Raw genomic sequence first — 68730 nt, 5'->3', positions numbered from 1 at the left:
ACAAAATATTTAAATACATTTAAATCACTTAATCTTACTGTAGCTTAAAGCATCGGTGTGAAGCACCAGTGCGTGCTCAGACGCTGCAGTGTACCACATAAACGCCAGATCAGTCACAGGAATTCAAGAATTCAAATCGGAGACTTGACCAAATCATACTGTTTCATATTTTCGTTTAAAATCAAAACCACGAAGCAGTGGAATGAGAAATAAGTAATGCTGATTTCCTCCGAAGGCGTTTTCAGATTTAAATGTTTCTTCTCTTAACTGTGTCTGTTTGTAGACATTATCTTATTATCTCCAATTATATCTCTTAATAATCAGGCAGATTTCCTCTAAAGCACAAGAAGTGGACACTGTGTCACAAGCAGATGCTGAAAAAGTACTGAAAAGGAAATATTTGAGTTAAATGTGACAAACCTAATCCTAAAGACAGTTAACCAACTGAATCCCATCCCTCGAGCATGTCTGTTTCCTTCTCTAAATTCAGACTCTCTGAAACAGCAGTCTTCAGTTATTTGCCATTTCACTGAGTGAAACAGTGTTTTTTTTTTCAGTGAGACTACTGACTGTCAGAGCCTGGTGGTGGTAAAACCTCCCTGAAGAGTTTTGCTGAAATTGAATTTCCTGTCTGCTAACTTCTTGCCAAGGGCCACCGTTTAAGATAAAGCTTATCAGTACTTTATTTGCATGAAAAGTAGAAAGTTCTGGCGTAACTGGACAAAGACTGATCCCACAAGGCAAGGTCGAGTTATAATTGTCCAACGCTGTTACCCAGGAGGCTTTGCTGTTCCTGCATCCCGTTTTTTCCGTGGGTAGCTACAGTATCCATGCCTGTTCAGAGGGAACCGTCTCCAGTGTCCATTTGGCTTTCCAGTTTTTTTGGTTTGTTTGTTTTTTTCTCAGCAGATGTGTCTAGTCATTGAATAAACTCTAAGAAGCAATCATGGTCACACTCACTGCTTATTTAGAAAATGTAATAGTTTGCATATTTCAAGAAGGTCAATTAAACCTCTGTGGCTCATTTCATCTTTTTTTTTTATTGCGGCTGCTGTTGCAGAGTAATCCTTTTTTTCCAGATGAACAAAACCAACTTTCTGAAATCTAAAACATCTGGCAGTCACAACTCATCACTATGTTTTTGCACTGAACAGAGTGATCTGTGGGTACCTAAAGATGAATCCACCCCCACATGCTGGTCTTGTTACACTCAGCAGAACTAGTGCTGCGAGATGAACCAAACTTATCTTTAAACATTTGGCTTCCATTCACCATCCCCATTCATTTCATAGCTCCTGCTCTAATTATACGAGGTATCTAAAATTACTACCTAAGTCATGACTTGCCTAAGGCCTCTCACGGGACTACCAACACCAAATTTCAGAGAAGGCTCATCTTTGGTAAATGGCCTGTATTTATATAGCGCTTTTCTAGTCCCTAAGGACCCCAAAGCGCTTTACATATCCAGTCATCCACCCATTCACGCACACATTCACACACTGGTGATGGCAGGCTACATTGTAGCCACAGCCACCCTGGGGCGCACTGACAGAGGCGAGGCTGCCGGACACTGGCGCCACCGGGCCCTCTGACCACCACCAGTAGGCAACGGGTGAAGTGTCTTGCCCAAGGACACAACGACCGAGACTGTCCAAGCCGGGGCTCGAACCGGCAACCTTCCGATTACAAGGCGACTTAGATTAGATTACCACTTGACTCCATCGTGAGATGTTCTGTCAAGCTTAGTTATTTCTGTGCCCTATAAATGTATGTATATGTATACAAACGTGCCGTGGCAGGCGCAGCATATTTCTTCAGCCTAAGCATGAGTTTTTGTTGAGATTACCGCAGATTGTCAAATCCTCTTTGTTTCCTGCTTGCCAGGTTTTGCTGACCGCAAGAGAAACTTGCATTGTGTGTAAACACATAATCAGCGTTTTCATCATTTGAATTTAGTGAATGACACAGAAGTGCAGGAAGTCATACCTGGCAACGTCTGAATACAAAGAATAACTTTTATATGTCTCCTGTTAAAAGGTCAGAATACATAATAAATCAACTTGTCCCATCGTTGCGATGTTGTAAGCGTGTCTGCGTTCTGGTCCAGCTTTGTGCAGAGGTTATATGTGGATTAGAGGTGATTAAAAAATGAAAGAGCCATTGTCCTGTGCTTAAACAATCACATGCATACTTGGGATCAGGGAGAGGGGGGTGAGATGAAGACAGAGGCGTGAGACTGAGAAGTCGTGAAAGAGAAAAACAGTCGGGTGCGACATAAAAGTAGACAGGATGAAAATAAAATGTGGAGAGCAAGCATAAGTATATGGGAGATTATGAGAATTCAGGAAGAAGGAGAGGAATATGGAGCAATCAAGGAAAAGAGCCAAAGAAAAAGATGAAATGCACATGAAAAAATATACCTGTGTTTCACTGCGAAAGCGCTCTCATCTGGGTAATAATACATTGTAACTTCAGCATGTGTTCTTTTAAGGTAGACTTGAGAGGAAGTAGCTTTTTATTTGTCCCTTTAAGCCATGTTTTTACATCAATCCAACTATTTTTATATATTTTTGTTTTTTCCAGTACCAGGTTGGCCAGCTGTACTCTGTGGCTGAGGCCAGTAAGAATGAGACGGGTGGAGGAGAAGGAGTGGAGGTGCTAAAAAATGAACCCTATGAGAAAGATGGAGAGAAGGGACAGTACACACACAAAATATACCATTTGCAGAGGTAAGTATTTGTACAACAGGTTTGCAGTGTCAGACGATGCAGAAGAAGAATCTTGCATTCGATTCATTCATTTTTCTATTTCATATATTTGTACGTCTATTATCCCGTTACTTCAAAGTCTTAATTATATTTACTTCAGCTTCATTATATAAAGCAGCAGTTAACAACAAGGACACCATCAAGAGCCCTAATAATCTGATGATACCCTATGAGCAAACTCTTGGTGACAGTGGAGAGGAAAAATTCCCTTTTAGAAGGAAGAGCTGTCTGGCAGAACCAGACTTGGAGATCGATTGGAGGGGAAAGAGAGTGCATAAAATAGTAACACAGCATAGCATGCAAACTGGCAAATAAACACTTGGGCAGTGGAGACATAATCAGTCAATTATAGCAACACTTAGCACTTCCCACCCCAGAGAATATTTCTCGTGAATCCCAAGTGGGAGCTGGTTTCACAGGAGAGAAGCCTGATAGCTGAAGGCTCTGCTTCTTATTCTACCATAGTAAGCCTGCACTCTGACAGTGGGATGCTTTACTGGGATAATGTTTTACTATGAGGTCTTTAACATTTGGCATGATCATTCGGAACTTAGTTTGTTTAGAAGGAGAAATTTGATCTCTCATTCCAGTCCATGTTAGCACTGTCACTGCAGTGTTTTGGATCAGCTGAAGGCTTTCCAAGAAGCTTTTAGGAAAACCTGATAGTAAGGTTGGGGTTCTGGACTGTTTGTTAACCTACAAAGATCTAAATATGCTGATAGCACACTGATGCATGTAAGTAAGCTACCAGAAGCAACCACATGTAGTTTCTGCCTATCAAGGTTTTAGTGCTTTTGTTGCTTTAGATCTTTATAGTGGGCATTCATATGTATTATAGCTATTCATGTTTATATTGCAAAGCTAAATCTAAAGCTTAATATAAAGGACTTGGTCAGGTAAAGGAAGGTTTTGCTGTGATGCTTAAGACCTCCAATATGAGAACTTATAATGAAGTTAAATAACTGAAATAAAAATGCTTTAAAATGAACTAGGCTTGTTTTCTCTTCACTCCTCTGCCCTGCAGTAAAGTGCCATCATTCGTCAGAATGTTGGCTCCAGCTTCAGCTCTCAATATCCACGAGAAAGCCTGGAACGCGTACCCATACTGTCGCACAGGTACGACACACATACACGCAGAGACACTTTATACCAGCACACAAAATGCTTAATCTCTGTGCTTTTGGTAATATTCATCACATAAAATACAGATTTGATTTGTGACATTTATCAGAATCACGTGTTTTTGTAGCTCAGGGATGCCTCGCTCAGTGGATTTTATTTGTGAAAGAAATATACCTTTTTTTTTGTTTAATAGGGGTTTAAGATAACTGATTTAAATAATGGCGCACACTCTTGCTAACTGTGTGTCTCTGGGTCTTTGTCACCTTGAAAGAGTAGCTGAATAATTTACTGTATGCCCAGAGAGAAGAGCCGTGCAATCACTCGAGCCTTTCAGGCTGAGATCACACACAGCCTGCCAGTTGCCAGACAGCCATCTGTCACACAAACACACAGAACAGGCAAAGGCACAACCTGTACCTACACACACACACACTGACAACTGGTGTTTAACAATTCCTCGTGACATCTGTACATTGTCCAATACTGTTAATGCGTATTGGTAGTGTTTCGTAGTGTTTTCAAATGTTCCTCAACTCAACTATTCTTGTGTTTCTCTCTGTCTGCTCCTGCGCTGTCTGCCATCGGGCTCTGCAGTCATCACTGTAAGTATGCGTGTTTACTTTGGAAATCGTGTGCGTTGACACAAAAGACACCTCAAACCTTGATGCTGAGAGAGAGAGAGAGAGCGAGTTAACCTGAAAGTTGAGAAAGACATGTGATCTATTTCAGTGGTGAAGCAGCAGGCGTAGTCAGACACCATTACTTTGTGTGTGCTTCATGTATTACTCAAGCTATGGGGACCTAAATCTGTTCACACAATATGGAGATGTGTTCTTCTATTGGGGCGGGGGGCTCCCTATTACAGAAATCATTAAAAACTTTGATGAGGACATTTTTGTTAAGGTTAAGTTTAGAAATGTTTAATTATGATTAAGGTGATTAGGGTTACAGTAAGTTAATGTAATGTCCTCTTAAGTCCTGGATACACAGCTGTATGCGCTGGTGTGTGTGTGTATGAGAACAGGAGTTAGGTGATATTTTAAGATCCTTTGCTTACTCTTCCTGTTTCACTCAATTTTACTTGTGTTTTCTCTGCAGAATGAGTATATGAAAGATAACTTCTTGATCAAGATTGAGACATGGCACAAACCTGACATGGGACACCTTGAAAATGTAATTATTAATGGCAATAATGACCTTTGGTGCTACATGCAGCAAGTTGAATGTCCATATTTTGAGTGGAAACAATGCAGATGGCACAAATGTGGTTGGGTTTTTTTTTACAAAATGTTTAATTTATCGATGGTGAGGTTTATAGTCTATTTTCCTCTCCTTGTGGTTGTGTTTTCTGTTGTTTAGTGGTTTCCTAATCAAAATCTGCTTCATAATTCTTATTTGAAATCCAAATTGCATCCCCCTTTTGTAGGTGCTCATATTTACTGGGACAGTGCTACTATACATGCATAAATGTAAATGTTATGTTATTAAAAAGCTATTTTATTCCCTGGAGAAACTTGCCTTCAGACACAGTATCTAGTTTTGTTCTCTCTGTCTCTGTTTCAGGTACACGGTTTGGATGCCGAAACCTGGAAGAAAGTGGATGTAGTCTATATTGATATTGCAGACAGAAGCCAAGTGGAACCAAAGGTGAAAACATCACCTTAAAATCAATGAGACCATCACAGCATCTAGCTTTCATACTTACGTGTCACCTTATACATGTTGTTTATTGTTGGGGGGCTTTTGCCATTTTTCTTCAGGATTACAAGCCTGAAGAAGATCCTTGCAAGTTCAAGTCAGTGAAGACAGGACGAGGACCTCTAGGACCAGACTGGAAGGTGCAGCTTTTTTGTTGTAAACATCTCAGTAGGCAGAGGCACATTTTTCAACCACTTTAATGTTAATCACTGATGTGCAAAATACAAAATATATTTGCACTGATACTTGTTGCTTAGCAACTATGATGTTTAGCCAGTGATGCCTGATCTGTGCAGAACAAAATTTGGTCATATGCAGCAATATAATGTAGCCACAGCTGCTTCTAAGGACATTAGGGTCCTGTCTTTTATCAGTTTTTCCTGAGTGGTTTTATTTAGTTGAATGGTTTTAGAAGCCAGCCCTTATTTACAGTTAGTATATATTATAGTGGATTTTTTAATCAATACTTTTAGTTTTAGAGCCTTTTTATTATTGTCAAAAGGTGTTGGAGAAAATCAGGAGAAGTGATGACCTCTGGATTTCTAAAACATTATTTATAGCCCTCAGTGTATCTTTATTGATTAAATATTAGTTGAATAGAGGCAAAGGTCCAGACATACAGATGTGTTATGCCTGAGGAACATTTGGTAACGTAAAAAAAAGAATGTGTTTATGTACTTGCAGAAGGAACTGCCTAACAAGAAAGACTGCCCACACATGTGTGCCTACAAGCTGGTCACTGTCAAATTCAAGTGGTGGGGCCTGCAAAATAAAGTGGAGAATTTCATTCAAAAGGTTTGTTGAGAGGTTTTTTGTTTTATTTGCTTTTTACCTTATTATCATTTTGACACAACCAGGAAGCTACAGGTGATGGCCTGCTACTGAGGAGGGTTTATTGATAAAAAAGTCATTTACATTGTTTATCCTGCGGGACATATCCTTTTTTTCCTTCCTTGACAATATCTGTTAATGGCTGTTGCACCACGGTGTGTTATCCTTTGCACACATACAGTAAATCCTGACCGCTTGAGGTAGTAATGGAAAAAGGCACCACTCACTATCATGTCTTGACGCATGCTCATTCATCCAGGTAAATAAATACCAAAAGACTGATTCTGTTCACCTTGATGAAGCCTTTTTAGTGGGAGGAATGGTACTCCGTGAATTGTACTTATGGCCATTGATCCATGGTCATTGATCAGTGGAATTTGATCAGTGGTTGTCTGTGAAGGTTCTCAGTCAGAAGGTTGATCAGTGGTTGTTGATCAATGGTCATTACAATTTGCTTATTAATGATCAAGAAACTGACCTCACAGCCCATTGTTCCTTCAGTGGTGCTGGTTTCAGTCGTTATGCAAATGTACTGTTTATAAGATCAGGGAAACCTGCAGTCAGCTCAGACTGAAGAAGTCACTTGAATGAGTGATGAAATGTTTCTCCCAATGAAAACTCTACATCCAGATGAACAGAATCAACCTTTTGGGACTAACTATCATGTTCCACATGTAAGCTGCCAGGCTCTCCGCGATAAACGGGGTAAAAGATTGGAAACAGGATGAAATTACACATCTCTTACGTTAAGAAATCCAGCTCCTTTAACTAATCCATAACTTTTCTCTTTATTGTTTCTGTTGTCTCACAGCAAGAGAAGCGTTTGTTCACTAATTTTCACCGCCAGCTGTTCTGCTGGATTGACAAATGGATTGAACTGAACATGGAAGACATACGTCGCATGGAGGAGCAGACACGTAGGGAGCTGGATGAGGTAAGCCAGGCAAGATTAAATTGAACTTGATACAGTGTATCTTTTAATGTTTTCTACCACATACCAACAGTTCGCTTTCCCCTATCACCTCCTGCAATTCTTCTGTGGGGACACAGAAGCGTTCTTAGGGCAGCCATGAGACATGGTCGATCTGGCGTGTTCTGGGTCTGCTGCACAGTTTTCTTCTAATTGGGAAAAGACCTTGACTGTCTCTTTTCGATGTAGAGTTCCTCTACATGTAGTCTCTCTTAGTCCCTCTCATAGGATGATCACAGACACCCCTTAAAGCAAGCTAGTTTATGCTGCTTGTGTATTATTCTTTTGACCAGGATCAACCAGTAGATATGTAGCTTTGCATCCGTCATCAAAACAACAGACCTGTACAGCACTCAGCTGTTGTACTGGTGCTGTACCAGATTTGCCTGTCATTCTGTCTCACTCATGAACAAGCCCAAGAGGTACTTGAACCCCTCCACTTAAGATGACACCTTAATCCCAATCTAGAACAGGAAACCCAATCTTTTCAGGCTGAAAACCATGACCTCAGTCTTAAAAGTGCTTATTCCCTGCTATTTAACACTTAGTACAGACCAGGTCAAGGCCATGCCACAGTTTGATGAAGCCAACACCATGTAAACACCTTGTTATAAGTAAGGCTATGATTGTAGTCCTTTGCAGACACACACACAGACAGCTGTGGAGCAGACAGACATACTTTATTATACTACTTCTGTCTGCTTGGAAGATGCAGTTCTTTCATATGCAGCAGCTCAACTTCTGCGTATTTCACACACATATTTCGTTGCCTTGAAATGTTGTGATTACTAGACACTAAAGCAAACAATTAAAAATTTATTGTGTGATTTTTCTCTTTTGTCAGATGAGAGTGAAGGACCCTGTGAAAGGGATGGTCGCTCTAGAGGACTGAGGCTGTATTGGACCGTGAATGCTGCTGCTCATCAGGTGAAGTTATTTTTGTCCTTTGTGTGATTGTAAATTAGTGCCATGACATGTTAATTGGAATACTGAATTTTTTTCCCCAGTCTAGCTGCTCATTGTAATTTCCCAAATCCAAGGTGATGTGTTCAAATTGTTTGCGTTGTTTGACCAGAAACCTCAGTGTTTTTTTTCTTCCGTAGTTAAGAAATTAATCAATTAGCAAAACCTTTGTCTTGTTTTAAGCTAAACCTTAGTGTCCAAGAGCCCTTTAAATGATCTCAGATATCAGTTACAGTGTATAAGTAACAAGAAATTGCAGCCAGTGAATGAAGTTATATGGTTATTAGGGATCACAAATGTTGGATTATTGAATCTAAAACAGCAGAATGTGACCTTAATAAGTCGCCAATTAACACATTTAACAGGCTTTTTTGTTGCTAAATTCTTCACTCTGATTATCGGCTAGTTCACATGCATGTTGTTGCTGGAAATGAGGTTCACAAGAGCAGGCACGCTTGAATTCTGAGTACATTTGAGAAAAGCATCCAACTAAATTTACATATATATTTAGTTACATGCTAACTAAATAGTATGCTTTTAGCATGCCACTAACTGCATGCAATTTATTTTAGCATGCAATAAACAATAAAGCAGAGGTGTGGACTCCAGTCACATGACTTGGACTTGAGTCAGACTCGAGTCATTACTTTTATGACTTTAGACTTGACTTGAAAAAATGTTCTAAGACTTGTGACTTGACTTGGACTTTTACACCAGTGACCTGGGACTTGAATTGGACTTGAACCGGTTTACTTGAAAAGGCTTGATATTTCACCCCAAATCTAAAATTTAACACGCATATTATGTAGAAAGTGTGCGCCATTAATTCAGTTCATTCATTCATTTATTCAAACCACACTCCATACGTATGTGTGCATGAGCTGTAGCACAGCCAGTCAAATTAACCAGATTTTTTTTAAGAAGGAAAAAAAAACGCTCAAAAATGCTGCAAGGAGTTATTTTTTTTCAGGTACATAAATTATGAAGTAGTCAACACAAAACCGAAATGCAATATGCAAAACATGCAAGAAGAGAATCACAGAATCACAGACAGAGATGGAACAACTTCTTTTTTTTTTTAAAGACTCAAAAGGACTTGAAATTCAAAGTTTCAGACTTGTGACTTTACTCGGACTTTTACACCAGTGACTTGAGACTTGACTCTGACTTGCCTGACATTACTTGAGACTTGACTTGTGACTTGAGGATAAAGACTTGAGACTTACTTGAGACTTGCAAAACTTGGTCCCACCTCTGCAATAAAGGAAATTAATTGTTTTTTAGGCAATTAAAAAAAGCAGACAATGTAAGTGATGACTGTCTTTCTGTCTTCTCTTTTAGATCAGAATATCCAGACACCAGCGGATTCACATCCTCCTTTTGTCTCAACTGACGCAACATCCGACCGGCCGGTCCAAAGCCCACCTCTTGCAGTCCAATTTGGTTTCAGGGACCTGGACCCAGTAAACTTCCAGTTTTCAGCTGATGTTCTCCGTCCTTCCCTCCTCTCACACTCATCTGTACTTTTGGTTTCTTTTTTTGATCTAGTGTCCCCATGTTAATTGCTCTGAGGCCTCCAGTAGCAAAATTATAGATCTTGTCAGTCAGTCCTCTCTTTCTGTCTAAATTGTTCTAAACTACAGAGAATAGTGTCATTTATCTCTGCAATTTAGGATTTATTTCTATTTAGGATATCCCAGTAGTGTATATATAAAGTATATCGGAGAGTTGAATAATTGTACTGAAGTACATATATATGTGTATATACATATATATATATATATATATATTAAAAAAAACAAGATTTTTAAAATGATTCAGTACATTTTCTGAGTGGATGTTTATTTTTTTCCAGATCAAGCCAAGCTGTATGCTCAGTGCTGTGTTGCTTGTTTGATCCTTTAATTTCTTCTTTTTTTGTCATTGTATCTCCTTTTCTCCATTTGTGTCATGCAGTGTTTCCCTTTCTTATTGAAATCGATTTGCAAATCTACAAATCCCAGCTGCAAGGTTGGGATTGTGCTAAGAGTTTTGTGTTATCTCTGCTATAAATCTGACCTAACAGATACGATTTTTGCCCCCGTAAAGATGTTGACAAGTTCATTAGCTTTTCTGCTGCTTTGTGAATGTGTGTTTGCATATATATATATATATATATATATATATATATATATATATATATATATATATGTGTGTGTGTGTGTGTGTGTGGTTGTGGCAGGGCTTAGTGGTGTGTGTCTTTGTAACATTGCTAGGTCACCAAGTTTTTCAGCTGTATTTTTCATGCCTCTTTCAGCAGATCCTCCCCAGTTTCATTTGGCTGTTCGGGGTGCTCGAAATTGCCGTAATTGAAGATTGTGTCTGAATAAGTATAGAGTAATGCATATAAATAGAAATACAGAGAGAGCAAAAGCTGAGAGGGGTGCTGGTAAAATGTGTCACCCTGCAAAATAAAAAATATAGAGCAGACAACTGGAACAGTCATAAACAAGTGTAGGCCTGTGTCTTTTTTTATTCTTCTGTTGGTGACCTGTGCTGTCATTCTGCATCAGGTCTTGCCTTGTCATCCGTTGTGTCATCTTCAGTGGATAAATGGTGTTATCCAGCAATAGCAATAACTATCATGACACACTGGTCTCTCCTTGGTCATTGCAGTTTTAGTAAACTGGAGCGCCTCAACTCAAGAGGGCTCAAGTTGCTTACTCATCATTAAATTCCATGTTTATTGTCTTTGCATGGGTTGATTTCTCTTGTGGGATCTAAAGGTTGCTATTTAAATTTGTGTTTTGTTTTGGAGGGGATTTTTCTGGGTGTATGCATGAGTGTGAATGTGTCATGCAGGGTAGTGAGTGTCTTTGTAGAAAGTTGATCCTAGTTACAAACAAGGAACAAATTAAGCTACAGCGGGCACTATTTTGTTTTTCTTCTTGCTGGTGTTTGTTTGGCCTCCTTTGCCTTCCTTCCGTCCTGTCATCTACTTCACATCCTGCACATGTTTTAACAGTATGGAAAGCTTAAAGAGAAAGCAACAGGTAACGAGACAAGAAAATGATTATGGACATTTTGCACTAACAAGCTAATATTAGTTCATGTAAAATAATTTAGAAACTTTAAAATAATAGATAAATAAAGCCTATTTTTTGTAGTTTATGCACAATCATTACTAAAGTACAATAATGCATACTTACTGAATTTTGTAGTATAAATATTAATTTCACTATTGGGTTTTTCATTTGCAATTACTAAATAAACATGGTATCGATCAAGTACTGTCATCAGTCAAAATGACATCTGTCCCAAGCATTGCAAGAATTATTTCTTCCATTGACTCTTTAATTAGGATAAGTTATTTGCAGAAATTCTTAAAAATGCAAAAGTTTTCTGGAAGACTTCCAGAAGTTACTCTCATGTTAAGCTACATTAATCTAAAGGACTATTACGCTGAATCTGGTTAGATTCAGGTTTTCAGTTTACAGGGAAACGTGGAGCTGAATTGGCTCAGCCCTAACCCTAATTAACAAGAAAGGTAAATGATTGACAGACATTTGAGCATTGTCTTTGAGCCTAATCTAATGTGCACACACATTACTGATGAATTATTAAAAGGGACTGTTCTGAGGATCATTATCAACCTTGTGAACTATAAATTTTAAAAGGATAATGTTTGATCTTTTTATGTTTGCATATGCCAGATTACTTGAATAAGGCCATCGTGGCAAACATTTTTCTGTTGCCTCCTCTTTGACTCCAAAACACTGGCCCTGGATATTCAATCCCTGCACCTCTGTGTCCATCAAGTGTCTCACTCAGTGTCTGTGATGGGGCTACCAACTGATTCATGGAGGTTTGTGGATGTACTGTATGTACTGACTTTGTAAATAGTAAATAAATTATTGTAGATGAACACATATATATAGATCAGACTGTCCTGCCAAAGCCTACAGCACACCTCTTAACACTTGATCCTCTTAATTAATCGCTATCTACTCAGCATTACACACCCCACGCTGGCCACAGGATCAGAAAATGTTGAGTTCTAGTTGCTGAATTTAGTAGTGGTAAGACATTTTGAGGAATATTGTCAACTGTAGTCATAAAAAGGCATTCTTACATATTGTTATAGATGTTTAGGCTGCTCAAGTGAAGCAGCACTTCACATTTGGAGGAAAAAATAAGAAAAGAGCCTGTTTACTATTTCCTGTCTTTCATTATTCCCTCACAGGTACCACATCTCATTGGCAGGACAGTGTATAAATATATATTTTTGTTCTGAATGTTGTACCTCTGTTGTCAGTCTCTGAACTACACTGACTTCTCTCTGCAAAGGAACGGCAGCTTGGGTCACTTCATTGATCCACATAATTAGCTGATGGCGTCGGTCCTTCGTGACGCCGGGGCACGAGTTAGACTTTGCCCTCCTGTGGTTAGCAGTGGGGGAATCGAGGGGAAATTATTCTACATTTCGGAGCAGCTTCAACTGGGTGCTGGAGTGTTGGAGCTTAAAGCTACACATGAGAAAGGACAAAAATATGTGGTTGTTTGAGAACAGATACTGATGTTTTTAAAAGTCTGAACCTACAAACTTGTGAGAGAACGTGGTTTAACAGAGACAATCTCATAGTTATCTGTTGTTAGATTCCTCGATTTATAATCAGAGTATGAAACCAAATGATTCCATAATAATCCCAAACTGTTTTTAAATCGTTAAATCTCTCTTTCTCTCTCTTACTTTCTCTCTCTCTCTCACTCCTGTTAACTCGTCTCCTGTTTTTCTTTCTTTTATTGTGAATTTGTGCCTTTTTGTCATTTTATCTTCTAATAACACTACTGTACATTGGAGACATAAAGAACTAAATAAAAAGAAACAAAGCAACTGTACATAAGTTTGATGTGAATGCTTTTTTAAAAATTATTTTAATGGATGTCATCGGTGTGAGATTATTTAAACATGGAAGACAATGTATGTTTCCTAAATGCAAGGGAAAAGTGACAGACAGACAGTCAAAAAACGGTTCAAATATAAGCTAAAAAATGAACATTGACTTGCCTTAGCAAAATAAATCAAAACAGTTGTTGAAATCATCAAATGTTAATTAAAGCTACAAAGTATGACTTTTGAATATTATTCTTTGGTGCCCCTGGTGGACCTATAAAACACACAGACAGCAGACACCACACACATACAGACACAAACACTGTAGGCAGGGTAGAATTAATCAGGCTTTTTGTGGCAACGATTACTTTAAATCCTGATTATGAGGCAGAGGATGGGCTGGGGCTGAGAGCTGCTACATATTTTGTTAGATGGTGATGAAACTACACAGTGTATGGATGTTTGAGAGGGAATATTTGACTTTACTAATGAACCACTGAGGATATTTTAGCTTATCAGTAAAAAGAAAACTGAGCTTACTAGTTGAAATATGAATGAAAAATGTATTTTGGTTCTTGAATCTAAAGATCAGAAAGTATTAATCAAGTTTTATGTTGTGATTTTGTTTGTTTTAATCTTTGTGTCTGTTCTGTTGATAACCTTTCTTCTTTCTTCCTATAGATGGCTTATTTATATCATGCACAACCATCCTGCAAGACCACAAAAATAACAGAATGAATCCCCGTAATTAAAGCATTACGCAGTCAATAAAATCCTTATAAAGTAGCATTTTAATGTGTAATGCAGAGCACCTTTCACATTCCATACTGTTAAGAAAATGAAGGATTGTTTCATACAAAGCAGGCTTTAGTGAAGCAAATGCCATGTCAATAAACAGACATGTCTATTCATAAACACTTTCTCACTGGGTTGTTAACCAACCTGGGATAATAGCTTGATCCGATGTTACGCTTAAGTCCAGCGTGGGCTGTGTGTGGGAATTTGCACCCAGGAGGGGAGCAGCTGAGAACAAAGTGAGGAAACCAAAAACAGTATCAAACAGTCAAACCAGCCTCACCACAGGAAAACAGATTCCCTTTGGACATCTCTGTCATCTGTGCACACAGCGTCTACTGCTTTTCCGGATACCACAAGACAGACACACAGACAAAGGTAATGGTTTAGTTAGACAGAGGGATGCTTTTGTTCTCATGAGGCAAAACGATCTCAGTAACTTGTTTGCGTGGGGTTTTTTGTTTTTTGGGTTTTTGTTACAGCACACTAGCAGTTGGCAAGTATGAATACGGCACAACAATCTGTTTCTCTTGCAATCACTGGTCAATTTAAAATACCAAAGTTAGGACTTCGTTACTTTTTCAAGGAGGGGCTTATAATAAGGGTAAAGAAAACAGAAGTTAGTAACATTGTTATAAAGAACAAAAAACTTGTCAGTGAAAAACAACTAACTTAATTGATGCATAATTAAAATTAAATAATATCGATAACAAAAGTTGACACTAGAATAGAAGACTAAATAAAATAATTTCTGCCTTTTAAATTGTATTTTTTTCTTCTTTGATAAAAATTTGCATATTGTCATAGCCTCGATTATTATATTGTGACAAGTTGTTATTGTGGTTAATATCTACACTGATATACGATGAAATTGACCTCACTAGCTAATTTGGCTAATGTTCTAAACAGTTAGCTAGGTAAGAAATTACATATTTTGCTGTGGATCTAAATTAAGAGCACAACAACAATAAAAGAGATAAAATGTAAAGACACTGGACTTACATATGTTATGTGGGTAGTCATATTGCCAGTTTAACAGTAGACTAATATCTATATCTATATGAACTACCATCAACTACTTTGCTAAAAGAGTGTTAGCCATAACAAATATGTTAGCGTGCAGCTTGTTGTGCACATTGTTGCCCCCAGGTGGCCAAATGAAATTCAGTTGAATTTAATTTTAATGTGTCCAATCACAGCCATCAGCAAGGGTTGGTGGTGAGGAAGAAACCCAGAAAAACAAATAATCTAAGCTATCATAACAAAGCCACAGTTATTAGACAATTTTGACACAAACAGGACAAGGTGTTGCTGTTACAGTCTAGTCACAAGTCCAGGACATTGTTGTTGTTTTCTTTACTTACTTTAAAACTAGTTCAAAGGCCAGAGCAGCCAACGGCAACAAATATGCATTGCACCCACTATTTATAATTAGCTTTAAAAAGTCAAATAATTTCTACAGCATTTTTGATAAAGTTTTATTTAAAATATGTCCAAAAATGACTCTCAAGTCTTCCTGTGTTTACATGTGATCTTCAGGGCACTGTCACTTTAACACGGCCGAGGCTAACCATGATTAGACGTGATTAAAAAGCAATTTGAGAAATGACTCCGGGGCATCCCTGTCAGGTTTGGCTTTGTCTGTTTAGTTATTTTTGCCCGGCTCTGGTCTATGCTCCCAGCAAACTGAATGTAGTAAGGATAAAGCGTATGGCATTTCTATTTGCTTACATTTTTCCCAAGCCTGTGTGTATGTGTGCCTACAGGGGAGAAAATGAACACCGGCAGGGGTGGAACAGACAAGTGCAGGTAAGACCAGCACAATTCTGTCTTTGTCTCCTAATGCAAATGAAAGGATACAAAGTAGGTAGGAACAAAGTCAGAGATGGAAATAAATGTGAGGGAAAGCACAGATCACATGTAGAGATAGTAAAACAAAAGAAAGTAACCCTCCCAGCTTGCATTTCATAATCAGTTTCATAATCTTTATAGGTAACTTGTGGCTGCTGGATCTGAGTATTAATAGATCTGCGAGAAAACTTAAATAGTATTCTATTCATCATTTCTGACCAGTGGGCCCCTTGATTATCTACTTAACACCTCTGCTTGCTAAAGAATTTGCCCTAAGTCTTTGCATGTGACACTGTTACATGAACTGAAAGGGAGGATTGGGACACCAAGGATTATAAATACTTTTCTTTATTCCTGTCCCCATTTCTTCGTATTTTCCACAGGCATCCAAATATTTTATTATTTTTGCTTTACATCCATTAATAAACCATTCAGCTACATACACTTATTCAGTAACACACAACAATCAGCATGTTATTTTTTAGAATTTAATAGCAAATTAAAAGAAGAAGCCAAAGCTGATATTTTCTCTCGTCACCAGTGCATGGGTGTAATTGTGGGTCACATGCATTGTTCTATGTGCTCCGCTGATGAAGAATAGCGGTGATAAACCTCTTAGAAAAGCTGAAGGTTTGCCCAGGTCTTGCAGCAATACTGATGGAGGATCAGCCTCCTCTTACACTTTCTTTGGCTGCACACACTCACAGCAAAACACACGCACAAGTTCACATGCCTGTCTCCTGCCTGCGATTATACTCCAAATCTGACTCACTCTTGCCTGCTTTCCCGAGTCAACCCTACTGCTTTGTCAGTCGCTGCTCCATCGGAGCCAGATCACACAAGACTCTGCCAGAGAAAGGACTCCACCAGCAACCTTCACCCTCGGCGTTTCAGTTGTTCAACTTGGCTATTTTGGAGGACTTTAAAGAAGAACTGCCTGAAGCACATGCAGAGAGAGATTTGACTAACTAGGAATCAGTTCATATTACTCTCAGTCGAGTGGACAAAGGGACCGGTGGCCTCTCGCATCAGATGGCTACAACTATCCCAACCACAGAAGTCTGAGGAGAAGTCAAGCCAAAGGTCTGTCTTCCGTAGGATTTTCCCTCTTTCTTTATGTTTATTTTAAGTAGTTACTTTCAATACTGCTGTGCACTGAAGAACCTCCTGAACTTTACTACGTCACATACACTGGGAAGACCCTTTTTTAAGGCATAACTTCAAAGATGGAACTTTTAACAGACAGTCCACGTGTGCGCTCAGACAGCACGAGCAGCTCGGCATCTCAGGGCTCAAAGTCGAAGACGGTTCTTCGCCAGCGTTTGTCCCAGCTGCTGACCTGCATCGAGGACATGAGCTCTGACGACGAAGCCAGTGAAGAGGTGTCACGCACGCTGGAAGAAGCATTTCAGCTCTGTGGACGCTTCATTCCCACAGATGCATTCAGGTTGACTTTAACACTTTGGGCTTTTAAAAAGCTTGTAAAAGAAAAATCACTTCAAACTTTGATTTATCATGAAGAAACAGGCATACCATAGCAACTAATATAGTTCATATCAAAAAGTGCAGAAATGATCAATAGGCTCTTAAAGTGGTATTTGTGAAAATAATATCTGTGGTTCTTAGTGGGTTCCACTTAACTTGTAAGATTACAAAAGTGTGTATTTTGGAAAAGTAAATGTTATCAAGGTTTTTTTTTTTTTTGTATTTTTATGGTATAAGTGTTGCTCTTTTTGAGGACACAAACTGTTGAGCATGCACAGTGTATAGCTTTGTAGCGTTGTAAATAATATTTGGGAGTTTTTTCTCACAAGGATCCACATTGTGACCTGGAATGTGGCCACAGCAGAGCCTTCTGAAGATGCCACCTCTTTGCTCCAACTAGATGCCCAGCCGCCTCCAGATCTCTATGTGATTGGGTAAGAAATAACATTTTTGACAGTTGAGTTTCAAATGTTGCTAATAATCTATTTATATATATATATATATATATATATATATATATATATATATATATATATATATATATATATATATATTCATAATGAATCACAGGAGTGGAATCAAAGACATTAGGCTGTCATTACTTGTCTCTTTTTATTTTTCTGTGTGTTAGCCTTCAGGAGGTAAACGCCACCCCAGTGAGGTTCATCACAGATCTGATATCAGAAGACTCCTGGAGCCATGTCTTCACGAACTCACTGGCACCTAGAGGCTTTGTCAAGGTCGGAGAAGACAAAAGAAGGAAAAGGAGAAATATTTGTCTTCATGTGTCTCTTTAGTCTCCTGTATTTTTCTTTCATCCATAAAAGAGACATAAAATATATTATTACATACATTTTTATGCTGTTGCAGTTAAACTGTTTGAGATTCAAAGAGGAAAAGAAAAAGAAAAGAAACGCTGCATAATCTACAACATTTAATAATTTTATGATTCTTTTTCTTAACTCTTATCGTATCTCCCTATGTTTTTATTTCTTTTAATTATCCTAATTGTACAGCACCTTGGTCAACAGTTGTTGTTTTAAATGTGCTATATAAATAATTTGGACTTTGACTTTGACTTTAATACAATCTTACTGTCTCCATCTGTGTCTAGGTCACGTCAGTGAGGATGCAGGGTTTGCTGTTGCTGCTGTTTGCCAAACAGATTCATCTTCCCTACATCAGAAACATCCAGACCACCTACACTCGGACCGGCGTGTTTGGCTACTGGGTAGGAAATTAGAATGGGAGCTCTGGTTATCCCTGAACCTTGTAGACAACCACACTGTGTGCACACCAGGAATCCCATTGGCATCAGATGCTGTAGGATTTAAACGCACCATGAAAGGTCCATTGTGTTTGTTTAGTGAAATGTGCAGCAGCTTTGACAGAAAGAAATCACAAACAAAGAACACTGAAAGCAGTCAGAACACTGGGATAGAAAACTTGTGTCTAATCCATAATCCAAGTTAAAAGAGATACTTTTTTTATAATTAGTCTTCTTCACAGACTGTATTTGTTCTCCTGTGTGTGTCTGTGTTAGGGTAACAAAGGAGGAGTGTCTGTGCGCTTTTCCTTCTATGGACACATGATTTGCTTCCTCAACTGCCACCTAGCTGCTCACATGAACAACGCTTTGCAGCGCGTTGACGAGTTTGAGTACATACTGGAGACGCAAGACTTTGACATCTATGACACCCCACAAATCCGGGACCACAAGTCAGGATTCCTTCACAGAGGCACACAAATACTATGCATATACGCAACATGGGCTGCTGTGCAAGTAAAATGTGGCTCTGCGGCTTTTTCACAGGGTGGTGTTCTGGTTTGGTGATCTGAACTTCCGCATCGCAGATCACGGTTTGCACTTTCTCCGCTCATCCATCAACAGCGGCCGGCTAAATTTGCTGTGGGGCAAAGACCAGGTATTGTACTAGTGTGAGGACACACACATACATAATAACACACGCTTGCTCATTATTTTCATTTTCCTGCAGCTCATCATGATGAAGAAGAAGGAAGCTTTCCTGCAGGAATTTGAGGAGGGACCGTTAAATTTTAAACCCACCTACAAGTTTGACCGTAACTCCGACACCTATGACACCAGGTAACATGCTAAAAAATCTGTATTATACACACATGATCGGCAAATTTTGTAAGCCTTATTTGTGTCTTCGTTTCCATTTTAATTTTGCACAGCACTCCAAAGACATGGTTGGGTTTAAAGTAAGAATTATTTTGTGTTTTGCATCCCCCACATTCCTTTATCAGCTTTTGCCACCACATCTTCAGTTGTAGCAAAACGCTAAATGGAAGCTCAAAGCAGCCATGGCATCTATAAACCTGATTTATAGATGAACAAGGTAGCAGCTCTTTCTCCGACTCATATCCATTCTTGACACAAACAAGGCCCCTGCAGCTCTGTGGCACCACCCTCTTCTTGCTCCTCACGTCTCTCACCTGGGTGCTCCTCTCTGAATGGTTGGGGACCTGGTTCTGGATGCTAGATCTGCCTAGGTGGGTGTCTCGGTCCTGTGTATAGGATAGGCACCTTGAGGGTTACTTAGATATAACCCACATTCACAAAGTGTATGGAGACACTGGCATAAGCAACAGGATTCAAATGGGTTTTGTAAGCATAATATGACTGATAAATGGCAGACATGTTCTGCATATTCATTAGACCAGAACTCCCTTCTGCACCCAGCACCCCACTGTTTGCACTCCTTCCTCTTTTTGTTCCGGTGTAATCCACATTTTGCTTTTCACAGCAAATTAGTGTGTGCATAAGCTGTAATACCCTGTTAATGGTACTATCTGCTACTTAGCATGTAACCTACATCATTTCTCATACGCATGCTACACTATAGGTATAGCCTTGTACTGCATGTGTATGTGTTTGGTTTGCATTCTTTAACAGCACTTGTTTTTTCATAAGAATTAGTATGTAGATTTGTATGGATAGACAAATGTAAATGTGTTAAAGGGTAAGCAATAGAGAAAAAAAATTTTTTTAGATAGAAGTTGTAAAATCAACAGCCATGTTCATTATGCTCGGCGTGGCGCACCCATAATTTCGATGTAGATATACAATGACAATAAAGAACTATTTTATTCTGTTCTTCTATTCTATTCTCAGTGGAAAGAAGAGGAAGCCGGCATGGACAGACCGGATCCTCTGGCGCATCAAACCCAAGCCCCTGCCATCAGAGGAAGATGATGAGAAGGCATCAACTTCCACAGATGAAGAACAGGATGAGTATCCAGTCCTGGTCACCCAGGATAAATACACCAGTGACATGAGCTATGGAGTCAGTGACCACAAGCCTGTCATTGCAACCTTCAGCCTGGAGGTGAGAGCAGATGCACTGCATAGACCTCTGCTTTTTCAAATGTTCTTTAAAAATATTTTCTTTTCTCTTATCTTTCCCGCAGCTGAGAAAAGTCTTTGACACACCACTGGTGCGAGTGTCTCCTGTGGGCATATGGAGCGCAGGCCAGGATGCACTTTTGACCTACTCTGTCCTGGAGGACTTTATGTCTTCTACGTGGGACTGGATTGGCCTGTACAAGGTACTAGGACTCATGTAAAAACAACAAAAATCAATAAACAAATCATTTAAACCTTATATATTATAATTGTGTGGATTTGGACTGACTGTCTTACGCTTCAGGTGGGATTTAAGACTGCGTCTGACTATGAAACCTTTGTTTGGGTTCGAGAAAATGAACTGCCAGAGATAAATGAAGTCATACAGGTAAAGTAGAAGTGCAGCGTTTATGTCATATTAACAGATTCTTTATGAATGCATTATTCATTAACATGCACATATGTGTTGTTGCAGATTTCTGTGGATAAAGGTCAGATTCCTCTGTTAGGTGGACAGTACGTTTTGGGGTACTACAGCACAAACATGCAAAGCATCACTGGCCTCAGTGATAGCTTCCAGGTAACTGCTTCACTATCATATCTGTAGTTTTATAGTTAGATATTTTTTTAAACTCTTAAACATACAATTTAATGCATCCACGAAAGACTATTTAAATGTAGAATTTTGTTAATACAGGTGTACCTACATAAGAGATTACTGAGTGCATGCTGTGTTTGGAGAAGGAAGCAAGCATGGCAGTGTGCTTTATTTTGCTCTCTCTTTGGTTCTTACAGATCCTGGAGTCTAAGCGTGCTGTCATGGAAGGCCTGGTTCCCGAGGATATCAATGGAGTCAACAAATAAGAACAGATTCTCTGCAGTGCCACGTCTTATTCCTCTCCGCTGCAAAGTCACACAGATCTAAATCAGGCTATAAAATTGCCCCAAGGTTAACTCCTTAATCTACTGGATGAGCAGACTCTGTCATTCATGTTGGCCCCCACAATTTGTCATCATGTTAACTCCAGTTTGTTATTTCCTACTTTGCCTTTAAGGTTCAGGCTCACTCTTGCTGAAACAAGATCTCTAATAAAAAAAAAAAACTTTAATGAGTAGCCTCAGTCTATCCACAGACCCTGTTAGAGCAGATATACGGAGAACACATGTCAAACTGCACAGCAGCTTGAAAACAGAAACTGCATTTGAGTTTTGTTTCAAAGTTTTTTGTTTTGGCAGCTCATAGTAGCCAGTGCAGATTAATACAAAAGGTGGAAAATATCATTGTGTAGAAGAGTGTGCTCTTTTGTTTTATATGTGCTGTCTCAGTGAAGAAACATGCACCCTGCAACTGAAATTTCTTGCAATGGGTTGTCTGCAGAAACTGTTGAATATGAGAATCTTAGAGAGGAACATGACTAGGGATGGGTATCGTTTAGGTTTTATCCGATACCGGTGCCAAACCGGTACTTTTGAAACGGTGCCGGTGCTTAAACGGTGCTCAAACCGGTGCTTAAAGAATGGAGAACACAAAATTGGTCCAAAAACCTCCCATGTTCAGCTGTTTTTTTGTAAAAAGATAACAATGTTAGTCTTTTCTGCAGCTATAGGGGATTTATGGTATCACTCTTGGCTGGAAGCAGTGCTTAAACAATGGAAAAAACACAAACTTTGTCTAAAAACCTCTCATGTTTAACTGTTTTCCACTTTTTCTTTGGTCATTTTAGCCTTTTTGTCCAGGGTGAAGGGAGTATCTGCCATCAAACAAGGAGACAGCCGCATGTAGCTATGATGATGTTTGCTAGTTCACCTTACATGCATTAATGTAATAACGTGGTTAACCTACTCAACGTAAATTACACACAAACAACATTAAGCTACTCACGCAGAGAAGAACGGCTGCTGCTGCTGCATCATCATCCATCATCATTTCTGCTACACTGGCAGGGCTAGGGGCCAGGACTCTATTCTTCGGGTTTTTGGGGGATGTTGCTAACTCCGATAACTAGCAACCCACCCGCAGTAGATGTGCACGGTGTGAGGTCTCTCAGCAAGCTATCAAATACAGTGCATTTCTCACCTTTTAAAAAAAAAACGCTATGCGTCGCCAGGTGTTTCATCGGATTTGAGGTGTTACCTTCTTTGACAGTATCACAGTATCAGCTTAAAGCACTTGTTGCAGGCTGTTGAGTTTGCATATAAAGCACCGAAATGTGCGCTGCTTTTCGGTCTGGTTACTACCGTTTATGTCAGAACCGGTACCCATCCCTAAACATGACACAGAAAAATATCATCCTGGGAAAATGTATGTGTCATCGCAGTGGATTATCTTTAAAATGTAAATGCAGGTTGTCTGTTTTCCTCTTGATGAAAATATGTTATATCTCCCACACTGCATACATGAATCGTATCAGCACACTAAAAATATACTGCAAGACAAACTAAATATTTTTTGTGAATTTGTTTATTTAAAAAGATCCAGTATGTTTTCAGGATATGGATGTGTGACTAATCAGTGAAAAAAGATGGGCAGTGGGTCACTTTAATTATCAGTGATTAAAGGCCTGGAGGCTTGTAATCTGAGAGTGATCGCATTATTTTGCACTAACTCATATGCAAAGTCAAATTTGCTTTAACCAACAAAGCAATAGTAATAAGCACAACACTGATTATGGTGATATTGTCCCGAGTGTACTCCAAAGAAAACATGGAACTGTCTACTCTCTGCATTGATAGATAACATATAGAACTGTAGGATACCCATTTATGCCATCTGAGTGTTATTAAAGATTTTATATATACATCATAGGTAGTAAAATTGGATAAGCTCTGCTAAGTTTCTCTTAGTATCTAATAAGCCAATCACAAGGCAGCAACTCAGTGCATTTAGGCATGTGGAATTAATCAAGATAGCCTTTTGAATTTCAAACTGATCATCAGAATGGAGAGGAAAGGTGATTTAAGTGACTTCGAATGTGGCATGATTGTTGGTGCAAGACTTGCTGATAGTCTGTCCAAAAATATTTATCTAGTGCAATTTTCCCACAAAACCTTCTCTAGGGTTTACAGAAAATGGTCCAGACAAGAGAAAATATCCAGTGAGCAGCAATTGTTTGTGTGAAAATGTCTTGTTGATGGCAGATGTCAGAGGAGAATGACCAGAAACTAGTAATTAAAAAAAACAAACAACAAACCCTAGTTAAAACCAATGTATACATAATAGCATCTCTGAACACACGTCAAATCTTGAAACAGACAGGCTACAGCAGCAGAAGACCACACTGGAAAACTAAAGCTGCAGTTTGCACAGCCTGACCAAAATTGGAAAGTCAGACTGGTTTCTTGAACTTGATGATGAGTTCAGTGTACTCAAAAGGCCTCCACAGCCACCAGATCTCAATCCAGCAGCACAACTTTGGATACAGAAGAGTCACATCATAAATATATTATTATTATTATTATTATTATTAATAATAATAATAATAATAATAATAATAATAATAATAATAATAATGTGCCTCACCAGCTGAATTATACTGATACACTTTTCCAACTATAAGTTACACTAATTCACATAGTTTGGTACTGAAAAACTGAAACACCCATATCTCTCTTAAGTTATTACAGTGCAAGCTCAGTTTAACTACTAGGATCACCTTGCTTTAGTGATTCTGCAATTTGACTGCCATGGTAAACCAGCATTTCTTGGGAGGCCAGTGAGTGGACAGTCTTTGGATAGTCTTATTCAGGTCAGAATTTGGGAGGTACCCATCTTGCCTTGCAAAACTGAAAAGAGGTCATTCATCAAACTGTGCAGCTAGTTTTAAAAGCATGAGCCTACTCGAAAAGTGTACAACAAATGGAAATCTGTTGAGGACATCCTGCACTTACAGTCAGCTCCCTTAGTGTGTGGTGAGTTCATTGATCCACTTCTGCACCTGGAGATAATGTCTCTCCTGTTTGTCTCCTGCTTTGCATTTGCAGTTTAACACGCAGATGCTTTTCTACTGTCTCAAATCCTGGCTACATTTCTCCGAGTCTACACTACGTGTATAGTTGTAATTATGCATAAGGTGTGAGAGTGCAAGCATATTTTTTCATTTATTTATTTATTTATTTATTTAAACTCAATAAATATGGATATTTTTCTATCCATTTTTTATATATCTAAATAAATATGGAATAAAATATGGAATAAAAAGTTTGAGAACATTTGAGTAAATGCCCCCCTGTGAAAATTAGTTTCCTGTCCAGTTCATAAAATAGGACATTTAAGAAAGCTCGATCTTACAGAGACGTTATGAAAGTAAAGATGACTGGACTCCGTCTATGGAGAAGGAAGTAGCACGGCTACTTCCCATAATTCATTGCGTGAACCCGTTAACTGACGTGATCTTCGACGACTTCTTTACATATCTTTCATTTAAAGGCTCTGTGGTGGTACACACGTGGGAATCTTTATCTCGCCGCTACCGCTCTAAAGGTAAGGCTTTAGCACAGTTATTTTACAGTGTAATGTCGTATAAACCCGGACGCAGTTGTCCAAACAAGTTACAGTTATCGTACTGGCCTGGGCTCGGCTATGAAAGGATATAGATTGTTAAACTGTTGGCTAACGGCAAGCTAGCTCGGTTAGCTTGACAGACTGTAGTCAGCTAGCAAAACAGTAAACCAAAGCAAATATTCAGGTAGGACAATTCAGTTGAAGTTTTCGTAATAACTTTTTTAAATGGCTCTGCAACATGCTCCCTGTTGCTTCGTTTGTTTAAATTAGCTTGAATGAACTGATGTTAGACATTGTCTCGTTGACTTTAGCTAGCTGAAAAACTGAGGAGTGCTTTGTAATTAAACTACGTTTAGGGCGATGCACAGCGATATCAGTGTATGTTAGTAATGCAGCACCACTAAGACTTCCACATTTTGAAACATTGTTTGCGCGTTGTCTATCTGCATTTGGTATTTCTTCTGAAATGTTATTGTATTTTTGTAGAAATGTTAAACATTTTTAAAATATGGTCTCTTAACAGGTGGACCTGAAGCAGACATGTCGAGTGAGGACGTGGAGCGGCTTTTGATACAGTTTCAGGACGAGAATGGGGAGATTCTGGGTTCACCTTTCGATGTGCCTTTAGACATTACCCAAGACAAACTACAGCTCGTCTGCAATGCATTGCTTCAGAAGGTAATTATACAGCATAAGTATACAGTGTTTTGTGTAAATGTATAGCCCAGATTGAAATAATCAAATATGATGGTCATGATATCAATTTTGAATTGAATATCTAGTAAACATGCTTTTTCTTTTTTTTCCTGCTGTCATCCACTCTAGGAGGAGCCAGTCCCGCTGGCATTCTTTGTGCAAGGGGAGATGGAGGTGGTGTCCAGCCTGGGGACATGCGTTAAGGCTCTTGGGGTTGAAACCGAACAAGTTCTGCCTGTGGTGTACCAGCCTCAAGCTCTGTTCAGGGTTCGGGCTGTGACACGCTGCACCAGCACACTGCAGGGACACACTGAGGCCGTCATCTCAGTCGCTTTCAGCCCCACTGGCAAGTGGGTACCTTTGACACAAAGTGAACAGATGTCAGCTTTTCTCTGCCAGTTTGTCATAATCTCTTGTACCTTTTGGGTTGGAGTTGTGTAACAGTATATGAAAATGGAATTATGTTGTGACATCACACCTCTAATTAGATTTAAACATTGATCCATTTGTCTGTTTTTATTTCAGATATCTGGCCAGTGGTTCAGGTGACACCACGGTGCGCTTCTGGGACTTGACAACTGAGACGCCCCACCACACATCCAGGGGTATAAAATAACATCTACAAGGCAGCATGATCTGATAATCATTGAACTTCAAGTGACTGATTGCTTTAATACACCATTGTTCATTTTAGGACACACACACTGGGTATTGAGCATCGCCTGGTCACCTGATGGAAAGAAGCTGGCTTCAGGATGCAAGAACAGTCAGGTGTGCTTCAAAAACAAACACATGTGATCCATAATTAGGTTTCAAAGATGCATTCATTAAACCTTTCTATTTTTCTCTTTCTCTAGATATGTCTGTGGGATCCAGTGACTGGTGCGCAGATAGGGAGGACTTTGACAGGACACACCAAATGGATCACTTGGCTCTGCTGGGAACCTCTTCATCTGTGAGCACTCGATCTATTTTTCACTTCCCTGAATTTCTCTGTTATTTGACTGCAGACCTCTCATTCAGACCCATTTTATATACGAAACTTTAAAAAATGTACAGTACTTTTACTCCTTTCTAAAAATTGAGTTTTTTAGGGAAAAAATAGTCTTTTGCGCTTCACATGGATCTGCATGCAGATAAATCCTGTGATTTGTGAACTACAGCTGGACTACAAATAAAAGCAAAACGACTTGAGCTACCAAAAATCTCTTCCCTTGCCTGATAATCTGTATGAATGTGTTTATAGAGATGGCAGTTAGTTGCATAGCAATTACAGAAACACTCCACTGAAATATTGCACTGTGAAATGAAACTGTAACACATGAATTCTGTTTCATAAGAAGCCAAACTTAATTTAAAAGCATTTTGTAATTTACAGTTATACAAATGATATTGTAGATCAGACTTGGACTCTTAAGTTATTCAGGAAGAGGCACATCCTTTGAGTCAGGCAGCCAATATATGTTCAGATATATCTAAACTACTTATTCAACAGCAGGATGGAGAGAGTGTCTGTTTTTTAGGCTGTTGGAAAAACAATACTGTGTTGGAAATGTGCTGTAATTGTCAGAGTAGTTTTGGCAAACAAATAAACACAAGGTTTCAGAAATGCCTTAAAGTTACAGACACAAGAAGTTAGTTTCCCTTATATGTGAAGTCACTACATTGCAACTGTGCAGGTATTGATTATAATTTGATTATCATGTTGGACTAACTTAAACTTTGTGGTCTTATAGTTGTCTTTATTCTTATCCCTTTCAGTAATCCAGAGTGTCGGTACTTGGCCAGCAGCTCTAAGGACGGCTCAATACGTATCTGGGACACAGTGTTGGGACGATGTGAGAAGATCCTGACTGGGCACACTCAATCAGTGACATGCGTGAAATGGGGAGGAGATGGACTTCTGTACACTTCGTCCCAGGACAGGACTGTCAAAGTGTGGAGAGCAAAAGATGTAAGTCTGTGTGTGAAATATATGGTTTTAAAGGGTTATAAGAGTGATATGGTATGGGTTTTTTTTTTTTTTTCATTAATATGTTAAACAATATTGGTGTGTGTTCTTGTGCATGAAACATGAGTAATCCAGTTCACTGTTTTTATTTAGTTATTGTTTTTCTTTTGTTTGTTTTTTGTTCCTTGTGCATAAAGAATGTAGGCTAATAATGCTAATATAGACAAATGTTATGGCATCAGAAAGGCATTTTCACCCAGAGAGCTGCTGCTGCCAGCTGTGTGGGGAAAATCCCAGCAGATCTGCAGTTTCTGAAATACTTATATCAGCTCATTTGGCGCCAACGACCACCTTCAAACTCACCTTTCTTCCCCTTTATGATGTTTGTTTTTAACTTCAGCAGGTCGTTCTGGCCATGACTTCACATCTAAATGCCTAAACCCATTGAGCTTCTGCTGTGAAGTTGATGAGATATTTGTGGTAACATGCAGTTGAGCATGTGTACCTAACAAAATGGCTGGTTATTAAATTTCAAGTATATACATACTGTTAACATAAAAAAGTTGTTGCTCTTAGAGAGCCCTTGTGCAGGTTAGTTGAAAGGTTTTATGATTAGACTTATTAACAGCATGTTCATGTGTGGCTGAGACACTAAAATCTTAATGGCCACAGAGAGGATGAGGATAAGAGCAAAGAGAAATCCGTGAAGTGTTTGGATGAAACGTGTGTTTAGTTTAATCTCTTTGATGCAGGGTGTCCAATGCAGGACTCTGCAGGGCCACGCCCACTGGGTCAACACCCTGGCTCTCAGCACTGACCATGTCCTGTGTACAGGAGCTTTTGAACCCGCAAATGCCACTGTCAACCCTCAGGATCTCACTGGATCATGTAAGACCCAAAACACTTGCATGTTCTTTAACATTCAGATTTTTAGTAACTGATCATTGCCATGTATGGTGAGTTTTTGTTTGTTTTTGTTTTGTTTTGGGGTTTTTTTAGCATTTACTTTTTAATAGGTTTGACTCCAGAAAACAAAGTGTCACATATGCACCACACGGTCTGACATTTTACCATTTAGACAGGTTTTTTTAGTAGCAAAAAATGTGTGATATTAGAGTGTTTTGGCAGCACAGATACAGCTAGCATGGCTGCTGTGTGTTCGGTCACCTTTCTGGTCTCACAAAGTTAAAGGGGGTTGTTTTCATATAACAAGTTTTTCTTCTTCTCTCCAGTGGAAGAGCTGAAGGAGAAAGCCTTAGAGAGATATAATAAAGTCAGGGTAGGTACCCTTTGTTGAGATTTGTAAAAAGTCACATGTCCTTCCTCCCTGTTTTAGCGCCCTGACCTTTATCTTCTGCTGCAGGGCTCAGCTCCAGAGCGCTTGGTTTCCGGCTCAGATGATTTCACTTTGTTCTTGTGGAATCCTGCACAAGACAAAAAGCCTTTGGCCAGGATGACGGGCCACAGCGCTCTGGTCAATGAAGTGCTCTTCTCCCCAGACACCAGGCTTCTTGCTTCTGCCTCCTTCGATAAGTCTGTTAAAATCTGGGACGGACGCACTGGAAAGTAAGAGAATCACCATCACAAGGAATAATAAATTAATTTGCAAGTAATACAACTTTTGTCCAGGCGATGGTGCTGTACAGCCAAAGATGTACATCTTAGAGATTATGACTCTACCTGGTTGTGTCCTTTTGCCCACAGGTACTTAATGTCCCTGCGTGGCCATGTGGCATCAGTGTATCAAATAGCATGGTCAGCAGACAGCAGGCTGCTGGTCAGCGGCAGCAGCGACAGCACGCTTAAAGTGTGGGATATTAAGAGTGGGAAGCTCAACATGGACCTGCCAGGTCATGCTGATGAGGTGGGGGAAGGAAATTTGATATAAATACTTCCTTCTAAATGCTGATTACTGTTCCTGAATTACCTTAAGTCTTATCCGTGCAGGTTTACGCTGTGGACTGGAGTCCTGATGGGCAGAGAGTGGCCAGTGGCGGAAAAGACAAGTGTCTCAGAATGTGAGTATGATTCCAGTCAACCTGTCCATCCATCCATCTGTTTATCAGAGTTTCAGCATTTCCGCACACCTAAAACATCTACCTTGCGTTTTTTTTTCTTTCTTTCTTTAGATGGAGAAGATAACCACAGTTCTCTTCTATTTCTGGACTTTGACAAAGGATTGTCACATCATTTCTGTCATTAAGTATCTGTCACTAGTGGGAGTGTCAGAGAATGCAAATGCAGTCACAATACAAATGCCCATGTGGGAATATTAACAGTGCAAGAGCTTAAAAGCAATCAGATGAACCAGAATGTAAAATCATCTGCCTCTTAAATTTATTGCAAGTAGATTGTAAGGTGTAGTATACCTTCTCCTATTATCGTCTCATCTTGGTATACAATTCAATTTTAGATCAGGCGCTCTGACATGGCTTCAGAAACGTACTCGGTTGCCATGCACATGTGGTTAAAAGCCAAACAAGGTTGTGCATCTATTGAAACCGATCCTGACACATGTTTATGGTTTCCTATTTTGGAGCAAGGAACTGCATATTTTCAGGACCATGTTTGCTACTTTGTCACCTTAGGCCTCACTAGATAAACTGTGAGTATCGGGTGGGGGCAGTGAAGCCTTCCTCTGTGATGTAAATGCAGATGGTGCTCGCCGTGCTCCTTCAGCCTTTAATCTCCTGTCAGCAAAGCTGCAATCTGCTGATTTTTCTGCCTCTGTGGTGAAGCCAAGTGTCACCAACTCTGTTTGAGTCACAGCCTGCACTGGAAATGCCAGGTTGACCATTTTTGTTACAGGAATGTAAGTATAAATCAGCATGTTTATATTAGTTTCCTGATCACACTCAAGAATCAGCTTAAAGTGTTCATCCACTTTAAGTGATCGTTTATTATAAAAGCACTGGTGGAAACCAGCATGTGAAATATATTCATTATTTACCTAAATGGGAAGTGTATTGAGCTCTGTTAGGTATGAACTCCACCGCCAATCATCGGATTTGTTTATAAAAGCAAGATTTCCAGAAATATGTAATGGCAGTTCTTACTGTATAAATAAATATTTTTAACTAATCAGTGAAAGCAGCAGTTTTGTGCCTTCAACAGAACCTTGTCAGGTTTTAAAGCCACTTCAAACTGTCCTCTGATGTAATTAGGCTGTTGGTTGTTTGCTGGAACTTGAACTTATTCAAACTACTGTGCAGTGACTCACTGTTTACATTATGACTGTTGATAAAAATATAAACAGTTGGATATTGTTGGGATTCAGCAGTGAAGGATGTTAACCTGGTTAACAAGCATTTTGCTGCTTGGATTCTTTCACCTGAACTTTAACACGTGCCAGCTCCACATCTGAAAACCATTTTTGTGTGGCACATTGAAGTATTGGACGACAATGATGACCGGACAGAAGCAGTGATTCTTTTTGGCATTTAAGAAATGTTTATTCTCAAGTGAGGCCAAATTTAAGGAAGGTGTTTTTTGTTGGTCCTGAAATCTGTGAATAAATGTTTGAGGATGAGTTCAAAAGGAAACTAAAGCCAACTGAATCAGCAGCAGGTTTTCCAGAATTTTCTTGGCAATCACTGAGCAGAGGTTTATACTGAGCTGGTGGATAACATCCTGAAAGCTTATCAGCTAATGAGTGCCAGTTTACTGAAGGGGCACTTTTTACATTCTCCACTTTTTCCACCAAATCTCTGTGATCAGCACGGGGAAAGATTTCATCAAGATATAACAGTGATGGAAGCTGATATCAGGGAAATTTTTAATCCTGAGCATGATTGGTAACTGCTGTTGGTTCTTGCAAAGTGAGATTGATGTGCAGTACAAATGGAAAAGCAAGTGCCTCAAACATGTTTTAGCACTCTGACCTCATATTATTTTGAGCTAAATCAGCAGAAATCTGCTTAAACACGACTCTGGTATCATCTTGTGGTTTGTTTTCAAAACAAATGGATCAAAGCATCTTTAGTGGGAAATTGAAACCCAGATATTGTGCTATTTTGAACTGTCGAAACATAAATTGGACAAGCTTTCTGTAATTATTTAAAATAAGTAGACGAAGATCTGGTCTGAAGTTCCCAGTAGCAAACGTTTCTTTTTTTTTTTTTTTTTGGTAGACCAGAGTAATCAAACTCACTCACTCATAATAATCACAAGTTTATTAGTAATATCTGGTTATATGCATCATACATGAGCATTGATGGTTTTCAACAAAAACACCAAACCTTTAATGTGCCCAGCAGGGATCAACAGTGACTGCCAAATCTCAAATGCTGTTTCCCCTACGTATGAAAAGCAGTAAACCTTAAACACAAAGTCCAAACAGTTTAAAAAAAAAAAAAAAGTGCATTAATAAGTGAAAACGGTGGTAGAGACCTAAACAAACAATATTTTGCTGCTCATGGTTTAAAGATTTTCTGCTATTGAGGACGTTATGCTAGAGATCCTGCTGAAGCAGTTTGGCAAAGAGGACAAAGGCTTCTGTGGTGCCACCAGGTCAATCAAATCTGAGCCTCCCCCATTGATTGAGCTTCTGACATGGTACTGTGGAAGTTTCAGGCGCTGTAGATGTGATATGGAGGGGAAAAAAAATATGTTTACTACATGTTGCAGATTAAAAATTATAAATTGTGCCAATATTTTGAAAACTTGTAGTACTGAAGTAAATTAGAGGAGCTAATTAGCAATTTTAGCAATCTTTAGCTTTTGAGATGCTTGACCTTCAGTTAAAGAATCTTAAAATTGCTTAATGTCCAATTAGTCCTTTTGATGAGTGAATCCATAATCAGAACAGCTGAAGATTGAAGATTATTAAAGTAATATGGCTTATTTTCAGCTTGGCACAACCTTTCTTCCCCCCATGCTTCACGCCTGCATTTGCTTAAATGGTTCAGACTGAGGGTCAGAATAAAGCAATACGGATCAAATATTCCCAAATGAAGCCTTCATGTGCTGCTGTAGAGAATTCAAAGCTTTAAGAATCTTACCAGATTAGCAACCAAAAGCTCACCAAATCCCCGTGTAAAGACTGCGCTACATGCAGATTTGCTTCCTACATCACTAGATTAATCATCACTTCTGACAGGTTGAGACCCTGAAATGATCCGCTGGAGAGGCACAGGCTCCAGACCAGTTTGTGTAGCCTTGAGCAGCCTGCGAGCCACTGTCAGTGTGTTAGACTGATGCCACAGTAACATACATGCAGCAATACTTTGTACACAGCAGCGGCTGTAAAATGTTCATCTCAGAGTTCATCATAGAGACACAGAAAAGATATCCTGTGAATGTTACAGTGCGATGATGCCACAAGCACAGCAGGGTAAGCAACGGCAACGCTATGATGTGTTGAAACACTGCACAGATGTGTTAAAGCATCGCCCTCTCTGTCGTTCTCTGCTCAGTATAGTAAGTACTCAGTGAGTCAAAAGACACATTAATGGTTTCGTTACAAAGTGTTCACGCTACAACATGTAAGGTCACAACAGTCATCAAAAGCTAAAACAGTGGTCATGTGTTTTCTTCCCTTTTGTTCCCCTTCTAAATTTGGACCTTTGAGTCAAAACGTTTCCATTTGTTATATCATGTTTGTGATGATGAGATTTACAAAACCGAGCTTACAAGTTAGGTCAGGTGCACCGAACACGTCCTCCCCTCGTCTCGCCCTTCAAAATCAAATCATCTCCTGTTAGTCTGACATTGAACTATTTGGTGCAACTAACGTCTCTGCTTTTCCTTTTCAGTCACTTTGTTTAGAGTCTTTTAATTTATTTAGAATGTGTAACAGTGTGGAGACTGGCCGAGACGACATGTCATCTGCTCGTGGCCATCAAATTGATCAAGAACGAGATTAGAGGTGTTCAGTTGTGCATAGCATGAGGCACTGGTCTGTGCTCCCCCCACCTCTCCCGACTACTGGGTCTTCCACACGTTGTTAAGCAGTTTGACCACCTCCTCATAGATGACGAAGACTATGGCCACATCCAAGCACACGCGGCCAAGCCTGGGAACTGTCCCTTTATAAAACCTGCAGGAGGACGACAACAAGGCGAGATGAGGTTAGATGTAAGATTTAAAAAAAACAAACACGAAGACAAGCTAGAAAAGGAGGATATCAGTTACTGACGCTTGCGGTCCTTCTTGTTTCAAGATCTGGAAGGCACAGTCCACTGTGTTTTTGTAGCGGTGAGCCTCCAAACCCTACAAACCAGTAAAACAATGGTTTCCAAAAAGATAACCAGACGACAGCAAGAAATTCATTAGAACTTATGCTTCCCTACCTGCATCCTGGTCTTAACGACATCCAGAGGTGTATTTCCAAAAACGCTAGCCGCTCCCGCTGTTGCTCCAAACATGGCTGTGACGATTGGGTGCATTTCTTTCCTGGAATCATCCCCTTAGAGGTCAAATCCAAACATGCATTAATGTCCAACCCATGGGGAGGGAAGCCCATCAGTCAACTGTGACTGCTCTAACAGGCAGTACGCTTGCATGATATTGGAGCAAAGCACACTTTCTCACCTTTGTACCAATTGCGAAGTGCGTTCATGACATAAAATCGGATGGCCTGATTCGTTCCTTGTTTAAGCACGGTTGCCGTTAGGCCTTGATACGTCCCCCTCACGCCTGAACGGGTTAAAACAGTTTGACTCATTGTGAAACGCAAGCACACGTGCACATCTGTAGTTACAACCACTCGGCTGCTTTAGATTTCCCTCTCTTACCTTGCTCTCTGATAATTTCGCTGACTCCGTGAAAGAAGCCTCTGTAGCGAGGCCGGAGGGAGCACTGGTCGTGGATCAGCTTCACCTGCAAGATTTCATAAGACCAGTTTACTCACTGATGACACGACAGACCCGTGTAGTCACACACACGCTCCTCCAACGAACCTTGAGCGTCTCCATGGGGCAGACCACTATTATTGCCTCTGTTATTCCGGCGCCCAAACCACACAAGAGGCTCCGTGTGTTGTCTAGCCGCCCTGTCGCATCTCGCATTGGATTGCTGAGCATTTCAAACATGCCAAACCTGTAAGAAAGATTGGTTGCTTGACCGGGTCACCACCAGAGCAATACTGGCAAAAGTTATCAAAACAAATAAAGCGGCTGGTTTGAAATGCAATTTATCTATTCAGTTCAATTCCATTCCATTTATACAGTGCCAAATCACAACAACAGCTGCCTCAAGGCATTTATTATTGTAAGGTAAAGACCCTACAGTTACAGAGAAAAGCCCAACTATCAGGTGATCCCTGTGAGCAACCACTTTGGTGACAGTGGGAAGGAAAAACTTTCTTTTAACAGGAATAAACATCCGGCAGAACCAGGATTAGAGAGAGGCAGTCATCTGCTGCTACTGGTTGGGGGTGAGGGGGGAGACAGGACAAAAACGTTATCTAGAGTGAGTGTACACTGCTGCTTTTTCTTTATGGTCTCTTTTCATGTTTAAAAGCCCAGTTTGAAAAACATAGATGCTGGTTAGCTAAGTACTAAGAAATGCTGTGTCACTGATTTAACATCAGTCGGCTGCTTCATCAGTTTCAAGTTTGCAACCCAGCTCATCTGTGATTCTGCAAAACAAAAGGATGCAAGAGGCCCAAGTGCTTCCCTATCACAGCCACGCTTCTTTTATTCCTTTTGAATTGTTTCGAGTGTGTGCGTGTGTGTGTGGGGGGGGGTTCTCACATAATCTTTATATTAAACTACTCTATATGATACATGCATCTTCACCTGACTGCAGACTTGGGTATTGAGCCATACAGCAGGGAGCTGAGACCTCTATACAACCCCCTGAGCCCATGGTCTTGCACAGTCAGCTTCACGCAGTCACCTGTAAGTACACAGCATGCCCACGAGTGAGTAGACCAGCACAAGACCAACTTCACATGTATGTCCCAGTGACCTACCAATCCCTCTGTATCGCGGCGGGTTTACTCTTGCATCTAGCTGCAGCTGGGTCTTGACATACTCTGTAGGGAAGGTGATACAGATCTCGATTCCTCCTGCGATGCCACCTGAATGAGGAGACAAGGGGAGAGGGAGAATCGCTCACTGTGCACAACTCTTCTTGAATGTTCTTAGGGCAGCAAAGGGGGGGAAAGAGACCTTGCCAGCATTTTCTACTTCCGCATGAAAGAAAAAAAACAAAAAGATGAGATGGTTCTGCAGCACAATCCCTTCAGCATCCCTTACATCATTTTTAGATTACCTCAGAGGTGCATTAAAGACTAACACTAACGTGCAGCTACATCATGCAGTAGCATCACTGCAGCTTTGACCCAGTTCTGCATGGTCAGCCTTAATGGGCGACAGATTGAGATTAGTCTGCGCTGGTTGTGTGTGGCAAGCACTAAGCGGCTATGAGAGCAGGGGTGGGGATCTGCCGGCTGAATAGGTCGTAAAATCAACCTGCGAGGATGGCCTTTCCGGGATGTGTTATTTTCCTCCCTCCGATCGCGGCAGCCGCAAGGCTCCTCCTCGCCGCGTACGACCGCTGGTGTGCCGGCACAGCGCCCAGGCCCGCCGCCGAACGCTGGGATGGAGGCTGCCGATCCGGAGCCGAGCTCTGGCATCCTCTCCTCACACCGCAGCTCTCGCAAGGCCCCTCACACACCGAAAATGGCTTAAGCAGCGAGGACATTTTTCTTTCTCGATTTTACGACGGTCCCACTCAAACAATATCAGACAACAACAGCAGCAGCATGGGAAAGGCGTAGCAATGTGGCGGCAGGCAGAGCATCAATATTCAAACAGCGGTCAGGTGATTGGACATACCATCGGCTGATCCGCCGCGCTGCCTAATGTCATTATTTGGTCACGTGATCTACAGGGGGCGGAGGCTTTTGGCGACCAATCAGGTGAAGGATGATGTTTGCCTGATGTGCGGAGATAAATTTATATCATCCGACTATAAACCTTTACTGAATAAATTATTGAATATAATATAAGAATCTGAAAGAGGGGTGAATTAACATTACTGTACAGATAAATACAGATATGGTGCTTGATGTTTCAAGTAACCAAATTAAAATACCCCAGCATTTAGATAAATGTTACATTAGCCCACATCCTTTTTTATGTACGAGCTCTATACGTAATAATAATGAGGTGAGGTGTAGTGGCACAGATAATGATAATAACAGAAAAAAATTAAACGAATATGACTGAAAGCCCACAATACACTTGACTTCATGTGCAGTTAGGCGTGAGCTGTGTAAGCAAGAGTTTGGTATGTTGCTGTTGCCTCCTGTTCCCTTAAATAGAGCTCTCCCACACACACATATGCATGCATGCACACACGTGCACACTCTGCTTCCCTCATCACCCTTCGCTGAGAAACTAGGTCAGTGTTTCCATGCACACCCCCCACTGCCACTCACACCACCCCAGAGAAAAACAGGCAAGAGACAGAGAGAGCGAGTGAGAGACAGCTAGTGGGCGGGCAATCCACATAAAAATGGCCAGTTATTACTCTTTTGGTTTGATTATTTGCAAAAAAGATGCTTTTTATGCTTCACTCATTTATTTGTTTTTTTGTTTGTCCTTTGCTGGTCGACAAATCCCCGTGAAAGTGTTATTCAAACGGGTAAATTATGGCAGAAAAACACAGATCAGGAGGAAGATGAAGGTAGGAAGACAGCATTTCCTCCAGTGCTTCTTCCTCCTCTCCAGCAGCTTCATTAAAGCTGCAGATTCTTACCTGCAAGATAAAATGTTTAAAAGCATTATTGTGAGGGTGTGTGTATCTTTATTGTGTGTGCAGTCAGGTTGACATTGCTGTTTCGTCTTACGTGGATCTCTTTGAGGGAGCTTTGAGTTAAACTCATGTCTAGCAGCCTCGCAACAGTTCGGATTTCCAAGAATGCGCAGATGCTCAGCTCCACCAGACGCTCACACACTTTAACCAGCTCCAACAGCTCCTCATCCAAAGATTCACCGAAGTTGTTTGCACCGAAGTCCAGGTTTAGATGCTGCAGGATAATGATTTTGATTCAGTAACTAGGTTCATGTTAAGCCAGTTCTCCATCAGGCAACTGCTGTTCTTTAATTCAACGCTTAGTTCTTTAAACATAGTGTGTTACTAAAGACTGTCTCAGCCAATCTCTTGTAAAGTTTGTGGGACGAGGCCACATGCCCTTCAGTTCCCTCTTCTTGAAGCATCATTTACACAGTACTCATGTGTTGTATCACATTAAATGATTTCGCAAAGAAAGGCACCAGCCAGCCAGTGGATTTGAACCTTCTTGGGGATTGTTTAAAAATCTAGTAACAATCCCATCAATAATCCACAATAAATGCCATAAACAATGACCAATAGGCAATGTTATTCCTGGTTGCAGATGTAATGACATTGCTTGTGACTAACCAAGCTTGTGGACATAAGTTGAGAGAACGTCTGTTAATTTCAACTTCAGAGCCTCTGCAGATCAAATTCAAATGAGCTGATGTAATATATATAGCATACAGTAATGTGCTGATTGTAATGAGCAGGCATTCATTTTAACATATCATATCTACACTCTGAACTCTGTAATGCTGCCTGCTCAGCACCCTGACCTGAATGGTGTGTCTGTACTGAGGCAGTATGTCGCTGAGGAGAGGCTTGGGACTCCAGTCTTCGTTGGGCGAGTAGGAAGCAGACATGCAGTATTCACTCAGGGGAATCTCGGGCAGCAGCATCCTGGCGAGGCGATCATTGTTAACAACTTGGTTCACTGAAATCTTGACTTTGAGGTCTGGGCAGCTTGATGCCAAAGTTGCCCATGAGCTTCCACAAATCAGCTTGACAGACAAAAAGAAGCGGAGATGGAAATTAGACCTGTGGGGGTATTTTAAACCCTGTCTTCCTACCCAGGATCTATACATCTGCCATTACATTGTGTCCAACCACAGAAGCAGTGAATCCAGTTTTTGTTGGGGATCACAGCTACATCATTCACACATCCCCACACAATAATAAAATAAGGCCACTTGAAAGGTTCGTTTCATGCTTACCTGTTGATGTGGTTCTTTAAGACAGCAGTGCAGTAAAAATGTTTGCAGGGTATTGCCATCTCTGCTGGACTTTCGCCTCCCTCCTCCGTGTCTTTGCTGGAGTGCCATTAGAAGCTCATCTGACAAACAGGAGTAACTCAGCCTCAGATTGGTGAGACACTGCAACTGGCTCAGGTTGTCGGGCACGCTGGAGTTGAGGTAGACGTTCACCGAACCAGAAAAGAATGCTTCCAAATCCAAAGAGGAAATATAGCACCGGGGGTAGAAGCGCGTCTCATAATGTAATAAGGCAGAAAGCAGCTCCAAACCCTTGAAGTTAAAGGTTCAGAAACCATATAAAGATTAAGAAGACCACAATCAGTATAATAATCAATCTAGCCTAGAAAGCAAACATTGCCCAGTGAGAGGTCTTAGACTTTAAACTATCAGAAATCCATTTATGAAGTAATAAGGAGTGTTACAGCTCCACTGGGCTTGATATTTAGGAGTTTGTGATTGATGTGAACCCAAAAGTCAACATTTCTAGCTTGTGGTTGTCTGGCAGGAGAGGCTTTAAACACAAACTTACTGCAGCTTTATATGGAGACCTGCAAACTGGTAACTAAAATTGTGGCATTTATTATAAAACATTAAGGGAAGAATCAAGCATCACAAAGAAGATATTTGATTTAAATTAGAATATTAAACTACTTAGCTTCAATTCAGTTCAGTAATGTAGTCTTATGTCGCTGAATTTAAACATCTTTTAGTAACTTTTCACCAAAATTTAAGTTACTATTCCATATGAAGACTGATTAATTGACACACACAATACTTCGGCTCCAGTTCTCAGCTGATGAGATCTGTTCTGTGTTTTAAATAACTCTAGCACTGTAGTGAAGAGCTGGAAGTTGGGTGGTGATATATAGCTGCTGAAACATTATCTTAGGATGTGTGCTGTAGTCACCTGATGGATGCAGTTTCGCATCCCGCTCAGACAAATGGAGTTGAGTTTTGAGCTGCCTCTCTGGAGGAATGAAATCAGGCAGCCCACCACTGAGGCTCTGAGGCTTGAAGTCCAAGCGCTTCTGTCCAACTCCAGGTTCATGACGGCTAGCGAGCGCAGTGGGGCCCTCACCCTGTGGAGGTCGCAATGATAATAAGGTTGCAGTGTGAGTTTTTACTTATATTGCACAGGGTAACAGAGTGGGGCCCTAATTTGTGTAAAACCACGAGTTGGTTCAGACAGGCCTCTTTTACCTGATGAGCTCAGAAAACAGTTGAGTGATCGCTCCCTTCAGTCTCAGGGCTGCCTGGGTTTTCCTTGGAGGACACACAGTCACCTCCAACCTCTCCAAGTAGGCGCCCAGGTGGCTCACATAGGCAATGGTAGAGGAGTAATCTGGCTTCCTGAATTTGGAAATCCGACCACTGAAGTGAAAACGGCGGTGGCGCCAGAGAGAAGGTGAGCGCATGACGTTGTGCCACTGACGACAAACAAGAGCTGCTGTTTTGCGATCCCAGTCTGGCAGAAAACTGAATACACGCTCCAAGCACAGACGAGGAAGTGACAGCCACGTGATTTTCCTGTCTAAGATGCAGTCACAGCTGTCATCAGTGAAATATTCTCCTGTCTCTGGATCACTGTATTCCTGATCAATGCCATAATTCTCTTCTTCCCCAATGCTCTCCTCTAGGTTTTCCATGTTTTAATATTTGGATCACAAGGTTTCTGCAGCTTGTACTCTCACAGTGGACTTCAGTGAAAGTAGATGTGTGGGACACAGGCTAATCCCACTGTAGTTTAAAGAAAACATTGAAAAATGTTACATCAATATGTAAGGAATGACAGGGAGACTACCTACAGCCACAAGGAGTCCAACAGCCAATGAGATTCTAGAGGAATTTGGCACAGAATATTGTGACATCACAAGGAACCAGCTCAGTTTTCTGTTCAAGACATTCCATTCACTCCCTTTAAAACAGGCTGCTTTTATGAAGGGTTTATAAATTGTAACTAATCACGTTATAATGAATAGTAATTGACTCATTTTCATTTTAACATTAGTATATGGCCTCTTTTCACTCCCCACATGTATATACCACTGCTATGGAACGCCAGGACTGCCATAATGAATGAATTAAATACACCATTAAATAATTAATTAAATGTGGCAATAATTAATTAATTACATGTGTTATAACTATTTATTTAATTAATTAATTCCAATTTTAATTAATTATTGCCACATTTAATTAATTATTTAATGGTGTATTTAATTAATTCATTATGGCAGTCCTGGCGTTCCATACACTGCAGCATGCCATTAAACTTTATATCCTCTCTTTCTAAGTCTGTGTTTTCTCTCCTCACCCACCAACCAGTCAGATGGCTGCCCCTCCTTGAGTCTGTTTGAGTCTGTTTGCTTGGGTTTTCTTCGGGTACTCCCTTATCTGCCTGAATTTCACACCGGACCATGTCACAGGCTGACTGACACAGATAGCTTCTCTTTAGTGTCTTGGTTTGTAAAGTAAACTAAGATAAAATTGCATAAAAGATGGACTTTGCACCAAAAAACAAGCCAATAGGTCACATTGTGACAGCAGTTCACAAAGACAAGGGAGTAAAGCTAAGATGGAAGTTGAAGAGCTGAGCCAGTGCAGTTTTTTCTTATGATTTAACATTTACATGACAGCAGATAAACTGAATGTGGAAAAATGGAAACTATGTTATTTTTTCACAATAGGGGGGATTTTGAGCTGTTTTTGAAACTTTTTTATGGGTTGTTATTGATCAGTTTTACTTTTTAGTCTCCCTTGACATCAGATTGGACTGCATGAGGTCAAAAACCTCAAATGAGTGTGATAAATCAAAGAAAAAAAGGAATTAGGGGAAATAAACAAAAGGGGATTTGTAGTAAAGATGAAATTTAAAAAATAGAGAAGTGGAAAGACAGAACATACTGAGATATACCCTACTTATAAACACTTATTAACTCATTAAGTCACGTATAAACCTGTCCAGTGCTAATGGTGAATTTATTGTCAGTGTATCCAACAGACAAGACATGTATATGATAATGCCCCTGATGAATATCCAATAAGAATGTTCTGCCTAAAGATCTTAAGTTAAAAAAAATTTCTTAAAATAAAATAAGAATGTGAGTGCATATTTGCGCCATTTAGTCCATTTCTAACATTATTTATTGAAAAAATACAATTAAAAGATCTAAAAAATCTTAATTGACCCTGTGCACGAGAAAATGCTAACTTCCTGGTTTGAGACCGGACGTGGGGTTGTACATTTCCGGTAGCTTTACTTTGCGGTCAATCGCTACTGCGAAGATATACTCCAAAATCATGTCCAAAACTCGAAAACGGAAAGATCGCGTTAAGTTACAAAGAGCAGAAGGTGGGAACACTCACCACTGTTGTGTCATAAAAAAAATCTAATGATCAATTTTGAAGTTTAAAGAGTTTAGATCAATCAGTTGTTTACATCGCTCAACACAAGCAGAACCGCATTACTGCAGCAGAAGACACATCGTCCACATTCAGAAGCACATCTCTGTATAGTGACTGGTCTTATGACTTAAACAGGCAAATGTTCAGCATTCAAACTACAGGTGAAGAATAGTCAAACCAGATCTTTCCCGTTATGTCGATATCAGCTAGTCAAGTACACACCTACACAGCATGTTAACAAACCGTGAAAAAAGCCACACAAAAAATGAATGGTAAGAGTTTCTATACATTAGTATTTACGAAGGGTATGCTGTGACTTACCTTCAAAATTACAGTGGTCCCTCGCTAATAACGTGGTTCACCTTTCACCTCGCTGTTTCACAGATTTTTTTAGTGCAAGTTTGCACGTTTTTTTACGTCACATTGTGTCCTGCCACTGCAGACGATCTCCTCCGTGACGATTGCTAGCAGTGTGACTCTGAAGTGCAGTACTGTATGTCCACGATGTCCACCAAACGTTTTGCACCGTCAAAAAATACAATTGGCTACTTGATTTCACCTATCGCTGGTTATTTTTACAACATAACACCCGCGATAAACGAGGGACAGCTGAGAAATATAACATTTGAATCCCTTTTCTCTTTTGTTCTGAGGCACAGGGAAAAAATATCGACAAGTCGATGAACATCATTTACAGATATATTGGGTAAATGCCCAAGACATCTATAGAAATGTAAATCGCCGCTTGATTCATTCATTTGCTTAACTTGTTTTGGACCGTAAACAGGGCGTGAATAGGACACCGGAAACAAAGCTCCCCACAGGAGTTTCCGCACCGGAAGTAGCATATGCTAACGTGCACATGGTAATTTTTAACATAGGGATGTAGACCAGGAAAAGGAAGAGGATGACTTCACCTTGCTCAGTTAAAGTCACAGAAGTTCAACATTGAGTAAAAATAATAATATAATAATAAGTGAGGAATAGTGATGACAAAGCTTAAGTGTAATAAATAGATAGATATTTAATAGCACAAGCAGATACTGCACAACACTAACACGCTAAAGGCTTCCTGAGAATATTCTAATTTAGACAGCAGACACTATTTTTAATAACAAAAAAGAAACGTTTTCTTCATCTATTTGTTTGACTTCCTCAGATCTTCAAACAGCAGACACTTTGCCTGTGCAGACAGAAAGAAAGCAGAGTGACATAAACTGCGGTATCTTTAGTGATGATCTATTTATGTCTACGTGGGCTTAGCTTAGCCAAACCTCATGCCAGCGTAGTGTGTCAGGGGGCAAGTCCAGATGGCAGTGTGGACAGGTGTGTGTCTGATAGTGCACTTCCTGGTTTCTCTGTCCCCTGCAGGGCCCCTCGCTTCCCCACAGTGGGTGACACGGCGAGTGGGACGACCAAGCTACACCAAAGTGTGGCCGAGGGTCTGTTTGGTAGCTCACTTTTTGACCACTAGAGGGCAGCGGTGACGAATCAGAGTCGTCCTGCTGTTCAAGAAAAGCAGAGGTCTGCATTACAGTAGAGAAAAGAGCTGTGCACAGTGACTTCAGGCTTAAATTTAATTCGAGTCTTTAAAAATTACACAAAAAAATGCACAGCAATAACAAATCCTCTATTATTTTATATGTGTGTGTTACATTAGAGAAAACTAAATGAATGGGGAATGCATGAAGCATTTTCTCAACACTCCCTCTAATGGAAAATATATTTTGTCATGAATTTAAAAACCTGTTTTGTAGTTTCAGGGCGATACTCCGAGTCAAGAGACCTCAAGCAGTACCAGCAGGGTTCAGGTGGGTGATCTATAAAAACACAAATGGCAAAGAAAAGCACTTAAGCAGCATTGGCTCTAACCCATTTACATTTAAATAGTCTCACACAAGCAAGTGCTTTCAATAAATGCACCCTGCTGGCCCCATGCATCTGTCAGCTGTGAGTGTGACCTACTCTGTGTGTTAGAGGGATGAGATAACACAGAAATGGGGGACAACTCTTCTTCTGTCTGCAGGGAGGACGATGGGAGGCACCCAGTATCGTCCTGGGTGTCTGTGGCTACCAGGGTGCTGTCTGGTAACACTTCTGCACCGCTGCACTGATCGTCTGCACCCTTTATCAAGCACACAAACAAAATGACACGCTAAATGCTCATTTGCTGTTTCATATGAGTTGCACTGACTGTGATCGATAGAGGTTTTGTTTATATTATATTTCATTTATGTGGTTTTGTCTCATCTGACCTGGCTTGGCTCTCCATCTCCATCATAGTGTCCTCCATCAGTCTGGTCTTCCTCATCTGGTTCCTGGAGGCTTTGCGACTCATCGCTGTCCTTGCCACAACTCTGAGTCACTGTTTCGGCCTGAGTAAAAGTTATCCCACTGAAGTTTGAAAGAGAGACAGAAGAATTAAAAAACATGCCCTCCTAACCGCCTGACTACAAGGTTATCAGCCAATCAGTCACCAGCTGCCTTACAAGGGATCAGCCTCTATTGTTACAGTCAGGGCGACCTGATTAGTCGTAAACATTCATTCTCCCCTCGCCTTACCTTTCGATGCTCTGGCCCTTTTCCTCATTCTCTCCCTCCATCCCACCTCACGTGTGACCCTCCCAGGGTGACTGCTGGGTTTTTCTTCTTAATCCCACTTGGTCTATTTAATTTATTTATTTGTTTTAGCTTTTCCCTCTCTTCCACCGCTCTGTCTGCCTGCTCTCTCACTGCTCTCATCCCTCCCTCACTGTGTGTGAAACGGAAACTCCAGGCTTTCAATATTTGATGTGTCTGAATAGCTCACAAGCAGGTTTCTGTAAAGCATGATCAGGTGATTCTCTGAGTGTTGGAGTCGGCTTTGCCCCAACATCATCATCATATTGTAATTCCACTATTCCCCACGAGTAAACAACACAAAATAAGTTTATTTTCAAACATAAGGTCACTATCAATGAATAAATTAGCTGCTATTTGATCTTTGTCCGTCTGTATGATTTCTGCTTTGATAAATTATTCACTATGCTTCTCAGATTTGACAGTTGACGGCTGATGAAATATCAGGTTAAATATTCACATATTCAGGTTTCAGATTGGCGTGTGGCTAATTAGACTGAGACCTGGTGAACGTGTAGAAAGATGGTGCAGGTGAGTGGGAAACATCATTGGGAGATGAACAGGTCATTCCCTACCTTACTTTCTACTGAGCAAGGTACTTGTAATCCACTTGGGTTCCTTCCATATGATAGCCTGTTATACAGTACTGTGCAAAAGTCTCAAGCAACTGCTCATTTTTTATATATTTTATTTCCAAGGAGCCAGACTTTTTAAAGTGGTCTTGACCAATAGTTCTCCAGGCTTTCTGAAAGTATTTCAGAGCTTTCCCTTGGACATTGCCTGTCTCTGAACACTGACCTATGAATCATTCAAGCATAAAAATGGAATTTAACTCAAGGGACGAACCAGACAATTTAGCATATAACCAATTTTAAATAATATCTATAGGCACTTTGTCACTGGATGCCTGTTGCAAAAATATAGACATTTGTTTGAATCTATGAAAAATGTCAAAGATATGTTTGACAGACATAAAATAGTATATCTGCACCCACAAGGTGAGAGAAGAGCTATTAGCTGAAAACATGACACATCTCAGGATGGAGTGCAGTGTATCCTAAACAATTTTGAGGAAACTGGACAAAGTCCCCATCCATCTATTCTCTTCTGCTTATCTTTGTCACTGTCGGAGGGCGGCTGGAGCCTATCCCAGTTGTCTTAGGGCGGGAGGCGGGGTACACTCTAGACAGGTCGCCAGTCTGTGGCAGGGCTAATCAAAATAGGTGGTCAGCCTAATATACTGTCTACAGATGAACAGTATCTGGAAGACATGTGCTTAAGAAATGCTAAAAAATTCAGATCCTCTGTGAGACATACCTGACAGAGGATCTGAGAGATGCATCTGACCCTTCAGTTGATCCATCTACTGTTCAATGAAGCTTTATCAGAAATGGCCACAGTGGAAGGATGGCTTTCAAGAAGACATTATTAAGGAATAAAACCAAATTCCACAAGAATTGGATCAAAAATCTGTGGTAACAGGACTTATTGAGTGATGAATCCAAAGGCGGAATTTTTGGTTTCGTCAGATGCGGATCCACCATGAAACACCATTCATTTTTCGGTGATCCCAAACACACTGCCAATGCAGTAAAAGCATACAGCCGAACTCAAGGATTGGCCTCCCCAGAGCCAAGACCTTATCATTATTTAAGCAGTGTGGGATCATCTTAATAGAGAAAAAGACAAGCAACATCCAAAGAAGATCTGTGAATATCCTCAAGAAGCCTTGGAGTACTATTCCTTAAATTAAAAGAGAGTTCAGGTTGCGTTGAAGAATAAAGGTGGTCATGCCAAATACTGGCGTTAAAGCTCATTAGAATTGTACAAACGGTGTTTTCTACAAACTGTCGTACCTATTTCCTATTTTCCTAGCAAAATATAAAGAAAACTGAAGTGTGGCTCAAGAATTTTGCACAGTACTGTACTTCTATAATATCACATTTCAGACAGAAACATTTTCCCATGCCATTTGAAAGCAGCCACTCTGGTCATTCATGAGTAATTAAGAAGGATTCATTCTGGTAATAGAGTATTTTCACACAGCAGCACCATGACTGCATTGTAAAGCACTCAGTCCACCAGCAGATGGAGGAAGAGAATTTCATCTGTGGTTCATAAACCACAGGTAGACCAAAACCACATTATACTAAATCTTGGAATTTCTCCTACACATGTTTGCCTTCAATTTTATCCATTTTTATCCATATTTAATTTTGTGTCCCCCGGTCCTGGAGTATCTCTTGCATGAGCCTCTGTCTTTTTAGCTTTCAGATTCTGTGGGCTGGTGTCTTCATTTGACATGAATTCTCCTTTTAGAAATTCAAAGTAATCCGGTAAGGTATAAAAAGCAGCACACATGGGTGAAAGCCATTTCCAACCACCCTTATTAACTACACTATGTGACTTGGGTTTTAATTTCAGGCCTTTTTGTAAAGCTGTGGAATGTGTGTGTGTGTGTGTGTGTGTGTGTGTGTGTGTGCCTGTATGCATACTTGTATCTCTCAATTTTGCTTCTTGTATGCCAGCACTCTCACTTATGTGTGTGTGTCTGTGCGCGTCTTCCTGTAAATGCACGGCAGGTAATGTGAGTGTATTTCCTGTGTGTGTGTGTGTGTGTGTGTGTGTGTGTGTGTTTTTGTGGGAGGAGGGAGACAGGAACATAAGTGGAGATGACTCACCAGTCTTTTGTGACAGTGGTGCAGAGAGAGTGCTTTTCACCCATTTCTCTCCCTTGGGGCTTGCATACAAAACAAGAAATGGAGAGAGGGTAAAGAAGAAAAGGAGAGGAAGATTGGGTGTTAGGAAGCATTAGGGGGGATTTGGGGGAGGGGGGGGATAATTGAAGGAAAAAAAACTGGGAGAAGATGGCAAATGAGTGTAGAGAGCTGGACAAAGAGAAGCGAAGAAAAGATGAAAGGAGTGAGCAAAAAAAAAAAAGACTAGGGTTGCAAAGATCATAAACAAAGGATGCCGTTTCACGGGAGAGGCACTGGCAGCTCTGCCTTTGTTGTCCTAATGGCTGGTGAAAGCATTGTTGATGGGCCATATTGTGTTCAGCGTAGGTAGTAACAGATGAATCAACAAAATAAAAGGGGGTCACAGTGACAAGATTCAGATTTAATTTGGAAAAAGCATTCAGGTCAGGAGTGTGTTAACCCTTTGAGCAGCTTTCCTGAATATCTGCCTACCTTTACTTATTTATCGGCAGCTTGCCTACTTGGAAATAATTCTGTCAAACACAAATGAAAGTCATGAAAATTTATTGTGCATGTTGATTTGTATTCACAGCATTTTAAGCTAATTTATGATAGCAGTAAGTTTATATATTTTTTTGTTTTTCTTCTGCTTTTTATTGCAGTGTTTGGATCCTCAGGACCTAAAAGGCCTGCTTATTGAATTTTAAGCTCAAGATGTTTCGAGCTCCGTGATGTAAATGTTCAGCTAGAGACCATTTAATGCAACAGGTTGATGATCAGATCCGTGAGTGTGGTGGTAACCAATACATTTAAAAAAAAACACACACACACCCCATAATTATAGTTCTGTTAGAAGGTGCTTAATGGTAACGCATTAAATGTACCATTTCTGCAGCAATGCCCTGATTGAGTCACCATCCCATATTTCCCTCGTGCTGCTGCGCAGGTTTTCAGTAACAACCCGTCAAATATAAAAGGCTGCAGACCTCACCAGGTCAGAAGAGGCATCCCATTAGGCCTTTGTTCTCTCAAACTCTGCAGCCATTCACAGTTACAAACGCAGCGACAAAGGTGTCATGTAACAGGATAAACTCTAATTAGCGGCATTTCTCAGTTTCAAAAGAGTTGTGGAAATCAGCAGCTTAATAGGAGTTTAAAAAGCAACATGAGGCAGCTCACAGACCTCCAGCAATTTCACATCATCCCATGTTCGAATGTGACGATGATGAGAGATGAGATAGCCTTTATTTGTCAGTTGCTGTTGCCCACAACTGAGATGACAGACCTTGCCGACCGTACATACAATGCACAAACATCACATTGGGGACACAGGTCAGGCTAGGTAGCAAGGGAAAAAAAAAACATCGAAATGTGTAACACAAAAGGATAATACAGGAATGCACAGATATCAACACACCATAACACAATAAAACACAGACAAGCCGCATGGGAGAGTATTCTAGTGTGTACAGCTGATCTGGGACCGCTGCAGTCTTCGATTGCGCCTCCAGCTGATCCAGTGTCCACATCGGATGGAAGGTAAGCATGGGAGGAAGCGTTGGATTCGGGGGAGTGAGGGCGTATCAGTATCTGTGTACATGTTTAGTGCGTGTGTGTGTGTGTGTGTATCCCGTGTTCAGCTGAGAGAAAGTGTCACCACGCCCGGTTAAGCAAAGGTCAACAGTCTCCAGCGGACCAAGGTGGCCTTGAAGGAGGTACAAAGAGTTCTGATAACAGTCCTGTTATCATGGGAAGAATTTGTTGTTCCAGTCAGCTTCAACCTTGGCAGGCCTTCAGCTGGCGCCAGGGGGGCCGCATGAGTGAAGATGGTGAATGTTTGGGTTTAGTGGAACAACTGCATCCAATTTTTACAGTTGGTCTAATGTCCATCACTGGTCACCAATTATCTCAATTCCCGTTGTTCTTCTCCAAGATCTTTTCCATACTTCGTTCAAAACACAGTCTGAGTACTCACAGCCCTGCCAATTGTCTATCATGTCAGCCAGCCTTATAGGATTTTGAACAGCTGTAGCCGCTTCTTGTTCTTCGATAAGGTCCAAGCCAGCTCCAATCAGCCCGAACTCTGTTATCGTGGTTCCAGATTGGTAGATGTCGTTCAATGTCCTGCATCGAGAGTGTCGCCAGACACACGACGCAACCGACCATCGAGTATCTGGCAGCAAACGTCTCTGCAGGACAATCGGGCTCTCCCAAGCCCAGCAGGGTGTCAATTCCGTTACGGGACCAGTTGATCAAATCTTTAGGTTTTAGAGAACAAGACTGAGAAACTCTTTGAGGGTTAGAGTTAGACAAGACTAGACAAACACATAGAAGCAGGAGCAGGGAAGATAAGGGAGGGAGGGTGGGAAAGATGCGTCCGCCTCCTCCGAGAGCCAAAGAAGACCGTGAAGTCATATTGAGAAAGGTGAAATAGATGTTCAATGGGAATGCTGGTACAACCTGCAGCTTTTGTGCCTTTTAACTTAGTTAAAGCGGAATATAATCAGCTAAAATCCTTAATTTGTTTTTTATAATTAGGGCCACAGTTTCATGGCTAATGAAATGTTTATAGCTTTATAATTCAGCCTCTCTACAACCACAGTGGCTCTTAAATCGGATAATCAAGATGTGATGGAAGTGCAGAATTTCAGCTTTAATTCAAGGCGTTTAACAAAGTTTTTGCATGAGATGTTTTTGGATTTGCAGCCAATTTCATACATAGTGCCCCATTTTCAGAGGCTCAGAATTAATTGGATAATTAGGTCTGGTCCCTCCTTATTTAATGTCAAATGAAGCAGACATAATATATGGAGTTGATTCACAGTGTTGAAATTGAGTTTTAGAGCCTTTTTTTTAAGTGTAGTTTTAAATATGAGACCCGAAGAGATGTCTGTGCAAGTGAGGGAGGCCATCATTAGACTAAATAAAATGAAATAAACACATTAGACAGACAAAAGCAAACTTAAGGCACGGCTGACTAAACAATCGACAACATTTTTAAAAATGAAGGAATGCAGTGGCTAGCTCAGCAACACCAAAATACCCTAAAAAACACAGAAAACAACTAAAGTGCACAGTGATAGAATTATTACCTTTGTTGATGTCCTTTTTCAGCTCTACAATCCAGGGAAATCTCGGTGAATAGAAATACAGATGGTTTTACAACATGGTGCAAACCACTGGTTACACTCAAGAACACTTTGGCAAGATTAGATACCTAAAAGAGCCGGCATTGTTGTAATTCTTAAACAGTTAATTAAAACCCCTTGAATTAAAGCTGAAAGTCGGCACTTCAGTCACTCATTGATCTTTTGATTTCTGGTGGTGTGTACAGAGGCAAAACTACAAAACAACTGTGTGTTTGTTTAACAAATTATGGACCTCACTGTAAGTACAGCCCCAGCATGAGTATGAGCAACGGGAGAAGAAAAATACATCAAAATAAGGCATAGAAATATTTAATTGGCCCAAGAAGAAAACACAAACCATGTCCTGTTAGCAGCTTAATATCAGTGGTTGTAAAGGGGATTTGGTCATTAAAACACTATAGAGTTTAAGCCCTGCACCTCACATACATACATATCGTGAATTCTGTTTAGCTAATACCATGCTGACATCTTAAGTTAAAGGTGGGATCAAAGTCCGACTGTTATAGAAATTCCAGGAGCGTTATTTAATCAGATTTTGAAGGCTACTCAATATTTATATCACAGTGGCTGACATTTTTCCTCACATTTCTGCTTCTGTGAATGCATGGGCTTCTTGGGGCCATTGCTGATGAATTGTTGTGCTGTCAGACTCTTCCGTGCCAGGAGCTGGATGTATACCAAATTTTGTGCCTGTGAGAGTTGGAGCCTTTTGAAAGATTCAAATAGCATTTTAATTATAGCACACCCACCAGGCAACATATAAATGATTACTATAAGGACGTAATGTGATCTAAAGCTTGACACACAATTATCCCTTTATGCTGGGAAAAAAAATGTAAATCGCGATTGTGTAGTATGTCACAGAAACATGAATGAGGGAATGTAAATAGCCACATCCCAACAATTCTCTTTTTGTCCGCCGCTTGGCAACAAGGTGGGAGAAGAGGACTTCATGGAAGCTTCCTTTTTTTCATAAGCTGCATCCTCTGCACAGACTTGACGCGTGATCAGAGCGGTCATGCTTAGTCACGTCGTCATGTGTCAGTTCTGAGAAACACTGAACTGGATTCACTCAGACATTGTAAATTATACATTATCACACCGACTTTATACAGCTGTTTGTCTGTATTAGGCAATTATTCCAATACGGGCCAGCATGTGTGGCAGTTATTATAGGCCATGCGTGTAGCGTTGATAACTCACAGAGCCTTGAATTCTGATAGAGCAGTGTAAAACAAATGGGAACACAGAAGAAAATCACTGAGAGGATTAGCTGCCTTTATCAGGTTAGATTAAATTTGATTTGTGGAACGATCTTGCTGGACTTGGGCCACAGTTCCCAATTTAAAAATGCTACATGCTGATGTTTTTTAAAAAATGTCCTAATGACATCTTAAAGTGCCGTCCATAAAAACATGTACTTAAAAAAAACACTATACAGAGGACAGGACATCCCTCTTGGTTCTTTGCTAGATGTCATCAAATCGATCATTTAAAGGGCAGGGCTCTGGGGTCAGATCGACCCCGAGTGTCATGATGATGTCATCTTTCTGAATTAATTTACTTACTGTGCTGGTTATGAGGTGACCAGCATGCATCAGTGATCATACTGAAAAAATGATGTATTTGAATTTAATATTTGACATAACATTTTTTAAAAATTAACTCAAACTTGCACTGCAAATTTGACCTTTTTTACTGATCTCACTGAGGCCTCAGTACAGCCTCAGTACAGCCTCTGAGCATCTTTCAATCATCTTTCACATTCAAACGATGGCCGGGAATTTTTTTAAAATGTCCAAATCAGTCAGATGGGATATTAAACAGACTTTGCCCCTCCAGCATCTTGGTGCAAAGTCAGTGCAGTGGCCAGTCAAGCCCATGGTCTAGGTAACTGTGGAGAGAAATTACAGCGAGGGGGTGTCATGTGTCCTGCCAGTCCCCATATACTGCCCATGAGTGAAACACTTAGGGCCTACTTCTATTGCCTAAATGCTTTATGACTGAAAGGAGTTAGTTAAGATGTCATGTGCCACAATTTTAGGGGTTTCTTCAAACTACTTACAAGCTTTGGAGTCTTCCTTTGAGAGCCTAATCACCCTTGAAAGTAGAACCGGGATGTCTGCTTCTGGCAGTTATAAGAAAATTATGACAAATAGCATTTGAAAATAGCAATCTAATAGCAGAAGGGAGACAGGCCCAGCTGTCATCCATATTTCTGTGTACTGTTTTTGTCCACTGGGCCCTGCGAGGGCCGTCTGACCCAGTGTTTTGAGTTTTCTTATATTTTGATGTTTATGGTTTATGTTTAAGATCATGTAGTTATCTTCAGCTCATTCTATTTTGCCTAGGTTGCCATTTTAGTTCAGTGTTTATTAGATTCCCCTTGTGTCTTCAACCCCAGTGTTTAGGTCTCCCTCACCCTTCATCCTGTCTCCTACTCGTTTACATGTTTTCCCTTTGTGACCCATTACTTCTGTCACGTGTGTTTCCCCCTAGCCATCATGCTCTGTTTGTGCTTAGTTGTGTCAGTGGCTCCTCCCCAGTCCCCTTTTCCCTCTGTATGTATTTATAGTGTGCATGTTCCTCGTTGGTTCGCCATGTTAAGTCTGCATGTCTTAATCTGTCATATATAGAAGAGCCACCTTGACATGCATCTAAAGGGCAAAGGTCACTCTTTCGACAATGCCATTGTTCACATATTGAACAGAGAGGACAGATGGTTTGAAAGAGGAGTGAAAGAAGCCATCTATGTTCACTGTGAACGGCCATCTTTGAACACAGGCGGTGGTTTACGACACCAACTGTCTGTCATCTATAATCCAGTTTTGAGATCCCTTCCCAGACGCCTTAACGCCCACTCACATCCTGGGCCATTTGACCTCAGGAAATCACATGGTAAGGTGAGGCTAAGTTTCACAATCGGTTCACCTGAAACCTTGGCTGATTGTGACCCACACCCATTTTCACACCTTGGCTCATGTGATTAGGTAGAGGATCAATAGGGGGTCCATGACCCTCTTGGGGACACTCCCATAGGGCTTAAATCTGGGATTCTCCACCAGTTGCTCTTAGAACTGAAGAAGCTTCTCAGATGAGAGGTGAAACGTCTTCAAGGAATCTTAAAGAAGTCCAGACGCTTTTCTTTCCAACCTCCTTAGACTACAAGGCCCTTCACAGACAATCTGTTATATGTTTCATGTCTGCGTGTCCTATGTTGTCAAGTTTGTGTTGTCATGTCTGCGTCTCATCATGTTTCCTGTTTTATTTTGAAGAGGTCTGGTGTTCCATGTTTAGTGTGTTTAGTTTCACTTCCCCTGTGGTGTCATTATGTTCATTCTAATCAGCTGTTTTCTCATGTGTTTCCACTTCCCCATATCACCTCCTGTGTATATTTAGTCTGTGTGTTTTCATTCATTCCTTGTCTGTTCATCCTGCTGTGTGATTCCATCTTTCAAGGTCTATGAATTGATGCCAAACGTCAGGTTTCTATGTTCACGTTCCAGAGTTTTTTATGTTTAGACTTCGTTCTCCCAGTTTAGTCTATTGTTTCGTTTTGTCTCTGCCTTTTGTTTTTGTACTGTTTTACCAGCCTACAATAAACGACTCACAGTTTCAATCCAATCCAATTCAATCCTACTTTATTATAAAGTCCTTTCCAGTAAAAAATAACCCTTATTTAAGATCAAGTTTAGTTTTCGTGTGTCTGCAATTGGGTCCACCTCCTCTCTCCACACAGTCGGCTTCTCCGCTAACTGTGACACCCTCAGGTTAGAAACCAGTTTAAATGCCGGGTGGCCAGAAGCATCAACTGAATAATAGAGTTGCATTGTGTTTATCTGGGCTTATAAATAGGGAAATATCAGTTTAAAAGACAATATGTCAAGGTTGTGTTTAGTGTTTGTTTCTGCTGCCTCCAAGAAGCAGGTAGTTTACTGCTTAAACTACCTGCTTCTTCTTCTTTCGGCTGTCTCCATCTTATCCTATCCTGACTATATCATACCAACCATCCTCCTTCCCAACATCCATGAATCTTCTTTGATGGACTTGCTCTTTTCCTCGTGCCTGGCAGCTCCATATTCATCATCCTTTGTCACCTACCCCGCCCCCCCTGTCAAAACCATCTCAGACTTCCTTCCATGTTGCTTTAAACTATGAGTTAAACTCATTCAAATCACATTTTACATTTAAATAAAACTAATCCATCTTAAAGTTGCTTAAAAGAGCACTCAACAAACAAACTGTCATTTTTCCTTGTATTCTTCACCAGCATCGCTATAATAATGTTTTTCACATGTGTCTAAACAGAAACTGACTGAAATGGTGAGAGACATAGCAGATCTCACACAGCTTTGTTTTATTCCCCGTGACCCGTAAATAAAAATATAGTGTGTAAAATGCGTCATAAAAAAAGTGACTGTGATTTCTTCTTTATGTTTAGCCAAAATTAGAAAGGCAATAAACTCTTTAAAATGTGAAACTATTCTTTTGATATTCTTAAAGCACCATGAAGCCCATTAGTGAGGTGCTGAACAGTTTCAGTGGCCCTCGCCATTGATTCTCCGGGACTCCTGATTTTCAGTCTTTAAGAGTCAGATGTTTTCTCATCTGCTGTTTTGGTGGTAGTGGTGGTGGTGGTGGAGGGCCTGGCTAACATACTGGTTTACAATCTCATTGTCATATTTGCCAAAGAATTAAGTGACTCACTGATCCTCCCACATCATCCCAACCAACCAGCATGCCCACATCGCTCTCGCCACCACCGGGATCACCAAATCACCTCACTGCTAGGATCGAGGGTCCAAGGGTTTTTGTCTCTCTAGCACTGCTGCCTAAAGGCAAGTGGCTAAGTGACAAATGAAAACATAATTCCTGCAATCATTCTGTGAATATCTAGATAGAAACTACAAGCTGTAACCCAATGTCTGCATTCATGAAATGGTGTCCAAGAAACACCATGAAAGGCACTGTTCAAATAAACCGAGGCGCAAGCTCACAAGATAACACGTGATTAAAACATATTGACAACCTGCTAATCACTGTCACTGTTTGTACCGCTGACAGCGTGCATAAAGTTTGTTTTGATGCCAAAAAAGCGGGCGACCAGAAGCACTTCAAGGGATTATACCAGAAGGGTATATTGCCTGTGTGATGTGAGAGTGAGGGGGAGGTGTGGAAACAAGATATGGCAGGAAACCTATCTACCAAACACCTTTCCACCGGCCGACTGGCAGCCTCGAGGCAGAAGCAAACATGACTCAATCTTTATCTTAAATGCCAGCAGCTAAATTACTATACAGCTCAAAGAGAATATGTATGTGTGTGTGTGTGTATGTGTGTGTGGTCCTGCGCAGTAAAGTGTACAGATGGATGACTCATCCACCAATCATGTGACTCATCAATCACTGCAGTTACCATTTCCCTGCCTTCTTCTGAAATTTTCCTTTTCTTTAGTTCTCTTTCATTCCCGTCTGGCTGTTGTTGCCTTTTCCCTCCCTGTTTTTTACTCTTCATTTTGATTTTTTTGAGATAGAATAAAGTCCCTCTATGGGTTTTTCTTTACTTGATTGATGTAGCTGTCACTGAGATTTACTGTCTTTCTCTTTAGTGTTTTATTTTTTGTTTTAAGCTAAAGAACCAAGTGTTCGTGCTGTTTTTGCTTCGGCACAAATACAACAGAGCACTCGCCAAAAAGCCATGAAAAAACTGAACTTTAATAAAATAATTGCTTTTATTTTTTATCATATAGCAAAACTAGTAATCATCATGCTGTTATTTACACATTGCACGGGCATATTTATTTCACACTGTACATCTTACAATGCTAAAGTGACATCAACAACAACACTCTCCTTTTACAAGACAGATGGCTTCACTGTGGACACAGTGGCCCTCTTCCTTTGAGATTTCTTTTTTTTTTATGTTCACAGTTTATTCAGAGAAGACAACCATTTTGAATTCTCCATACTGTTTTATTTTTTTCCTCTTTTTTTGTTCTTTTTTTTGTTCATTTTTTAAGATGCAAGTAGAAAGACGTGCATTTAACGGTTTAAGCACAATCCCTGACTCCCCGGCCTGAAACTTTTCAATGAATTTCTTCTGAAAAATGAACAAAATGTTTTGTAGCCTCTTGGTGGAAATCAGTTGTTTTTTTGTTTTGTTTTAAAAAAAAAAGGCTGCAGAACAGATAGCGTGATTTCAAGTATTTTTTTTTCTTTTTAAAATAAAGGAAAAAAATAGATACAATACATATGACGCGTGTGCGTAAAACAAAGTAAATGTGAACTGGAGATGGACAATGAGAAAATGATCCAAAACATGAAGCACTCCTGCAGAGTCACGGAGCGCTGCATGGATGTGGCGACGGTGGATCTGCCGTAAATATGTTGACACAATAACTTCTGGATCCCAGAATGCTTGAAACCCCTTAGTCCACCAGGTTGGAAGTGTTTAGTGTTTAACTTTGTGCTTTTGGAGTCCACAGGGTTTCTACATTGGGATGATGAGAGAATTATGCAATATGATATTTCCCTTATAGAACCATGGTGCTTTGTAAGGCAAAAATCTGAATCTTGAGTTTGAAAAAAAAAACAAAAAACGAACTGAAATGTGTGTATTTGGCACCTTTGCAAGTTGCAGCTGTTTAAGGTTGATCCAATCAGAAATGAGAAAGGCAACTACACACATCAAATACAACAAAAAGTATACTGTCAACATTTGACAATATCCGTGTTCTTTCTCTTTTTCTCTGTGTGCACGCATGTGTGTGTGTGTGTGTGTGTGTGTGTGTGTGTGTGTGTGTGTGTGTGTGTGTGTGTGTGTGTGTGTGTGTGTGTGGATAAGAAGTAATTGAACTACTTTAGTTTTGTAATGTGACGTACAGAATATAAAACAAAAGATACAAAGTGATGTTGTAAACATGATTCTCTTACAATGGCCACATCTGCTTGTGAATGTGTCACAATGTGATTCTATGTAAGTGTGTGTGTGTGTGTGTAGTGTGTGTGTTTGCGTGTGTCCTCTATAGATCTCTGAAATATGCAAGAACATCAGAGATTGACCTGAATGGAGGCAGACATACACCATGGTATGTTCTGTTTCAAAATGTAAACTGAGCAAGAGGCTGAACATGGTTACAGGGAGCTTAAACTAGGACACCTTCATCCTCTCCCTGACTGAGAAAATCAACAAAAATACAGTGATTAAACCAACATAAATCTAACTTTTTACTTCTGAAATTTCTCATCAGGCTCAAAACACACCTTCTCTGAATCTTTTTTTCCCCACCTCTGCTTTAGCTTTTCTCCCACTACTGTATAACTGTCCCACATCTGTGAGTCCCTCTGAGCGGACAGTGTCCAAAAAAGTCTCTCAATACATTCTGCGCTTCATGTAGATCCTCTCAATAAAGTTTTCTAGTTCCTCCTCACTGTCCAGCTGAGGCACCAGCCCATCTTCCTCATAGTCATCTCCCGGTGTGACTTGTGGATAGTAGTAGGGGGGTCGCCTGCCTCTCCTGGGTGTGGTTATCGGTTTGGGAGGGGGCAGGGGTTGGTAGGTCCGTGGGTGAGGAAGGATATAGTTAGAGATATAAGGGGTAAGAGGCAGGCGTGGTGGTGGCTGCTGCTTCCAGCCTTGTCCGCGGTTCTTAACCCCGCCCCTGTGTCTGCGTCTCGGGGCCTGGAGGTCAAGTTCCTGGGGGCCGAAGGTCTGGTCTCTGGAGGGGACGGGCTTCCCATAATATTGTGGTTTGGGATATGGGAAATAAACTGGGTAGTATGCTCGATATGGCTTTTGGTAATATGGATAAGAGGGGAAGGCTAAAAACTGTTTCTGGGGCTTATACCAGTAGTCAAGCTGCTTCTGAGGCTTATACCAATAGTCCTGCTTGTATGACTTGACTTTATCCTTGTGCCATTTCTTGTTGGACTTGTTGTACCTATAAGGGGCTTTCTTGGGGTTTTTTGAGGCTGTGTAGTGATAAACAGGTGGGGCAACCAGAGGAGGAGGTACCAGAGGCCTAAAGCGTGGGGCAACAGGGTTGCTGTTGGTTGGCAGCTGTTGTAACTCTTTCCTTTTTTTCTTCTTCTCCTCCACATCACTAATAATCTCAATCACATCATCGGCAGGCAGGTGCAGCTTGCTGCTGATCTCAATAAGCCTGTCAATCATCTGCTGGTCCAGGTCATCTTCATCAGGAAGGATCTCCTCTGAGCGTTTGTCCTCAGCCGTGTTGCCGGCGGCCCCCATGCTGCTTTTCTGCCGGGGCTTCATGTAGGACTGCTGCTTCCTCCCCATGTACTGCAGCAACATGTCAGAGGCGATGTCTGCCAGCCTCTGCTCTTCCTCTCTGGCTCGCTCGGCCTCCTCCTGCTGCCGGAGCACCTCCTGTTTCTCCGCCCGCGCTCTCGCCTCTTCCTCCATGTGGGAGAGGCTCTCCTCTTCTTCCTCAACCTCCTCCTCCAGCTCCTCTCCTTCATCCTCAAAGTCATCCATGAAGTTGCCCCCCTTCACAGGTCTGTTGCGGGACGGGTTCTCCTGCCAGTGCTGCTTCTTTCCTGCACGTGCTAACTGAGTGTTGTATGCTTTGTAGCCCTTCAGAGGAGGCAGGATCTCATTATCTTGGAGACCCAAGTCAATGTTCTGGAAGTAGCCTCTTATTTTGCGCTGCAGGGAAGGGTCATCTCCCTCTGAGGTGGAGCCTGGCATGGCCTCATCTAAGAAACTTTCTGAGTATTTTCCCTCCTCCTGCCCCTCTCCTTCGTCTTTCTTTTCGTCCTCCCTTACGCTATCTGTTCCCACATTCTTCACAGACCACCCTTGATCCTCCGACCTTGTGTTGTCATCCTCCTCCCCCTCCCTCTCCTTCAAGTCATCCCCCTGAGCAGCTGCCAAATGGCCTACATTTAGCTGTTCAATAGCCTTATCGGCCCCTCGCCCCTCCTTCTCCGCCTCCACCCCCCTCTCTCCCTGTGGCTGCTCTGTTCTCCTTATCTCACCACCCTCAGAGCCTTCAGCAGAGGGCAGCTCCGGACTCCGATCCCCTTCCCAGTCTCTGTTTTTGCTAGCCTGTTTTTCACTGTCCCCCAGGTGGTCCAGGGCCTCAAGCAGAACCGCAAGCACCTGCGCAGGGTCCGTCACTTTATCTAATTGGCTGTCTTGACCCGGGCCCCGACCCCAGTCTAGGGACACGTTGTCAGGGCTGGAGAGGCTCTGGGGCTGGGGCGAGTGAAAGGGGGCAAGGTTGTCCTCTTTACGATCTGTCCGGGTGCGCCCCTCCACCCCACCCTCCCCTGCCTCACCCCACACAGGGGCGGTGTCAGCTAACTGTGGAATGACAATGAGCAGGACCAATAGGATGAGGTGGGCTGTGGAAGGGGCGTGATGACAGGTCATGACCATGCAGAACTGGCAGGAGGGAGGTTAAGCACCTGAAGAAGGAGAGAAGGCAGAGAGAGAAGGACAGAAGAAGGATGAGAATTTATTCACATATCATTTCTTATCTCTGGAATCACAAATTTGCTTTTTTGTGTTGTTGTTACTTTATTTTCTTTATTGTTTTCTCCCAGTGGCAATGTGAGCATTGGTGTCATTTAAATAACATACAGCTTTGGTGAAAAAGCCAAAATGTAGAGAGGACTGACTGGTAAGAAATATTTCATTAAGTCCACAGCCTGCCATAAAGTTTCAAAGAAAATGTACCTGGAAAAATAACCAGTTTTTCAAACAAAACATTTTTACCACAAAGAGGCCACCATATAAAAACAAAAAACAAAAAACCGTTTTCCAGTTATTGTAGAAACCATTGAGGACAAAAGCAGGCAGACGTAGCAGCAAAATGCAACAAATTCTCCTCTCTTTTATTTTCGATATAGAGCGTTTTTGACTGAAAAAAAAGTGGTTTCTAACATTTCCAGCTCCAGTTGTGTCACTGCTGTGCAGCTTGGATACAACTGAAAACATGAAGATGAAGCTCTGAGAAACCAGGTCGTGAGTCGTTGAATTAACCTATAAAAACCGAGAAAAAGAAAAAAAAATTGCGCATTTCTTTGAAGGGATGGGGGATAATCCGCACAAAGAAACTGCGTTTCGATTCTAAACATCGTGCCTTTTTTTTGTCTCGAGTCGCGCGTTAACCCACTCATTACCTACTCATTATCTTTAAGCCGCACGAATCACCTGGTTGGGAATAATACATTCCCTGGCGCATTTTGATTTAACTGAGCAAACTGTTTGCAACAGCAACGAAAATGCGCATCCGGTAACTGATTTGCGTCTTTTTTCTGGTATATGTTAAAAATGCCTCACCTCTTCCTCCAAGCCAACCCATCCAAATCGCGCGCACCTCCCATTTTCTAACGTCTAGTTCTTAAAAAAAAGAAAGAAAGAAAGGAAATACTGAGAACAAAAACTGGTCCGAGCTCGCGTGTCCGTAATTGCTGTGATTTTGGTATTCCATGCGTCAAAGCGATGTCACCAAGACACTGGCACAGAAAGCTGCAAGCTCGGGGAAGTCATGCGTAAAGCCGGTGGCCACGGTTGAGTTATTTAACCCTACGGTTCCTGAGTGGTCCATCCAAATTGTAAATTAACCGGGCATTAAGTTTGAGAGGATAAAGCCTTTTTGCGCAAAGACAGGAGGGCGCAGCCAGTGAGGATGCAGGGCTTTGTCCTTGTGTGGCGTGAGCATGTTTCTCCTCACTGGCAGCGGTGGAATGCAGATAAGCGCAAATTTTTTGGCAGCACAACCCAATTTGATTTTTTTTTTCATTTTATTAAATCAAGAGAAACGAAATTATTCGACTTATCAGGGCCAACTACCTACTCACAAATGGTTGGGATTCTAAATTATTTCGAATTAATAGCTGAAAACCGTCTGTTTAAATCGTGCTTGTTAAAAGAAAAAATACTGAAATCGTAAAAATGTGCACATTTTTTCAAATGTGCGAATTCTTCAAAGGTTTTTAAAAAACAATCTTGCGTGAAAATTTTCCCAAGATCTTCTGAGAGGCAGCTAGAAATGTTTATTAAATATTATTGTCTTCACATTGCAGAGATTCATTCTTAATTTATACTGAGTGAGTGAAATAAACAACATACAAAATTTGATATTTTACTGGGGATTTTTTTACACTGCATTTAATAATTATTATCATGCCTATACGTTCATAAGAACTGGGTTTGTTCGTAAATGTCACAATAATAACATTGTTTTAAAAAAAAAAAAAAGAAAATTAGAATGTATATATATATATATATATATATATATATATATATATATATATATATATATATATATATATATATATATATATATATATATATATATATATATATATATATATATATATATTACTCGATTCCCTAGAATTGAAATCATACACAGTTTAGTCTAAATTTAAGCACCATATAGAAACGGCCACAGTTCATGTCTACTTCATAATCAGACGAGCAACAGTCGCACAAAGATTAATTCTAACGATGAAGATGCAAATTTAAAAGAAAAAAACACGAACTATTTCTCGTTATTTTTTAACAAAAAAAAAAACGTAATTATGAACAGAGAATTATAACGAACTGAATAACAGTCAGAAATTGTCCTAATCTACCTGGTTAGTATGGTTTGTGAATGATGCAGAGACAGATTTCGTTCCACTTACCTGAAGTCCCACTGGGGGGTGGGGAAGTGGTGAAACTCGCAACGCACGGATAAAGCCAAGATTATTTCATGAATAGTGAAAGCACCTGAGAGAATTTCGGCTTTCCTCCCTCTCTCTTTCTCTCTCTCTCTCTCTCTCTCTCTTCAGCCTGTGACCAGCATCAAGGAAAAAAAAATAACAATCAAAAAAGAATCTAACGTCTCTTTATTTATTTGTGAGGTGTTTGTATGGCGGCAGCACTGGTGCTAATGTACAATTGAGTGAATGTTTTCAGCACCACGGTCAGCGCAACTTTATTGTATATACCCTCGGCGGACCACGTGATCCTCCCCACCGCCACCCCCCAGCTGCAGGCAGTGCTGACGTCACTTCCATTGATAAGAATGTTGGTGTGGAGATGGCACTGTGAGTCTAGGCTGGCCCCAGCTGATGAATGAACGGAAATGGCATGAATGAAATAGTACTTTTCCTCAATGAAAGGAGCAAATTGTAGAGATAGAGCTGGTACACAGCCATTTTCCTTCTCACATATTAAAGGGTGGTGTGTTGCATCTTCCGCCCTTGTTGCTTCCTTCCTTTGCTCTGGCTTGTTTCAGAATCAGGAGAAGAGTGGGAGGGGAAAAAATAGAGTGACCTCTTTCACAGGCTATCAATTAGGGTCATTTGGTGACATTCTCCCAAGAATCAATGACAAGAGGCCGATGTCTCGCCGCAGTTTGCTTGTTGGTTTTGGTCTTAGGTGGCCCCGGATCATCTGTAGCTCATGGGCTACGGCGGGAGCAGCCGCACTTTGCTGCTTGATTTCTTCTCAATTTTCAGGGATTGCACAATTTTCTACCCACCCCGTCATTTCTAGCCGCTCTCCATCTGTCAGCGGCTCAGTGTGCTCTTAATGTGGCCTCTCATCAGCAATTGTTTTGCGCCACGGAGACACGAGCCAATGACCATTTGTACATAAATCAGTAACATTTCACGATAAGGGCAAACACGTGCTGAAGCAATATGTCATGATTATATGCATGAATGAATGCGGGATGTATCATGAATTCCTGCTGTTCACCATTTCAGGAATGATTAAGTGGCTGTGTGTTTATGTGATCAGGCAATTAACTTCATACATTAATTTAGTTGATACCGTTAAATTAGCTGGAATGCAGTCACATGCAACAAAAAAAGTGCATTTCAGACCCACGCGTCCAATGGGCCTCTGAAAGTGGAGCCCATATGCATTCTCATAAAAACACAAGGCTATTTTGTGACACTGAGAAGCGAAGACACCTACACGTTTCTGTAAGATCCGGCAGTCTTTGTTCACGTCACAGGATGCTGAGGTGTTTTAACGTGATATGTTTCTGTTGTTGAAGTGGAGCTTGCTCCAGCACATACAGCTAGTGCCAGTGGACAAATCGCTGTAGAATGGACAGACTTGGATTTTGGGATGATGATTCAGTGAGATGGACCAATATCTTACAAAGAATGGAAGGAAATTGCTTAGTCCCAGGAATTCAGTACAGTTCAGAAATGGCTACAAAGTGCAGCCGTCACAAAGACAAGAGCAGTTTGACAAAGATGAAAAGAAGAACAGATATTTCTATACTCGATGTGTCCTGCATGGGCATGTTTTTCTCGTGGCATTCGCAAGATATAAATGTGCAAATTTCTCACTAGCACAACACCCCATGACAATACATAGTGCTCCGTTTGTGAGAAAATACAAAATGCAGTTTTTAAATGATGATTTTATTTCTTAAGAGAAAGAGATTTGTGCGAAAAAGTAATTCCATCTCCATACTTGTTAAACCAAGAATTAACTGTGATGAACCACTTTTCCCTCTCTTTTTTTTTTCCACTTTTACTAACCACACCCAGGCCTGATTACTGCCAGCCCTGCTGAATTAAGAAATCACTTAAATAGAACATTTCTGACAAAGTGAAGAAGACTAAAAGATGTCAAGAAAGCAGCACATCAAGGTCGAAAGAAACTGGGGAACTTCCCATTCCAATCAGTATAGAAAGGGTTACAAAACCATTTCTAACCCATTAGGAATTCAGCAATCTGTAATGAGAGCCTTTTCCTTCGGGATCAATAATGTATTCTGATTCTGATTCATGGTGAATATTCCCAAGAGTGTCCAGCCTACCAGAATTACTCCAAGGGTGCATCCATGACACATCCAGGAGGTCACAAAAGAACCCAGAACAACATCCAAGGGACTGCAGACCTGACTTGCCTCAGTTAAGGTCACAGTTCATGATTCAACAGTAAGAAATGCACAAGGCTAAAATGGCCCAGTGTGGCTGAATTAAAACAATTCTGCCGAGAACACTGAGCAAAGACTCCTCCACAGCGATGTGATAGACTCATTCACAGTTACTGCAAATGCTTGGTTGCAGTTCTTGCTGCCTAAAATTAGTTTGATGATCTGAAACTTGTAAGTGTGACAAATATGCACATACACTAAGAAATCAGAAAGCCAAACCACTGTGCATACAACAGAAATCTCAAGATCATGTCAAAACAGAGTAAGTTTAAACACTACAGAAAATAAACATGTTTTTTTTACCACTAGCAACAATTTTCATCCACACAACTGTCATTGTGGAGGACTTGTGGTGAGAAAAATGTAACTCGAGATGTGTGCGCTGCTATATTTAGATGACCTGCGGCACAAAAATGCACAACACGAGGACTGATACCGCACTCTATTAGCAGCAATCAAGAAGGCAATCACAAGGAAGTGGTGTGAAGAGGACCACCCTACTCTGGGTAACTGACCGCACGTAGCTGAAAAGATGTACACTTTGAAGGACTCTCACTTGTTTTGTTTTTTGGGCCACTGTGAATCATGTGAAGTCTGCAGAAGTTACACTGATGCAGTTTGGCCTCTGCGCCAAAACAGTTTAGGGCTCTTCCTACTATAGGCGAGAGCACAGATCTGACAGGGGCCTTTTCAAAGTGTAACTGGATCCGGGCTAATTTGGTGGCATATGTATAAAGCAACATTCATTAACTGATGATTCATTCAAGGTTAACTAATCGCATAAACCTCTCAAAAGTGACCAACAGGGTGTCATGAGACAACCTGCATTAATGCACGACTTATTAAACGATAATGACTCATGCATTAGTTAAGCACACTGCACTCTTAGCAAAAAAGCTTTCCATTATCAATACTAAAACAAGAAGAGGCGTAGCATTGCAGCACTGTCCCTCAAAAGGTTTAAACCTCACTACCTCTGCCTGAAACATGAGGATAAGAATCAAAGCTCTGTTAGGGTAAACAACTCCAGGTGGTAGAGGAAATGTTTGTTCTTTTTTTCCAGCTTCCATTCGACTTTATTTATTACAGAAACAGCTTCCACTTCCACTGTCAACCAGTCATTCCCAAGGTCTGCCGTAATGGGGCATTTTTGTACATAATGACTCAAGGGCAGATAAATATAAAGTTATTTCTGGCATTCAGTTTTCCTGTTGTTTTGAAGGTAAAGGAAGACACTGCACTGCTATTACTAGCATTTATGTGCCGGATAACGTGGAAACAAGTTGATTCACAACGTTAAGCCAACCTCATTTCCATACACTTCATTTGTCTCTGACAAGCCCCTGCTCTGGCCTTGTGCGCCACTAAATTCAGCTGTCAGTCCTCGTACAGGTTGGGTTTTCACTGCATTAAGGCTTGTGCATGTGTTTATGGGTGTGTTTTCTTTGTATGTGTGTCTGATTCATCCTCGCGCTGTACGTTCAGTTAATCACAGACAGGGGTTTGGTATTTTCACTGATGTTTTGAGGTTAATTGGATATTAGCAGCAGATGTCACATGTGGCCAACTTTATCGAGCAATTATCGAGCTTCCTGATTCAAAATGTCTTCGTTATTTTTACAGACAGAGAATTGCAAATATTATTTAGAGTCTTGAAAGTCTTCAGTCCTGTAATTAGCTGAATTTTCTGCTCTTACTCAGAAATTAGTCCTGATCTCCTCCAGATATCTAAACTAATACGGCACAAACATTTTTACTTTTCATGTCTTTTTTTAACTAAGTGAGTAATTACTCACAGGGAAGGCTGGAAAAAATAAAGTCAGCGCTTGAATTTAGTAACTTGCCAAACCTCTGACATTTCCTGCATGTGCTTAGGGGGACTTATGAGTAGGGCTTTTGAATCACTCGTCACTAAAAAAAAAAAAAAGAAGCCTGTTTCACTTCCTGAATATTCCCAGCATCTCTTAATTAAACATCTCTGGTCAGGTTATATAAAACAATATCAAGCAGTTTGGTTACACTTTGAGTTTTTTCCCTAAGGTAGCAAACACCTGGCAGTCAGTAAGGTCCAGATCATTATACTACCACCATGCTCACAGTTGGGATGAGGTTTTGGTGCTGGTATAAAGTGCAGTGTTTTATGAAATTTATGAAATTTGTGCAGCAAGTCTTTCTTTGCTTCCTCACATGCAGGGCCAGCCCATGGTTTTATGGGGCCTTGGGCAGAATTTGATTTTGGGCCTCCACCCCCAGCTAAACCCGTTGGCCACATCAACTATACTAGCACGCTTGATTATTTGTGTGTGTGTTGAAAAGGTGTCCAATAAACCAGGAGACAGTGGAACTTACAAACAAGTTAAAAGCAGGTTCAATAGGGTTGAAAGGTAAAGCAGGTCATCTGCTAATATTAAAGTTGATGGTTCAATCCCTGGAGGCTCCAGACTGCATCCTAAACATACTTGGGCAAAATACTAACCCCTAAGTTGCTCTCCGATGCATCCGTTGGTGTGTGAATGTTAGACATGTTGTATCAAGCACTTTGAGCGCTCAGGTAGAACAGGAAAGCACGTTATAAGAATCAGTCCATTTAAAGAGCAGAACGACCACAAAGAATTTAACATAGGCTTGAATATTTTTCTTTTTTTAACATAACAAATGCAAATGTAAAAACAGACAATATTAATTAATTTGAATGGAATCTAACTAACTAGAGAGCTAACAATAGTTTGCTTCTGGTTTCCATCAACATCACCACACCTCACCTGAGCTGAACGCTTGTTTGGAGCTTCTCATTTAACATTATTGTTAGTGAAAGTTCATGATAAACACCTAACATGGACCTTTATTCATGGACCTTTATTCTTTGCGCTCTTTTTTGTTTTTATTTTCTTTTAAGCCTCAGAAGGACAAATCCTTTTTCAAGACACACTTGCTACAATCTACTTGCAAACATTTACAGTTTGCGTGAACGTGACCCCAGCTCAGCTCTCACAGTGAAGACGATTAAACCAGTAGCAACAATTTGTCAGTCAGTGAACATATTTATTAAAACATTTCCCTTTCTCTTGTATGATTACTGTATGATTACTTGTATGATTAATATATCACATGCACAAAAAGATGCACTCACTTTGGGTGTTTGGAGGCCCCAAGCAGCTGCCTAGTCTGTTTATTCTATGTTACCCACTCCAAGTGAGATTTCTATTGTGATGAACATCCAGCCATAAAAAATGCTGCTGCAGTCTATAATGATTTTTCTAATGTCCTGTAAAAGTTGGTGAAATTGAGATGCGCTCACACCAACCTATCTTTTTTTTTTGAGTTTGTCAGTAATCACAATTTGTGTCTTCATTAACAAGAAAAACACAGTTCCAATCCCATCTCCCTAACTGAAACATCTGACTCCAGACAGAAGTCATTAGCACAGAGGTTCACTTATCTTTTCCCGCCTGCACCGAGAGTTATTGCTCAGTGTATTCATTAAAGGCATGAAAAGTACAAGTGTTTGTGTGTTATTAGTTTAGCCAGATTGTGTTTCGTGACTGTGTCTTAGATGAAAATCAGATCCCCGCTGCATGAGTAAATCAGTGAAACTGATGGACTCAATCTGGTAATTCACAAACCTCTTTCATCAACCGCATAGCCCGCGCAGCCTACCTGGAAAATAAAATGGAGCTTTGTTTCTGTTTTAAAGTGAGGTTTGACTCGTCTTTGTGTGGAAATATGTTTTGTGTTTGCAGATGAGATATGCACACATCAAATGAAAATGTAATTTGTTACAATGGCTTGAGGCACCACATAACCTCTGTTTGATTAGATTCTGCGCGAGCGACTGTTTGCTGCAGAATGTGAAGCATTCGCAAGGCAGCCGTGTCGTTGCGCCTGCGTGTGTGTGTCTGTGTGTGTGTGTCTTTGTTGAAATGCTTGACGGCAGCAGCAGGCTCAGAGAGGTAAGCATGGAGCCGGAGGGCAGATGCTGATATAACGGTCTGGCATTATCAACTGCCACTCAGCATTAGTT

At 40.7% G+C, this 68730-nt stretch overlaps 7 protein-coding genes and 1 long non-coding RNA gene across 13 annotated transcripts in view; 3 read left to right on the top strand and 5 right to left on the bottom strand.

Annotated features, from left to right (window-relative positions):
• Nucleotides 1–13230, top strand: part of pitpnab (phosphatidylinositol transfer protein, alpha b) — a 19065-nt gene extending 5835 nt beyond the window's left edge. Inside the window, exons 3-12 of the mRNA XM_085470280.1 lie at nt 2584–2729; nt 3793–3884; nt 4485–4492; nt 4989–5063; nt 5454–5537; nt 5651–5728; nt 6273–6383; nt 7231–7353; nt 8234–8316; nt 9694–13230. Of these exons, the coding sequence (XP_085326406.1) occupies nt 2584–2729; nt 3793–3884; nt 4485–4492; nt 4989–5063; nt 5454–5537; nt 5651–5728; nt 6273–6383; nt 7231–7353; nt 8234–8281 (765 nt within the window). The 3' untranslated portion in view covers nt 8282–8316; nt 9694–13230. The remainder of the gene's footprint in view (nt 1–2583; nt 2730–3792; nt 3885–4484; nt 4493–4988; nt 5064–5453; nt 5538–5650; nt 5729–6272; nt 6384–7230; nt 7354–8233; nt 8317–9693) is intronic.
• Nucleotides 13231–13803: 573 nt separating this feature from the next.
• LOC146700180 (uncharacterized) lies at nt 13804–15142 on the bottom strand. The gene is made up of 3 exons (XR_014922520.1): nt 15023–15142; nt 14168–14358; nt 13804–13935 (listed from the first exon to the last, which is right to left on the bottom strand). It is a non-coding gene; the product is annotated as an uncharacterized LOC146700180 (long non-coding RNA).
• Nucleotides 15143–17042: 1900 nt separating this feature from the next.
• On the top strand, nt 17043–22718 carry inpp5kb (inositol polyphosphate-5-phosphatase Kb). 2 transcript variants are annotated; one of them, XM_085470278.1, is made up of 13 exons: nt 17043–17318; nt 17686–17790; nt 17988–18096; nt 18471–18587; nt 18900–19075; nt 19170–19281; nt 19354–19463; nt 19556–19582; nt 20496–20709; nt 20792–20929; nt 21031–21114; nt 21202–21306; nt 21522–22718. In XM_085470278.1, exons 1-13 carry the CDS (start codon nt 17098–17100, stop codon nt 21588–21590), a joined length of 1587 nt encoding a protein of 528 aa, XP_085326404.1. In that variant the 5' UTR covers nt 17043–17097; the 3' UTR covers nt 21591–22718. The 2 variants fall into 2 exon arrangements, with proteins under 2 accessions (XP_085326404.1, XP_085326405.1); XM_085470279.1 differs by lacking the exon at nt 19556–19582.
• Nucleotides 22719–25037: 2319 nt separating this feature from the next.
• Nucleotides 25038–30068, top strand: nle1 (notchless homolog 1 (Drosophila)). 2 transcript variants are annotated; one of them, XM_085470276.1, is made up of 13 exons: nt 25038–25206; nt 25751–25905; nt 26053–26273; nt 26449–26528; nt 26618–26694; nt 26781–26878; nt 27685–27877; nt 28627–28762; nt 29107–29153; nt 29238–29440; nt 29579–29738; nt 29822–29892; nt 30004–30068. In XM_085470276.1, exons 1-13 carry the CDS (start codon nt 25053–25055, stop codon nt 30014–30016), a joined length of 1608 nt encoding a protein of 535 aa, XP_085326402.1. In that variant the 5' UTR covers nt 25038–25052; the 3' UTR covers nt 30017–30068. The 2 variants fall into 2 exon arrangements, with proteins under 2 accessions (XP_085326402.1, XP_085326403.1); XM_085470277.1 differs by lacking the exon at nt 25038–25206 and adding an exon at nt 25325–25411.
• A 1960-nt stretch (nt 30069–32028) lies between these two features.
• On the bottom strand, nt 32029–36710 carry slc25a1a (solute carrier family 25 member 1a). 2 transcript variants are annotated; one of them, XM_085470274.1, is made up of 10 exons: nt 36292–36710; nt 35790–35897; nt 35614–35713; nt 34774–34912; nt 34609–34693; nt 34406–34510; nt 34165–34280; nt 34011–34084; nt 33788–33911; nt 32029–32449 (listed from the first exon to the last, which is right to left on the bottom strand). In XM_085470274.1, the coding sequence occupies exons 1-9, from the start codon at nt 36521–36523 to the stop codon at nt 33797–33799; spliced, it is 1074 nt and encodes a 357-aa protein (XP_085326400.1). In that variant the 5' UTR covers nt 36524–36710; the 3' UTR covers nt 32029–32449; nt 33788–33796. The 2 variants fall into 2 exon arrangements, with proteins under 2 accessions (XP_085326400.1, XP_085326399.1); XM_085470273.1 differs by having other exon boundaries at nt 32029–33911.
• A 676-nt stretch (nt 36711–37386) lies between these two features.
• LOC146700176 (F-box only protein 39-like) lies at nt 37387–42863 on the bottom strand. Of its 2 annotated transcripts, XM_085470272.1 has the most exons (7): nt 42643–42863; nt 40117–40653; nt 39824–39995; nt 38878–39186; nt 38440–38664; nt 37674–37853; nt 37387–37582 (listed from the first exon to the last, which is right to left on the bottom strand). In XM_085470272.1, the coding sequence occupies exons 2-7, from the start codon at nt 40560–40562 to the stop codon at nt 37457–37459; spliced, it is 1458 nt and encodes a 485-aa protein (XP_085326398.1). In that variant the 5' UTR covers nt 40563–40653; nt 42643–42863; the 3' UTR covers nt 37387–37456. The 2 variants fall into 2 exon arrangements, with proteins under 2 accessions (XP_085326398.1, XP_085326396.1); XM_085470270.1 differs by lacking the exon at nt 42643–42863 and having other exon boundaries at nt 40117–40768.
• A 457-nt stretch (nt 42864–43320) lies between these two features.
• On the bottom strand, nt 43321–45084 carry LOC146700175 (uncharacterized). Its single transcript, XM_085470275.1, has 6 exons — nt 44884–45084; nt 44577–44715; nt 44287–44446; nt 44068–44141; nt 43596–43826; nt 43321–43504 (listed from the first exon to the last, which is right to left on the bottom strand). The coding sequence occupies exons 1-6, from the start codon at nt 44922–44924 to the stop codon at nt 43460–43462; spliced, it is 690 nt and encodes a 229-aa protein (XP_085326401.1). The 5' UTR covers nt 44925–45084; the 3' UTR covers nt 43321–43459.
• Nucleotides 45085–56483: 11399 nt separating this feature from the next.
• Nucleotides 56484–62709, bottom strand: LOC146700174 (uncharacterized). 2 transcript variants are annotated; one of them, XM_085470268.1, is made up of 2 exons: nt 62449–62709; nt 56484–60219 (listed from the first exon to the last, which is right to left on the bottom strand). In XM_085470268.1, the coding sequence occupies exon 2, from the start codon at nt 60188–60190 to the stop codon at nt 58160–58162; it is 2031 nt and encodes a 676-aa protein (XP_085326394.1). In that variant the 5' UTR covers nt 60191–60219; nt 62449–62709; the 3' UTR covers nt 56484–58159. The 2 variants fall into 2 exon arrangements, with proteins under 2 accessions (XP_085326394.1, XP_085326395.1); XM_085470269.1 differs by lacking the exon at nt 62449–62709 and adding an exon at nt 61097–61931.
• Nucleotides 62710–68730: the final 6021 nt, after the last annotated feature.

This window comes from Copadichromis virginalis, linkage group LG10 (assembly GCF_057382275.1).
Source record: "Copadichromis virginalis isolate Kocher_CV1m ecotype Utaka linkage group LG10, C_Virginalis_male_GT1.1, whole genome shotgun sequence".
In the NCBI taxonomy this organism is placed as follows: Eukaryota; Metazoa; Chordata; class Actinopteri; order Cichliformes; family Cichlidae; genus Copadichromis; species Copadichromis virginalis.
Note: the sequence above shows the minus strand (reverse complement) of the source record. Positions and strands in the feature narration are given on the sequence as shown.

Excerpts from the sequence above, each read along its gene's own strand:
- inpp5kb (XM_085470278.1), top strand. The coding sequence starts at position 17,098 with ATGGAACTTTTAACAGACAGTCCACGTGTGCGCTCAGACAGCACGAGC. Across the intron at positions 18,097-18,470 it reads CACCTAGAGGCTTTGTCAAG|GTCACGTCAGTGAGGATGCA; the intron begins GTCGGAGAAGAC and ends ATCTGTGTCTAG. Across the intron at positions 21,307-21,521 it reads GCCTCAGTGATAGCTTCCAG|ATCCTGGAGTCTAAGCGTGC; the intron begins GTAACTGCTTCA and ends TGGTTCTTACAG.
- nle1 (XM_085470276.1), top strand. The coding sequence starts at position 25,053 with ATGGAGAAGGAAGTAGCACGGCTACTTCCCATAATTCATTGCGTGAAC. Across the intron at positions 26,879-27,684 it reads TGCTGGGAACCTCTTCATCT|TAATCCAGAGTGTCGGTACT; the intron begins GTGAGCACTCGA and ends TATCCCTTTCAG. Across the intron at positions 27,878-28,626 it reads AAGTGTGGAGAGCAAAAGAT|GGTGTCCAATGCAGGACTCT; the intron begins GTAAGTCTGTGT and ends TCTTTGATGCAG.
- slc25a1a (XM_085470273.1), bottom strand. The coding sequence starts at position 36,523 with ATGTCCTCGCTGCTTAAGCCATTTTCGGTGTGTGAGGGGCCTTGCGAG. Across the intron at positions 34,511-34,608 it reads CGAAATTATCAGAGAGCAAG|GCGTGAGGGGGACGTATCAA; the intron begins GTAAGAGAGGGA and ends TAACCCGTTCAG. Across the intron at positions 34,085-34,164 it reads TCGTTAAGACCAGGATGCAG|GGTTTGGAGGCTCACCGCTA; the intron begins GTAGGGAAGCAT and ends ACTGGTTTGTAG.
- LOC146700176 (XM_085470272.1), bottom strand. The coding sequence starts at position 40,562 with ATGGAAAACCTAGAGGAGAGCATTGGGGAAGAAGAGAATTATGGCATT. Across the intron at positions 38,665-38,877 it reads TTAAAGAACCACATCAACAG|CTGATTTGTGGAAGCTCATG; the intron begins GTAAGCATGAAA and ends TTGTCTGTCAAG. Across the intron at positions 37,854-38,439 it reads AGTACAGACACACCATTCAG|CATCTAAACCTGGACTTCGG; the intron begins GTCAGGGTGCTG and ends ATTATCCTGCAG.
- LOC146700175 (XM_085470275.1), bottom strand. The coding sequence starts at position 44,924 with ATGGAGGGAGAGAATGAGGAAAAGGGCCAGAGCATCGAAAG. Across the intron at positions 44,447-44,576 it reads GAGATGGAGAGCCAAGCCAG|GGTGCAGACGATCAGTGCAG; the intron begins GTCAGATGAGAC and ends TGCTTGATAAAG. Across the intron at positions 43,827-44,067 it reads GCCCTGAAACTACAAAACAG|CAGGACGACTCTGATTCGTC; the intron begins GTTTTTAAATTC and ends TTTCTTGAACAG.
- LOC146700174 (XM_085470268.1), bottom strand. The coding sequence starts at position 60,190 with ATGGTCATGACCTGTCATCACGCCCCTTCCACAGCCCACCTCATCCTA.